At 32.8% G+C, this 69,268-nt stretch overlaps 10 protein-coding genes across 11 annotated transcripts in view; all 10 read left to right on the top strand.

Annotated features, from left to right (window-relative positions):
- The window catches only part of LOC135142598 (fatty acyl-CoA reductase wat-like), an 11,574-nt gene extending 2,382 nt beyond the window's left edge, over positions 1-9,192 (top strand). Inside the window, exons 2-7 of the mRNA XM_064074334.1 lie at positions 7,415-7,537; positions 7,587-7,858; positions 8,071-8,180; positions 8,230-8,665; positions 8,718-8,975; positions 9,031-9,192. Of these exons, the coding sequence (XP_063930404.1) occupies positions 7,415-7,537; positions 7,587-7,858; positions 8,071-8,180; positions 8,230-8,665; positions 8,718-8,975; positions 9,031-9,121 (1,290 nt within the window). The 3' untranslated portion in view covers positions 9,122-9,192. The remainder of the gene's footprint in view (positions 1-7,414; positions 7,538-7,586; positions 7,859-8,070; positions 8,181-8,229; positions 8,666-8,717; positions 8,976-9,030) is intronic.
- Positions 9,193-14,777: 5,585 nt separating this feature from the next.
- On the top strand, positions 14,778-15,942 carry LOC135142664 (protein takeout-like). The gene is made up of 4 exons (XM_064074405.1): positions 14,778-14,884; positions 14,943-15,183; positions 15,235-15,368; positions 15,426-15,942. Exons 1-4 carry the CDS (start codon positions 14,821-14,823, stop codon positions 15,722-15,724), a joined length of 738 nt encoding a protein of 245 aa, XP_063930475.1. The 5' UTR covers positions 14,778-14,820; the 3' UTR covers positions 15,725-15,942.
- A 3,161-nt stretch (positions 15,943-19,103) lies between these two features.
- LOC135142646 (protein takeout-like) lies at positions 19,104-20,101 on the top strand. Its single transcript, XM_064074391.1, has 4 exons — positions 19,104-19,245; positions 19,300-19,540; positions 19,596-19,729; positions 19,783-20,101. The coding sequence occupies exons 1-4, from the start codon at positions 19,182-19,184 to the stop codon at positions 20,079-20,081; spliced, it is 738 nt and encodes a 245-aa protein (XP_063930461.1). The 5' UTR covers positions 19,104-19,181; the 3' UTR covers positions 20,082-20,101.
- A 3,116-nt stretch (positions 20,102-23,217) lies between these two features.
- LOC135142643 (protein takeout-like) lies at positions 23,218-24,310 on the top strand. The gene is made up of 4 exons (XM_064074388.1): positions 23,218-23,386; positions 23,441-23,681; positions 23,733-23,866; positions 23,920-24,310. The coding sequence occupies exons 1-4, from the start codon at positions 23,323-23,325 to the stop codon at positions 24,216-24,218; spliced, it is 738 nt and encodes a 245-aa protein (XP_063930458.1). The 5' UTR covers positions 23,218-23,322; the 3' UTR covers positions 24,219-24,310.
- Positions 24,311-29,052: 4,742 nt separating this feature from the next.
- LOC135142608 (protein takeout-like) lies at positions 29,053-30,140 on the top strand. Its single transcript, XM_064074348.1, has 4 exons — positions 29,053-29,261; positions 29,316-29,556; positions 29,607-29,740; positions 29,794-30,140. The coding sequence occupies exons 1-4, from the start codon at positions 29,198-29,200 to the stop codon at positions 30,090-30,092; spliced, it is 738 nt and encodes a 245-aa protein (XP_063930418.1). The 5' UTR covers positions 29,053-29,197; the 3' UTR covers positions 30,093-30,140.
- Positions 30,141-30,301: 161 nt separating this feature from the next.
- Positions 30,302-32,433, top strand: LOC135142607 (protein takeout-like). 2 transcript variants are annotated; one of them, XM_064074347.1, is made up of 7 exons: positions 30,302-30,412; positions 30,467-30,707; positions 30,761-30,894; positions 30,951-31,567; positions 31,620-31,860; positions 31,918-32,051; positions 32,101-32,433. In XM_064074347.1, exons 4-7 carry the CDS (start codon positions 31,504-31,506, stop codon positions 32,397-32,399), a joined length of 738 nt encoding a protein of 245 aa, XP_063930417.1. In that variant the 5' UTR covers positions 30,302-30,412; positions 30,467-30,707; positions 30,761-30,894; positions 30,951-31,503; the 3' UTR covers positions 32,400-32,433. The 2 variants fall into 2 exon arrangements, with proteins under 2 accessions (XP_063930417.1, XP_063930416.1); XM_064074346.1 differs by lacking the exons at positions 31,620-31,860; positions 31,918-32,051; positions 32,101-32,433 and having other exon boundaries at positions 30,951-31,316.
- A 10,883-nt stretch (positions 32,434-43,316) lies between these two features.
- Positions 43,317-44,332, top strand: LOC135142638 (protein takeout-like). The gene is made up of 4 exons (XM_064074384.1): positions 43,317-43,423; positions 43,477-43,717; positions 43,769-43,902; positions 43,955-44,332. Exons 1-4 carry the CDS (start codon positions 43,360-43,362, stop codon positions 44,251-44,253), a joined length of 738 nt encoding a protein of 245 aa, XP_063930454.1. The 5' UTR covers positions 43,317-43,359; the 3' UTR covers positions 44,254-44,332.
- A 47-nt stretch (positions 44,333-44,379) lies between these two features.
- LOC135142639 (protein takeout-like) lies at positions 44,380-45,678 on the top strand. The gene is made up of 4 exons (XM_064074385.1): positions 44,380-44,825; positions 44,876-45,116; positions 45,172-45,305; positions 45,357-45,678. The coding sequence occupies exons 1-4, from the start codon at positions 44,762-44,764 to the stop codon at positions 45,653-45,655; spliced, it is 738 nt and encodes a 245-aa protein (XP_063930455.1). The 5' UTR covers positions 44,380-44,761; the 3' UTR covers positions 45,656-45,678.
- A 6,012-nt stretch (positions 45,679-51,690) lies between these two features.
- Positions 51,691-61,380, top strand: LOC135142537 (uncharacterized). Its single transcript, XM_064074254.1, has 6 exons — positions 51,691-51,760; positions 51,816-52,056; positions 52,111-52,244; positions 60,759-60,846; positions 60,897-61,030; positions 61,082-61,380. The coding sequence occupies exons 1-6, from the start codon at positions 51,697-51,699 to the stop codon at positions 61,378-61,380; spliced, it is 960 nt and encodes a 319-aa protein (XP_063930324.1). The 5' UTR covers positions 51,691-51,696.
- Positions 61,381-61,920: 540 nt separating this feature from the next.
- LOC135142605 (protein takeout-like) lies at positions 61,921-62,993 on the top strand. Its single transcript, XM_064074344.1, has 4 exons — positions 61,921-62,083; positions 62,138-62,375; positions 62,429-62,562; positions 62,615-62,993. Exons 1-4 carry the CDS (start codon positions 62,020-62,022, stop codon positions 62,911-62,913), a joined length of 735 nt encoding a protein of 244 aa, XP_063930414.1. The 5' UTR covers positions 61,921-62,019; the 3' UTR covers positions 62,914-62,993.
- Positions 62,994-69,268: the final 6,275 nt, after the last annotated feature.

Below are 69,268 nucleotides of genomic sequence, written 5' to 3'. Positions count from 1 at the left end.
ATCACCCACCCACCCCTCTTCCTTTTTGATCATTCTGTGTTATTGATTCTAAGGAACGGAACTTGGATTTTATAAATAACAGAATCTAGGATTACATTTTTTTAAATAAAATTTAATCTTTACTAAATTTAATTTTTTTTTTCAAAAAAATGCTTCAATTTTTATATTTCTTAACATAAATTTTCAAAAAAAATCGTAACACAGATATTGTTGATATCTTATTTGCATTATTTTCAGGACAAATAATAATCAAATCAGAAAATTAACTGGACTAAAGTAAAAAAGATTAAGGTATAATAAATAGTAAAATACATGATGTTTTGTTGGAAACAATTAAGAAATGAATATTAGAAAACTATAATTTTTTATTTTATATAAACACTCTGTATAGAAAAAAATAATTTTGTTGTATGCTATTCAGGGAACCGTACATCTTTAGCTTCTGATTTTTTCTACCTCTAACAATTTTTAGAAAAAAATTCTTGCCAAGTTAAGACTAATTTTGGCAAATGATATACCCTCTAAGAAAATAGAGGGCGGGTGGGCGGGGCTAGTACTTGCTAAGATAAGACTGATTTTGGCAACTAACGTATCTTCCAAAAAGACAGAGGGCGGCTGGGCGGGGCTAGTACTTGCTAAGATAAGAATGATTTTGGCAAATGAGATATCTTCCAAGAAAATAGAGGGCGGGTGGGTGGGGCTAGTACTTGATAAGACAAGAATGATTTTGGCAAATGACATATCTTCCAAGAAAATAAAGGGCGGGTGGGTGGGGCTGGTATTTGCTAAGATAAGAACGATTTTTGCAAATGACATACCTTCCAAGAAAATATAGGGTGGGTGGTCGGGGTTAGTATTTGATAAGATAAGAAAAAAAAGCTCATTGGTTTATTTAATTTACTGTAAAATGGAAATTGAATTTTATTTTGACAAATCGTGGAATCTAAGATTTCATGCTAAGAAAAAAGTGGCCCGCCCACCCACCCACCCCTCTTACTTTTTTATCATTCATTCTTGTTGGTTCTAAGGAACGGCACTAGGATCTTATAAATAACAGAATTTTTACTAAATTTATTTTTTTTTTTCGAAAAAATGCTTCAATTTTTACATTTCTTAATAATATAAATATTCACAAAAAAATCGTAACACAGACATTATTGACATCTTATTTGCATTATTTTCTGGACAAATAATAATCAAATCAGAAATTTAAGTGGACTAAAATAAAAAAAATTAAGGTATAATAATAAAATACAGGATGTTTAAAGGTTTACATTTTTTTAATAAAATTTAATTTTTACTAAATTTAATTTTTTTTTCGACAAAATGTTTCAATTTTTACATTTCTTAACAACATAAATGTTCCCAAAAAAATCGTAACACAGATATTGTTGACATCTGCTTTGCAGTATTTTTTGGATAAATAATAACCAAATCAAAAAATTAAGTGGACGAGAATTAAAAAAAGATTAAAGTATAATAGTAAAATACAGGATGTTTTGTTGGAAACAACTAAGAAATGAATATTAGCAAACTATAATTTTTTATTTTGTATAAACACTCTGTCTATTGCTAAAAAATGAAACAAATGGGACTGACTTGGCAACATAGCATCAGAATTTGAAAAATAAATATAAAATATAAGACAAGTTATTTTTTTTCTACCTATAAAAAATTCGAAAATTAGGTTTTTACATAAAATCGCAACGTTTGAACTGTTCAATAAGTTGGATATACTGTTTTTGAGTTAATCAAAAAAATAAATTCGTTCTTACTTGAATATTTTGGAACACCTCTGTACACAGTTTTAAAACATAAAAGCTCGCTGCTAAAAAACAAGAGGGTTGTACATTTTAAAATTTTATTCTTAAAATTTATATATCAATTCGGTAGTTTGGATAATTATCTAGATCCCAATCAAAAACAGACGATAAACAAACGCAACTACGTTTTCGTTTTTTAAACTAAGAAACACCAAAAAACATGAAGTTAATTAATGAATAAAATGCCGACACTTATTTTCTGAAATTGCTGTCCAATGATTTAGTTAATCGTATCCACGGCAAAAAATTGTTGTTAAAATAATACTAAATTTAACTCCTAATGCCTTTTTAAGCGAAAACTCGTCAACCTTGCTTTTTGTTCATAACGACTATTAAAATATAAAATTGCAGACAAAAACGAAATTAAAAGTAGACAAAATCCTCGCAACGTTATATTTACATATTTTAGAGAGAGATAGAAAGAGAAATACATAATCCTTTAGCGGTATATTAATGATAATAAAGCCAAATACGTGCTAATAAAAATTATCCATTTATAAACAATAAAAAAGTATTCATTAACATACACAACTGACAATGTTTATCTTAATCTTGTGTATGCAAATATACTTAATTTGCCTTAATCAAGCGCACCTTACGTAGAACGTGCCATAAGCAAATACACTCGATTTATAACTGTAAACGTTCTGTGACCCGTTGCAAAGGTAAAAGTTGAACCTGCCAACATCGGTAATCATTACGTTATCATGGCGAGGTCACGCATTTTTGCACGAATCGTACATACAATTATTAAATTCACTTTTGCTTATTGTTATAATTTTTTTTTATTTATTTATTTACATATTTTTTGTTTCTGCGAAATATTATCCAATTCCGAGACGAAAATTATGTATACTTTCTCCGACTACATTAGTGGCTACCGAAGGTCAGTGACTATCTATTAGCAGATATCTCGCTGCTGATTTAACAACAAAGAAAGTACCGATTTCTCATCATTCGAGCGCTTTCCAGAGTGATTTTTCCGTTTTTTGATAACAGTACTCGTTTAACAAGGGGGAACCAGTTACGTTAAAAGTTAGCAATTAATCAATTAAAAATGAGGAACGCGTGGACTAGATAAAACAAGTTCCCAGGCAGCGTTTTTATTTATTTCGTTTGCTTCTTTTAAATTGTTGTAATTATGTTCTTGATTCAGTTTCACTGTCAATGTCGGTGTCCATTTTTTGCTCATGTATGTAAATTTGAAAACAAATTAAACAAATTTGTATGAATGAGGAGTATGAAATGTTCGTTTGTTTATCACCATGAAACCATTTTTGCATAGTTTAATGTGTTGCGATAGCACATTGTGACTCACCTAATACTTACATATTGCCAATAAAATGTGGTTGGCTTTTTAGGAACCTTTTCATATGGCAGGTATGAATTTATGTATAATTACACACTTTGTTGCTGCTTTTTAGTTGTGTCAAATTTAATTTTTTTTGCGTTAGTGATGCTATGAAAAATTTCACTTTTATTCAAATGGTTTAAATGTTAGATAATATCGTTCTGACCTTTCAAAAATCGGCTATAGGCTGTTTACCATTTTTAAACTGTGAAAAAAAATTATCTAGGACAAGGTTGTACAAGAAATCATAAACTCAACCGAAACAAATACACGTGCTCCAGATTTTGCCTTTCAGTAGAGTTATGAGATTTTGACCAGTTTTTCGCAATATGCACTAAATTTTTCCGAAAAAGGTCAGCAGTTTGATTGAAAATTTTTGGCAAAGTTGCCTAAAAATCCACCAAAAATTTTGGAATGGATGTAGATCGACGAGCTGATTCAAAAAACGTAATCTATGGTCCTAAACCAAAATTTTCGATGGACGAGCTAATTGAAAAATAACCTGTTGATGGACCCAGGTAAAAATTTTCAGAATTTGCGGTTTCAAAATCAAATTTTTCAAATAATGTAAAAATAACTAGGTATGATTTCATTTTGAGCACTCTGGAAAAAAGGTTAGGAATTTTCAAATCTATGGTATTGAGAATGACTTCTGCGATTCAAAATCAACAAAAAAATAACTTTGGGAAATTTTCGAAAGTCCAAAAAAATCTGGATATAGATCTCGACGAAATGGTTCGAGAAACATAATCTATTCACAGTCACAGCACCAAAATTTTCGAAATCTTTGGTTTCAAAATAAAATTTTTAGATTTTAAATATCCCAAAAATTACCCGATTTTATTTTGAGTATTCTGAAAGAGTGGTTGGATTTTTCTAATAAATGACTTCTGCAAGTTGAAATCAACAAAAAAATGTTTTCAGGTAGTCTTCGAAACTGTTTGAAAAAAGGTCAAAATTTCATATTGAAAATTTGAGCGTTTGGCAAAGTTGCCTAAAAATCCACGAAAAATTCTGGAATGTAAATCTGGACGAGTTAGTTGAACAAACAACCTGTTGATGGACGCATGTAAAAATTGTCAAAATTTTCGGTTTCAAAATCAAATTTTTCAAATATTCCAAAAATGACATGATTCCATTTTGACTAGTCGGGAAAAGTGGTTGAAATTTTCCTATCTATGGTATCGAGAAAAGTCATTAGGTAATTTTCGAAACTGCTGGAAAAACGGCGAAAAATTCATTAGGGAGAATTATTTTAAAAATAGTGGGATTCAAAATTGATTTTTTAAAATAGTGTCCATAATAATTAGCGTACTTCATTTTGATGATTCTGAAAAGTGGTTGGAATTTTCGAAGGAATGTTGCTGAAAATAACGTCTGAATCTCAAATTCAATAAAAAAATGTATTATGGTGATTCTTGCAACTGGTCGGAAAAAAGTGAAAAATTTCATGACAAGGAATTGTTAAAAATTTTAAATTTTGGCAAAGTTGCCTAAAAATTCACGAAACATTCTGGAAAATCAATCTTGACGAGCTAATTGGATAAATAACCTGATGATGGACTTAGACACAGATTTTCAAAATTAGCGGTTTAAAAATTAATTTAAAAAAAAAACAAATTTTAATTTGACTATTCTGGAAAAACGTTTGAAATTTTCAATTTGAGCTTTGCACAAAACTGCCTAAAAATTCACGAAAAATTCTGGGATATAAATTTCGACGAGCTAATTGGACAAACGGCCTGTGGATGGACCAAGATTTTCAAAATTTTTGGTTTTAAAATCAAATTTTTTAAATACACTAAATTAACGAGATTTCATTTCAAGTAGAAAAGCGGTTGAAATTTTCGGATAAATGTTGCCAAAGATGACTTTTACAAGTCAAAGTCAACAAAAAAAGGTCTTTATGGCATATAAACTTGGATGAGCTAATTGGAAAAACAGCTTGTTGATGGACCTAAACCAAGATTTTCAAAATTTCTGGTTTCAAAATTATTTTTTTTAAATTCGCAAAAATGATGTTATTTTAATGACTCTGGAAAAGTGTTTGCAATTTTCGAATAAGTGTCACCGGAAGTGATTTGTGCAAGGCGAAGTGAACAAAAAGATGTCTTTAAGTAATTCCCGAAACTGCTCGGAAAAAAGTCAAAAATTTCACAAACGAGATTTATGAAAATTTGAGCTTTTGGCAAAGTAGCCTAAAAATCCACGAAAAATCCTGGTATGTAAATTTGGACGACTTAATCTGAAAAACAGCCTGTTGATGGACCCAGCTAAATATTTTCAAAATTTTCGGTTTTAAACTCAAATTTTTAAAATACACCAAAATTAACTAGATTTTTTTTCGAGTATTGTGGAAAAGTGGTTGGAATTTTTGAAGAAATCTTACCGAATATGACTTTTGCAAGTCGAAATTACCAAAAAAGTGTCGTTCGATAATTTTTTTAAACTGTTCGGAAAAAGGTTAAAAATGGCATAATGGAAAATTAATGAAAATGCGAGCTTTTGACAAAGCTGCCTAAAAATCCATGGAAAATTCTGAAATATTAATCTGGACGAGCTAACTGGAAAAACAGCCACTTTTTTAAAAATTTTCGGTTTCAATGTCATTTTTTTTAAATAGCCCAAAAATGGCCATATTTCAGTTTGAGTTCTATGGAAAAGTTGTTGGAATTTTCGAATAAATTAACCGAAAATGACTTCAACAAGTCGAAATCAACAAAGAAGTGGCTCTAGGTAATTTTCGAAACTGCTGGGAAAAAGTTCAATAATTTCATGAACGAGATTTTTTGGAAATTGAAACTTTCGGCAAAGGGGCCTAAAAATCGAAAAATTCCGGCATTTAATCTCCACGAGTTGATTGTTAAAACATCCTGTTGATGGACCCAAACCAAGATTTTCAAAATTTTTGCTGTCAAATTTTTTTTTAATTCCCAAAAAACACATTTTGTTTTGACTATGGAAAAATGTTTGAAATTTTCGAATAAATGTTACCAGAAATGGTGTCTGCAAGTCGAAATCAACAAAAAGATGTGTACGAAATTCTCGGGAAAAAGTCAAAAATTTCATAAACGAGATTAATTGAAAATTTGAGCTTTCGGCTAAGTGCGTGAAGACTTTCAAAATTTTCGGTTTTAAAATCAAATTCGTAAAACACACCAAAAATGACCAGATTTTATTTCGAGGACTGTGGAAAAGTGGTTAGAATTTTTTAAGAAATCTTACCGAATGTGACTTCTGCAAGTCGAAATCACCAAAAAAGTGTCCTTCGATAATTTTTTTTTAAACTGTTCGGAAAAAGATCAAAAATTGCATAAGGGACAATTAATGAAAATTTGAGCTTTTGACAAAGCTGCCTAAAAACCCAGCAAAAATTCTGACATATTACACTAAAAGCCTACGAAAAATCTGGGATATAAATCTGGACGAGATAGTTGGAAAAGTAGCCTGTTGATGGATTTACACCAAGATTTTCAAAATTTTCGGTTTCAAAATAAATTTGTTTAAATATCCCAAAAATGACTATATTTTACTTTGAGTTCTAGGGAAAAGTGGTTCGAATTTTCTATTAGATGTTTGTTAAAATGACTTCTGCAAAGTCAAAATCTACAAAAAATGTATTTAGGAAATTTTCGACTTTGTTCCAAAAGACAAAAAATTTCATATTGATTTTCTAAATTTTTGTCTTAAAAATCATATTTTTAAAATAAACTGGTTAGAATTTTCGAATAAATGACCAAGAAACTGTTCAAGTAATTTTCGAAAGTGCTCCGAGAAATGTGAGAAATTGAGTTTTTGGCAAAGTCGTCCAAACCAAGGTTCGTGAAATTTTCGGATTCAAAATTAAATTTTTAAAACGCCCAAAAATGAATATATTTCATTTTGACGATTCTGGAAAAGTAATCGGAATTTTAGAAGAAATGTTTCCGAAAAGGACTTTTACAATTCGACATCAAGAAAAAAATGTCTTCTACATAAAAAATCTGGAATAGAGATATCGACGAGCTAAAACGAAAACGCAACCAATTGATGGTTCTAAATCAAGATATGCGAAGTTTTAGATTTTCAAAGTATCCCAAAGATGTTTTTCGTTAAAGTTACGTAATTCTAAACCATTTATTCATTTTTGACGACTCCACGTCACGTATTGTTCGATCGTTTACAAAGTCAATATCACTTAATGCTTTATAACGTGACCCCATAACCTGGTAACCAATTTACAACCTATTATCATTTTCAGATCTTCAGCCCTCTAGCCAAACTATTCCCAAAATTCCAACACAAAATCAGCATACTTAAAGGCGACGCGTCTTTGCCAAACCTAGGTTTAACGGACTCCGGTATATCCACCATAACAGAAAATGTGAGTACCTTGATCACGAGGAACCAAAACCTAAACCTACTTATCTCAGGTACACGTGATCTTCCACATAGCGGCCACCGTAAGGTTCGACGAAAAAATAAACGTAGCGACGGCGATTAACGTCCGTGGTACTCGCGATCTTCTCAAGATCGCCAAACAGTGCAAACACTTGGAGTCTTTCGTCCATGTTAGTACCGCCTATGCCAACTGCAACCAATCCGAAATCAAAGAAGTCTTCTACAAATTACCCATCACAGCTGACGAGTTGATCGAGATGGTCGAGACAACGCCGGAGAAGACGTTGATAGAAGAAACCCCGAAGTATGTATTCAGTGTTTATTCAAATAGTTTAGAACAGAAAAAGTAGAATAGAATGGTTTATCAAAGCTAGAACCTTTCTTAATGACACACGTCAGAATTAAAATAAATCAAAATTGTAAATTAACGATTCGTCTAGAACCTGGTATCAACGAATAAATTTGCTTTAATTTTATAACTTAAAGTCTAGATTTTATTCGTCTGCTTTTTTAAAGAATTATCCAAGGTTGGCCCAACACATATACCTTCACCAAAGCTATTGCAGAAGACGTCGTCTCTCACTACGGAAGAGGTCTTCCGGTCTGCATGGTACGACCAGCAATAGGTACTATCAAGCCACAGTTTCAAACCCAGTTTAATTTTCTCCTAATCAGTTATAGCGACATACAAAGAGCCTCTTAGAAGCTGGATTGACAATTTATATGGCGCCACCGGTATAGTAGTAGGCGCCGGTACTGGTCTACTCCGAACAATACACTGCGACCCAAACAAAAGTGCAGAGTTAGTACCCGGAGACTACGTCATTAACAACATGATTGCCGCTTCATACCAAACCGCAGTAGACAAAAACACCAAGGATATTCCCATTTACAACTACGTTTCCAGCCGCGAAAATCGCGAAAACTGGGAATCTTTCATGTTCAAGTGCAAGAAATGGGGGATCGGACTTCCCACCACTCGGTGTGTTTGGTGTTACAGTTTGACTTTAAACAAAAACTACTTTGTGCATTTTCTTTACACCGTATTCTTACACCTACTACCAGCTTTAGTCATGGATTTTGGACTACTGTTATCAAGACAGAAGCCGATGTAAGACACTTCGTCTACTTTTATGTTGTATATATCAAAAAATCGGTTTCAGTATGTTGAAGATCTACAAAAAGATCATCAAATTCGAGTCAGTCATTTCCCACTTCTGTTCAAACGAGTGGAAGTTCTACAACGACAATACGCAAGCGTTGTGGAAGGGTTGCTCAAGTGCCGACCAAAAGATGTTTCCTTTTAGTATTAAGGAGCTCGATTGGAACGAGTACCAGAAGACGCATTGTTTGGGTTTGAGGACGTTTGTGATAAAAGACGACCCTTCGACGATTCCTCAAGCCAAACCAAAGTGGAGACGGTAAGAGGTTGCAGAATTTGGAAAGTTGGTTATTAATTAAATGTGTTGTTTGCAGGTTTTACTTGGCCCATAAGTTGCTCAAAGCTGTGTTCTATTTTGTGATAGTGTATATGTTGTACTCAGTTTTGGGAAGGTTGATTTCTTAGCCACAATGAAGAGGTTGAGGTTGGTTGTGTATTTATTTATAACTGATGATAATAATAGATATTTAAAATATTTTGTGTTTTATTATTGTCCTGGAAAAATTCATCAGAGTTCTAAAGTAGATTTTTCTTGATATGATCTTCAAGTTTTCGGTGTACTTTACTTGAACTTGAAAAGTGTATTTTGGGTTGTCTGCATATCCTACGGCATTTTCTATTGAGCACCATTTAAATTTACCATTTTAGACATGTTTTAAGTTTCTGATTGTCAAAATAAATCTACACATACTAAGAAAAAAAAAAAAAAACAAAATATAGCGCCGCCCACCCTCCCTATGTCAATTCTGATGATTTTTTTTACTCGTCGCGAGCCAGTAGCGAGATTATGTCTAAATCTCTGGGGAAGACACAATATTTTTTAAAATGAGTGATTGTTTAGTGTTTAATTAATCGTTCTTTCTTCGAAGAAAATTGCATTTTTAAACGAAGAGAGAGCATTTTTCGCTCCAACTTTTATATCAGTGCAAAAACCACATTGAGCTCTATGGGGAAGACCCGGTCATTTTTGTTTAAAGTTTATATTTATCACAATATTTGCTTTTTAAAAAAATACTGAATAATGAAAATAAAGTGAAACTAGGCAACCCTATTTACAAAGTTTTCCGTTCTAATAAATGGCTGAGTTTTACACAGTAGGGAGCCTTACCGACCCTTTCCGGTAATCAGTACAGGTCATAAAATAAAACTCATAAATATTCTTAGCTGACCAACATTGTTGAAACTCTTTTACAAGTCGACTTCTTTCATTGCTGACATAATTTGATTTAAAAATACTGTTTGTTTAACTATGAATTAATTCTTTCATTGCGTTTGATACTAACGTCCTAAATTAGCAATTCTAGTGGAACAGTAATCATGCAATAGATTTTTTTTGGCAAAGTACAGTTATTTTTATGTTTTAGCAGCAATGTGTTCTATTTTCTATTAATTTTTACATATTTTTAGTCACAATTTTGGTAATTATTTTTTACTTTTATTTTTAGCAATAGTAAATAGTCCGAACATGAAAAAATAAAAAAAATAAAAATTGGAAAATCTAAAATTTCGAAATCGAGAAATTGACAATCCTATAACAGAAAAATCGAAACATCGAAAAACTGGAAAATCGAAAAATTAAAAAAAAGGAAAATCAGAAATTTAATAAATTCCGAGAATTGAAAAACTGAAATATGCATAGAAGAACTGAAAACTCGAGAAATTAAAAAATCTAGAATTTTAAAAAATGAAAAATTAAAATATCGAAAAGTTGAAAAATTGCGAAATCGTATCATTGAAACATCGGACAACTGAAAAATCGAAAAATAAAATAATGGAGAAATCGAAAATTTGAAGAATGGAAAAAGTGAAAATGTCAAAAATTGAAATATTGAAAAATTGAAACATCAAAAGTTGAAAAATCGAGAAACCGAAAAGCCGAAAAATCTCAATAATGTATTTATAAACCACAGGTTCAGGATTATGCTACTAAAAAATTGATAACGTCATCTCAAAATTTTGCCGAATAAATTCTACTAAAAATGTGCAAAATATGATGAGTTTTTACTTGTAATTTATCATTGCATTCATATTTTTTAAATTTGCTTATATCCCTAGGTAGCTCAAAAAAATTAATGAATGAGTCCATTTATTCTACTGATTAAATCAGGAACGATTCACTCATTTTCCCAGAAATTTTGGTAATACTGTTATTTTTAGTCTAATCCACAATGATTTACGTTTCCTTGCAAAATGTTGATGATTTCATCACAAAATTGTGTACCTAAAGTAAAAATTTAACTCGAAAATGCTGGATATGTCTCATTGTATTTTAGGTGCCAAGGAAATTCTGTCGAAACAACTTTCCACCAATTTTTTTTAAAACATTAAACCCAAAGATTAAGCCCCACCCATACCTGCCCTGGTTTAACATTGAAGTTTTCATCCAGATTTCTTTAGAAAAATTTACTTTTTTAAACGTGTTTGAAGTTTCTAACATTAAAAAAAATCTTCAGAATTGAGATGGGGTGGGTGGGCGGGGTTTATATTTTACCTTTTTTCTTAGTATGTATAATTGTATTTGTAGAAATCCTTCAGCACTGCAGACAAAAGAAAAATAGAAAAATGAAAGGACTAAAACTGCTCGGGTTTGCTTTATTTTCGTAAGAATTATATTGCGTTTAAATTGTCCTACAATTATCATGACACTGGACAAAATAATTCAATACAAGTTGCTCAGTGATTATTAAAAGGGGACATTTTTAAGTACCAAAATTGACGAATTAGGTTATAAAAATCTTAGTTTAGGTTAAAAACCTGGATGAAAAAATATCTCCTCAACGAAAAGGCATACATGAAAAAAATATATATTTAAAAAAAACATTAAACACAACATTATAGAAACAAATATTTGTTGTAACAAACAAAAAAATGATTAAATAAATAAACGATTTATAGTTACGTCCACTAATCTAAGTTATCGCAAAAAATGGTGATCAAATTAAAACAAGTCGCATTTAACAAAAACTAAAACTACTCAGGTATTTAAAATCAATTAAAAAAGCAAACTATATATTTCTCTAAATTTTCGATTGTAAATTTAGACCTTTGATAGCTTAAAACACTTTTAAGTTTTGAAAACGTGCGTTCCATATCACAAGAAGTGATGGGCGCAAAATTAAATATTGAACAATCTACGTGTTCATTTATGCATGTATTGTTGGTAGCATTTCCATTACCGCAAATTACGTTATTTACTGAACATATGTATAAATCGTATCCTGGATTATTTTTTAATAAAGAACATAATTTTTGGAACGCTGTTTCCTCCACCTTTCCTGGTTTGTTTGTTAAAGATGTATACACTTTTTCCACAATTTCCAAACTATGGTTTAAATTTAAACCTATAGTTTCTAATTGTTCTATTGCATCAACAATAATTTTAAAGTGAGTTTTAATCCACAAGAGTTTATTTTTAACGTTTGCTTTATTCAGGAGTTCTTAAGCTTTTTTAATGTTTTGTGCATCTGTGGCTTCAAATGACATTACAACCTAAAAATATTGACTATAAGAATGATAGCAAAAAACCCTTATATATTTACTGACTCGTTTTAAAACATCAAAGTGTTCTGCATAAAACAATGCTGCTTGAATCTAAATGCCCCACCTGGTTAATACAGGTTCAGGTGGCAGAGGTGTATTTGGTAAACTGTTTCTATAAAACTCTACTCTTATTGGTGCTTTTAAAAAGATTTTCTCAACATTGCTAATTATCCCATTGACATCTGAATAATTCAGTCTAATTGTTTCAGACACCAAAGGTAACCCATGTGCCATACATGTTAAGTGTGTTATATTTTCATAAAACACCTTCAAATTAGTACCAGTTTTGATCATGTATGAAGCACCATCTGATACAAACCATTTAACTTTTTTGTGTTCAGTTCCTTTTGGCCACAATAAAGCTACAAATTAGCAATTAAATAAATTATAATAATTTCAATGCTTAAAATAATCAATAGCACACCCAATGATTCGTTCATAAATCTCGAGATTGTGTTGCTATTAGTTTTATCAAGCTGCTTCAAAGCTAGTAGAAATGAACAACCAGCTTCTTCAGAAGATAACTTTCCAATTACTAAATGGGCTATGTATCTTCCTAATCTGTCCGTCGTCACATCGACGCTAATCCATATACCATTATTGCTAATAGAATTTCTAATTTGTTTAATTAGCTGTAAATTATAAAATTTATGTTAAAAAATTAAAAAAAAAAAAAATTCTAGTGCTCACCATATCGTAATCTTTTGGTAAATAATTTTTTCTCAGAGTGCTTTCTGAGGGTAAATGCCTTCCTGTATATTTATGCATAAAATTTTTAAACTCAGGACAACTAACTTTATTCCCTGGAATATTTACTGCGGTAAATGTCCTACATAAATCGGTGCAAAATTCCGTAAAATCTTTGTCGGAATGAATATTTAATAAAGTCTGTTTACTGGATTTATTCTCGTTCTTTTTATGTGCATCGCCACTGCAGTGTTGTTCAAAGTGTGATTTTTTTTCGCACTTAAACTAGGAAACAAAAATGTGAATATAATTCAAGCTTCAGTATTTTAAATGTTTACTTACAACTTTTCCACACACTTTGCAAATAACTCATTGTCTTTGGTTGAAGAAGCAAATTGAAAATTAGTGTCCAAATTATTCCCTAACCATAACTTGATTTTATCTTTCATGGATGATTGTACCTTAGGCATTTTGAGGATTCTTTACTGTATGCACAAAAATCAAAAACGGCCCCAGGACACTCACTAACACGCAAAGACACTCAGTATCACTAACAATAGACTTCTTTAAATAAAATGCTTTTTCAGAGATGCACCTCCTTCCGGCTATAATCTAACTGAAATGCAGGCCAGCGTTGTCAGCTGGCGATACCAACCCGTACCATTAAACTCAAACGCGTTGTTTACAACCCATTTTTAAACAATTTGCCAGCCAAAGCAATGAATTCATGGAAAATCTCTGTTGTATATAGACGTATATTAAGTTAGTGTGATATTCTGGTATATTAAAATCCCCAGTAATTAAAATATATTGATCATGTAAATGTATTAGATCACTTAATAAATTGAACAATAATGAGAATTCTTCAATGGCTATGTTAGGTTGAGCATATATTACAAAAATAGAGAAGGAAGAACCGTCATAGACACATTTAGCACCAATAATGTGAACCGAGTCTGTTAAAACCGTGGGAAGATAAGTCTATTTGAGTAATCGAAAAATGTTGTGCCTCTAGTAAGATGTAGTTTGTGAAATCTCCTGTCAGATCTAAGAATATTGAAATTCAAAGGGCAGAACTCAGAATTGCTAACCAAGTCATTAAGCCACGTTTCCGAAAAATTACACGATAGTAAATAATGATCGAGATCATTTAATTTTGATTTAATAGGTGAAAGAATTTAAATGAGATTCATGAGTCAGAAGACTTTAGGATCACAAACAAAGTTAGTTGCTATGTTGAGATACCAAAAGGTCATTTTTAAGTTTCTTAATAGCTAGGATAGGAGCATGGCACTTATTATGATCCCAGATAGTATGATAAACCTTAATATCCTCAAATTTATCGGTGGATTTTTTATACTGTTTTGGATCATCAATTTCTGAACAATGGGGACTTGCTCTTACAGACTTTAGAGGAATGATTAAACGTATTACAATTAATACAACGTGAAACATCTAGTCTGCAGTATATCGAACAACTACCAAGCCCGATTAAGCAGTGATAATTTTTCTGAAAACAAAAGACATATAATAACACATTCAAAAGTTTTTTACAACACGAATTAACCAAAAGCCCTTTAGAAAAATAAAAGTTTTTCTTTACTTACACCATCTTATTATTCAGTACTGCAGACAAAAAACATAGAAAAATGAGTAAGCTAAATTGCTCAGGTTCAATTATTCACTAGACAAAATGAAAATAAAAAGAAATATTTCTAAAACGCAAATGAGGTTTTTTTTTGTACCTAGACCTATTACAATGCTGAACTATTAATATACTTACCTAAATAAAAATAACTGGTTTATCAGTTCATTTCAATCTTGTGAAGTTTATATATAAGTATCGCAAATAAAACTTTTCAGTCAAAATCACAAAAATGAAGTACTTCCAAACGATACTTTGCGCCTCTTTCATTATTAACAGCGTTGGGGCCAACCTACGTAAGTCCATTTTCATCAACATAGGTACACATTACTGTAACGATTTTGAAAATTCTAGCTTCTGGTTTTAAAAAATGTAACGTAAAGCAAATCTTCTCCCACTTGTGTCTACGGCAAGCTATTGAAAGTGCAATAAAGCAAATGGATCGTCCTATAAAGAGCTTGGGTTTAGTGAGCCTAGAACCTTTGGTAATACCATCTCTGATTATAGATGCTGGTTCTCAAGTTGTGCACACTCAGCAAATTTACAAAAATATGAAACTGTCGGGTTTCAATGAAACATCTTGTTCCAAAGCTGAGTGAGTTCTTACATTTTTAAAAACACATTCATTACCATCGAATTTTTGTAGATTTAATTATACCACGAAAACGTTAAATCTGGAGTGCGTCGTGCCACGTTTCCTCATGCAATTTAATTATGAAGTAAATGGGAAATATTTGATGATATCTGTTTACGGAAAAGGAACAGGCTGGTTGGTTTTTCGTAAGATTGACACATTTATTAATTACTTACTTATTAATTTAAAATTTGTAATTCTAGTGGATAATCACCTTGAGCTTACCTTTCAGTTTGGAGAATACGAAAAGAAGGGTAAAACATACTTTAATATACTCCATCAACATCTGAATATGCGACCCAAAGATATTGATTTTCGTTTGGAAAATTTGTTCGATGGTGATGAAGAATCGAGTGATCGTGTTCAGAAAATAGCAAAAGAAAATATCTTCGACATGTATAATGATGTTAAAGGTGGTTACGAAGAAGCCTTTGGAAAAGTATTTGCTTACATTTTTGAGCAGATTTTGGAGAAAGTGCCTGTTTATGATATTTTTGGTTAAATGATTTTTGTTGTTTGTAATGACGTTGATTTTATGTACATTTTATACCCTACGGAAAATTAAAATCATAATTTAACTTCAGTTCTATGAGCGATCTCGTTTAAAGATATGAAAGCCGTCTAATGAGATTCAGTTCCAAATACAGAGAATGAGCTTTTTGAAGCTTTCGTTGTACTTTAAGACCAGTGTTGGGGACAGATACTTTTAAAAGTATCTAGATACAGATTGTTTTCGATTTTTTCAAAATGTATCTAGATACAGATACAAGAAAACAGATATTTTTTGAAGCTTTGGCGAATAAAATAACTGAAAACATGTTTATGTATTTTTTTATGTATTGTTTAATGATTTTTTTTAATTAACATTTGGAAAGTATTGTCACCTAAATTATCTCTTTTTGGTGTCAGAATTTGGCTTCCGCTACTAAACACCCGTACCACAGGTGCAGAAGAAGGGATTGTGGTATTAAATTTAAAAAATAAACATTTTACTGTAGCATAGTTATTCAAGACTGAAAAATCTTTTCTTTTTTCCTGCAAATAGGCCATCGCTTCGCTGTTTGAAGCGTCGCAAATTGTACAATATTTATTACGCACGCTTAAAAAGATTTTTTTTTTGTTTTTATTCCCATACTACAGTGTTCAAATTGTGTTTGAATCTAATAATTATCTCCAGCATTAAATTTAATATTTCAAAAGAATACGGGAAATGATTATTCTGTGCTGAAGGTCTGTTGTCGGCAACCTGTCATAAATTATTATTCTTCAATATCTGCTTACGATGTTTTTATGACCATGTCCAGTAATCGTCTATCCCGGTGCGGCAGGTATATACATTTTAGAAAGAATTGCTTGTTCCGTTTAAGGCAAAATAAGTACAATTTCTTAGGGCCGGTTTATCAATGCGCAGTTAAGTTAAAGTAACTGGCAGTTAAAGCTTGTCTGTGAGTTAACCTGTTTATCATTACCCGCTAGCTCAAAACTGGTGGTCAAAGTGCCCGATAAATTAACTGACAGTTCAAACTGTCAGTTAAAGCGTTATCCACAGTTAATGGCAACATAACCTAACAAATCCAAATAAATCTGTTATGAATTTAACAATATTTTGATGAGGACTTATGTTGTGCAACAAATTGACAGAGAAAAGATGAGAAAAACACTTATTATTAGCTGATTATTTTCCAGGTCTAATGTAGGTACCAAAAATTAAAAACCTATCTAATAATACCGCGAGATCGAAAAAGAAATTAATCGAAGTAGGCCATGCACGACAAGCCGTTTGTCGTCATCACGGTGGTAGGGTAATTTAATTTTTTTTATTAAATGTCAAATTGACAGTTTAAAATTAGCATTATGACGCCTACTTTTAAAACACATAAGAATGAATTAAAATCACCGTTTTCCAATTTTGTCTAAAATTTATCCCATTTCTGAAGATTCTAATAACAAAAAAGCTTTAATTTCGTTTGATAACAGTGCAAATTACTTTTGTCAACGTGACGATTAATAAAAAAATATTTTAAACTAAGACAAACGCCTTTTCGTGCATGGCCAACTTTGACTAATTTCTTTTTCGATCTCTCTGTATTTATTTATAGGTGTACCTACTTGTTTCATTTTTAATTTCCAATACTTTTTTTCTAATGCTGAATTTTGCTTTTTCATGATTCATCACGTGAAATGCGATATACAATCGTTGAATACCGAATGCGGATCGAATCTGATGGAATTTTCAAGGTCGGGGTAGTTTTAAACTGACCAATCACAATTCATTTCCAGTGGGGTGAGCGTTACCAACTTAAAGGAGTAACAGCTAAACTTCGAGCTCCGAAACTGGAAGAAACATCGTGCATTGATAAACACTTTACCTCCGTTAACTGCTAGTTACCCTTATCTGACAGTTACTTAACAGACACTTTTAACTGAGCATTGATAAACCGGCCCTTAGAAAGGTATTTAAATCCCTTATAGGGTCAAAGGCTGCCTGGCAGGCCGGAATCACCAGAGTGCAACTTTAAATTTTCAGATTTTTGTTGAAACTCATTTTATTTTAATCTCGTTTCACGATTTCTGAGAATATATCACGATAAATTATTCTACCGAGGGTTGTAAAAATATTAATTTTATTGCCCAAAATTTACACTTAAACATAATCGGCACATTCTAGAGCAAAACGGACCTGCCAAGCCCGCCTCGCGTTAAGTCCAACAATGAAAAAGTGAAGAAATGACACATGTGGCAACAGGAAATGATGCTACATTTGTCTGAAAAATAAAGGTATAAAACAGTAACAAATATGCGATTTATGCGAGAGAAATGTATGTATTGAACATTCGATTAGTCGATTACAGAACTAATTTGTGCTAATTGAAAAAATTAATCATTATGTAACACGCAACTACTGTTTTCTAAAAATAGTAACATACCTTAAACAAATATTTTTACTATTAAAATTACTCTTATTTAATAACATAAATACAACCAGCGGGCCTACCGGACCCGGGTTGCTCAGGTACACAGATAAAATGCATTGCCCCGACAAGGGTAAAACCCAGTGAATAATGAATAATTGTGGTTTATGGTTTTTAAAATACCATCGTACCATGGCTTAGATTTATTACCCCTCAGGATTATATTTAAAGGTCTATAAGTACTGAAGGCTACAATGTGGGAAAATATGAAAATTTCCGTGACAGAACACTATTAGTCGACCTCTTACCTCTATTTTTGTTTATGTGACCAAAATCATCAACATGAAGTATCAAAAATTACTACTAGTATAACTCAACTAATAACTACTGAAAAAAAGTGAAATAAAAAATGTATCTGTATCTGCGCCATTAATTTTGTATCTAGATACAGATATTTTGTGCTTAAATTCGATTTTATCTAGATACAGATACTAGATACCCAAAAATGTATCTAGATACTTTATTTAGATACAAGTATCTAGAAACTGCCCAACACCACTGGTGAATACTAAAATGAAGATTAAGTGAGCTTCCGAACGATTTAGAACTTTTTCATGCTAGCAAGTATAACAAATTCCTTTGAAATTTTTTCGTGTAACGTATTTTTTATTAGTCAAAAATTTTTGAAACTCAAATATGTAACAAGTTCACGACAATTTTTATCACTGTTACCGGTCTCAGTTATTGAAAATTGTTACATATTTGTATAAGAATCCTTCAGTACTGCAGACATAAAACAAGAAAGAAAAGAAATGAATAAATTAATTTGCTCCGATTTAATTATCTTCTAACAAAATGAAAACAAAGTGAATATATTTCTAAAACGCAATAAATTCTCTTACATAAAGGTAAACAACAATATAGGAAGTGATATAACTATGCTGAGTTCTTAATATAGATAAAAATAACTGGTTTATCAATCCATTTTGATTTCGTGAAGTGTATATATTACATCGCAAATAAAATTCTTCAGTCAAAGCCACCAAAATGAAGTATTTACTAACAATACTCTTCGCCTCTTTCATAACTATCAGCTTTGGTGCCAAACTACGTAAGTCCATTGATATCACCATACACACTATTCTAACGATTCTCAAAATTCTAGCCGCTGGTTTTAAAAAATGTAACTTCAAGCAACTCTCTTCTCATACGTGTCTACCGCAAGCTATTGAAAGTGCAATAAAGCAGATGGATCGTCCTATAAAAAAATTGGGCTTAGTGGGCCTAGAACCTTTGGTGATACCATCCCTGATTGTAGATGCTGGTTCTCAGATTGTGCATACTCAGCAAATTTACAAAAATATGAAACTGTCGGGTTTCAATGAAACAACTTGTTCCAAAGCTGAGTAAGTTCTTACATTCTTAAAAACATATCCATTACCATATACGTAATTTTTACAGATTTAATTATACCACGAAAACGTTAAATCTGGAGTGCGTCGTGCCACGTTTTCTAATGGAATTTCTTTATGAAATAAATGGGAAATTTTTGATGATATCTGTTTACGGAAAAGGAACGGGATGGACGGTTTTTTGTAAGATTGCCACATTTATTAATTGATTATTAATTTAAAACATGTAATTCTAGTTGATAATCACCTTGAGCTTTCCTTTCAATTTGGAGAATACGAAAAGAAGGGTAAAACATACTTTAACATCCTCCATCAACATCTGAACATGCGACCCAAAGATATTGATTTTCGTTTGGAAAATTTGTTTGATGGTGATGAGGAAATGAGTGATCGTGTTCAGAAAATAGCAAAAGAAAATATTCTCGACGTGTATGACGATGTTAAAAGTGGTTACGAAGAAGCATTTGGAAAAGTATTTGCTTACATTTTTGAAGAGATTTTGGAAAAAGTGCCTATTGATGATATTTTTGATTGAATAATTTTTATTATTTGTAATGATGTTAATTTTATGGACACTTGACACCTTGAGGAAAATTAAAATCATAATGTGGCTTCAGTTTTATGAACAGTAGCATCATCCTGTTGAAAGTTACCGTAAACTAACTCAATAAATTAAAGCAATTATTTGAAATTCGAACTAATAAAAATAAATTTGACAAATTCAAAAATATAGCAATTATAAAAATTTGGAAAAGTACCACATCTTTTTTAGCACACTTTGCATATGCAGAAAAAAACATGTAAATATTATCCATTCACGACTTTAATATAGTAAAGTAGGCTTTGATATTTTTTTTTAAGTTGGATAAACTGATTTGATGATTTAGTTTTTTGTCTGTCAGTAGTCTGATTGACATTTGCTTTGAGCTGGATTGCCAATTTTCTACTTCATTTATTAGATCAGAATTATTAGACGGAATTTTTTAATCAAGCAAATAAATGTTTTAATTTTATCAGCATAAATAATTTGTCATTGTGACAGATTCACAGATCATTGCGACATTATTTAAAAAGAAAATACCTAAAATAGTTTTACTGCAACAAAAAATTGCAATAAAAAGAAGTTTTTTGCAGTTTCGAAAAGACAGGTCTGATCTTTCTTTCGAAGAAGTAACTATGAGAGTCTCGAACATATTTTCTGTAATGTAAAAGTAGGCTGTAAAATATTTTTTAATTTTTTTTCTCATAGGTGGGAACATCAACTGGCGAAAATTTTATCAACAGGGGGCCAAAATCTGGCAAGCGAAAACCAACGGATTTATTTACAAATTATATGTTTCGGAAAGACCTGCAACGACAAATTTGGCAACTTAATGAAAAAAACGAATATTTCACTGTAGATACTTTTTTGGCATATTCTAGGGAACAGTTGGAATTTAAAGGGGGGCGAACCACATTATACAAAATTCTTAAGTCAATGGGTTATAAACACAGGGAAGTAAAAGGTAGCAAAATTCAATGTGAACAAAAACATGTCGTTGCAGCCAAAATTACTTTTTGAGAACATATTTACAGTTTCTAAATTTTTATGAAAATTTGACTTTCGTGTATTTAGATGAAACATGGGTCTATCAAAATGGTTCGTCCATCCGTCGCTGGGTCCAAGATACTGATCTAAAAAGCAATCCCACCAAAATTAAAAGTGAAGGATCAAGGTTTACTATTCTCCACGCGGCTTGTTCAACGGGGTTCTTGGATGGTTGTAACAATTTTTTAAATTCAAAAAATAACGATAGAGACTATCATAAAACGATGAACGGGACAATTTTTCAAAACTGGGTGGTTAATCAGCTCATTCCTGCTTTGGCAAAGTTGAACCAAAAATGTGTGGTTGTTTTAGACAATGCAGCGTATCATTCGGTTGAGTTGAAAAAACCACCCACTTTTTCTAGAAAAAATGTGAAATGCAGGAATGGCTCTTTAAACATAATGTTAAATTTTTCGAAGAAACACTTGTTGGATTTAATCAAACCCTTCAGAAACAATAGAAAAAAAAAGATATTTGGTAGACGAGACATTAAGAGAAAGTGGCCATGAAGTTCTTAGATTACCTCCGTACCATTGTCAATATAATCCAATCGAAATGGCTTGGGGATTTTGTAAGAACTATTACAACAAGCATATAAATTCTCTACCTTCTTTAAAAAATAGGGTGGAGAATTTATGGCTTGAGGCGCTTTCTAAATGTACTTGAAGCTTGTGGCAAAATTTTTGTAAACATTGTGAAAAACTTATTTTGGCAGATTGGGAAAAAAATATGGGACATCTTTCGGATGAATCTATACCTCCTTTCATTATTTCGCTAGGTGAATCTGATTCAGAATCTGTATTTGAAAATGGCGGTGATGATACAGATTTTCATAGCGAAATAATGGAAATGGAGTGAATTATAGCTTGTCGGGGGGGGTGATATTTTTACGCATCTTTCGTTCTAAATTTACCAAGGTAGTATGTGAAAAACTACCTGACGTACAACAAAATAAGTATAATTTTAGTTAGATCATCCACGTTGTTACTTTGCACCAAATTTTAAGCATTTTCATTTTTATTTGTAACTCTTCATGGACCTGGAGAAGGCGTATAGTAACGTTCTTATTAATAAGCGTTTGGAAGTACTTAGTAAAAGCAAATAAGGAGCACTTACGTAAGCATTAGTGATAGCTGTATAGATAAATTATTCAATTTAAGGCCGGAAAAATATTTCAGAAGAGCTAAACCCATCAAAGGACTAGGGCAAGGTTGTTGTCTTTTACAAACCCTTTTAGTAATATTAGAAAAATGAAAAAAGAAGTTGGAAGATATGGAAATAGGCTGTTCACAAAGGTCGAAATTTCCATTTCTAAGAAGAGTGGGCGAGCAGAACGAACTGATGATTGAGAATTAAAGATGAGATGCTAAATGTGACATGCGACAATAGTCGTATGTCGAACCCCCATTCATATAAAAACAATGTTTAAATAAAATTTTAGTGTTTGTTCCTTACATATGAAATAGACACTTACAAAAAGCCGAATAACTGTTTTAAATAGCGTAAAGTTTTATGCTTTCTAAGAAATAGATACCGTTAACTTGGTCATTGCTACTGAAAACTAAAAGTATCGGCAACAATGTTTATATTTCTGGCATATTTTTTAACCTTTAATTTAATAAAACATAACCTAACGAAAAAAGTTCAGGGAATTTTTATTCTTCTCCATCGAATACCAACAAATTCACTAGATTTTCATGCCCAACCCTACTATATAAAGATCGTGAACGGATAATAGCATGTCTGTTTTTTCAGGATTCCAAAACCACTGTCATCGTTATTATTTGTTGATAATTATTGCTTCAAAAATCAAGAAATATCTTGTTTGATCGTTCTTCCTATATATCTGTGTAAGAGTCCTTCAATATTGCAGACAGAAAATAAAAAAAGAAAAGAAATGAATCAATTAAATCGGTCCCGTTTAATTATCTCTTAATAAAATTAAAACAAAGTGAATATATTTCTAAAACACAAATAAATTTTTTTTGTTCTTAGATCTGAAGTCGAACAGGGTTCAGATCTAACCAAAATTCTCTTACATAAAGGTAAACAACAATATAAGTGATATAACTATGCTAAGTTATTAATACAAATAAAAATAGTGTGTAACTGGTTTATTAATCCATTTTGATCTCCTGAAGTGTATATATTACATCGCCAATAAATTTCTTCAGTCCAAGCCACCAAAATGAAATACATACTAACGATACTCTCCGCCTCTTTCATAACTGTCAGCTTTAGTGCCAAATTACGTAAGTCCATTGCTATCACCATACACATTATTCTAACGATTCTCAAAATTCTAGCTCCTGGTTTTAAAAAATGCAACTTAAAGCAAATCTCCTCCCAGATGTGTCTGCCGCAAGCTATTGAAAGTGCAATAAAGCAAATGGATCGTCCCATAAAAAAACTGGGCATAGTGAATCTAGAACCGTTGGAAATACCATTCCTGATTGTAGACGCCGGTTCTCAGTTTATACACACTCAGCAAGCTTTTAAAAATATGAAACTGTCGGGTTTTAACGAAACCTCTTGTACCAAAGCTGAGTGAGTACTTAGGTTCTGAAAACCACACCCATTACGATATAATTTTTGTAGATTTAATTATAACACGAAAACATTAAATTTGGAGTGCGTCGTGCCACGTTTTCGCCTGGAATTTAATTATGTAGTAGATGGGAAATTTCTGATGATGTCTGTTTACGGAAACGGAACGGGATGGGCGGTTTTTCGTAAGACTGACACATTTATTAATTGCTTATTAATTTAAAATTTGTAATTCTAGTCGATAATCAGTTTGAACTAAATTTCCAGTTTGGAGAATACGAAAAACAGGGTAAAAAATATTTTAATATCGTCCATCAACAACTGCAAATGCGACCCAAAGATATTGCTTTTCAATTGGACAATTTGTTTGATGGTGATGAAGAAATGAGTAATCGTGTTCAAAATGCAGCCAGAGAAAATGCCCTAGAAGTATTTGACGATGTTAAACCCGGTTATGAACAAGCTTTTGGAAAGGTATTTGCTTATGTTTTTGGAGAGATTTTGGAGAAAGTGCCGATTTATGATATCTTCAGCTAAATGATTTTTGTTATTTGTAATGTCATTAATTTTATGTAGTTTTTATACCATGTTGAAAATTATAATAATAAAGAAGTAGTTAACAGAATAAAGTATATTGTTACTTAAAGTATTTTTCTCATACTGCTGTTGGCTATTACTGGTTGCCTAAAAATTTGAGATTTGAATAAATTTGAAAACAGAGCAAAACGCTCATCTGTCTATATTTCACACTAGCTGACCCCGTGAACTTCGTTTCACCAACTATTTAACTTTGAATCTACACAACCGAATGCTTCGAAATCTTGCAGATGTTTTAAACATATGATAAGCATAATCAATTTTGATTCAAAATATATTTACTTATCCTCTCCAAAAAATTGATAACGTCAGCCCAAAATTTTGCCAAGTGAATCCCATCTAAAATGTCCAAAATAGGATGATACTATACTTGTGATTTATCATTACATTCATATTTTTTAGTTTTGCTTATAGGGGATGTCTCAAAAAAATTAATCACTGAGTCAATTTAGCTTTTATGGTAGCTTTTTAATCAAATTATATCTGTTTATCAAGCCCAAAAACTTGATGACGTGATCTCAAAATTTTGCCGAATAAATCCTATCTAAAATGTGCAAAATATCACCAGTATATATTCGTAATTTCACATTGCATTCATATTTTTAGATTTGCTTTTACAGTGACTCAAAAAATGTATGGATCAGTCAATTTATTTTATTGAATAACTCAAGAGTTGCAGGAATGAATACTTTGAGATCTTGCAGACTTTTTAAAGTTATTGTAAGCATGGTAAATTGTTAAGAATATTTATTTATTCCCCCCAAAAATTGGTGGAACGGCTCACTCGATTTTCGCAGATAATTTTGGGAATACAATACAGTTATTTTTAGTATTACACTGCACCAATCCAAGGTGGCATACGTGTTGATCGTTAATGTTGATTAGGTCATCACAAAATTGTGTGAAGCAAAGACTCAACTCGAAAATGCTGAATATGTTTCATTATACTTTTGGTGCGAAGGAAGTTCTGTCGAAACAACGTTCGATCAATTTTTTGACAATGGTTGATATAAATAAAACTCAGTAGATGCTCATACTCGAAATATGAAGTATCTACTCGAATATCAAATCAAAATATTTCTAGTTTTTCTAGATGATGCTAATTAATATTTCAGTAGGTAACAGTTGATGTTCAAGTAGCATTTCCATACAACAAAAAAGGAAAACAGTGACAGTGTTCAACCATCAAGGCAAAAATCGAGTCACCAAAATATAAGTTAGTATGGGGTAGACACCTTGAAATGGGAATCTCTAGCCAGTGTTAGAAAAAACACACTGCACAATTTATGCAAAAATAAAAGTTAATTATCTGAAAAGTTTTCGATATTCCCGCTCCTAATGTGTTTTTCAAACTGAATGCACCTTTTGACGACATTCCACCTTCATGAAAGTCGCCATGTTTAGTCAAAGTTCACTCTTACAACGATCCTACTCGTTTTCTAAGCTGCTTTACAGACAGCCCAGTCATTACTCATTAGCCACGCCGATGCTCATTTTTAGATTAAGTGCTCACAAAACGCGTAGATGTTCAATTTGGGTCCGGAGAGATAGAATGTTTCCAAGTAGGTACTCAGTACATAGAGTAGATGCTCAGGTATATACGAGTAATAATTAGAGATCGGATTTATAAGCACAAAAAATTAAGAATAAGCACTTAAATAAGCACAATATTTTCATTAAAAAAGTTTTATTTTAAGCAAAAAAGCATTAAAAACATAATCATATTACAAATCAAAGAACACTTCTTAGGACTTTGGATAAAATATTATTACAATAATCCTAGACTTTATATTTTACACACGTATTTCAGTTTTCTTTAAAACAATTTATGATTGTAATATGTTCCAAGTTGTCCACTGTAAAATTTTTTCGCCGATCATTTAAAATGTGTTTAAAATTGGAGAATGTGCGTTCAACATCCACACTCGTTGTTGGCGCAAATTTGACTTTTGCAACTAATGTTGAATCTAACTCCAAATTTTCCACCTTCTGGCCTTGTAAAACACGAGCAACGTCGGAAAGAACACCGAAACCTGCATTTTAATTTAACACTTCGTCAAGTTTTTGAGATACTCTAGTACCAATATCACCCCTTACTGCGTTTGCTTGTTGTTTAAATTCTTTCACTAAGTTTATGGCATCTACCAACAACATGTTGGGTTTTTCTAACTTTTCTATTACCTCACATACGAATTGATAATTGCTTCTTAGAAAAGCTAGATCTTGTCGCAAATCTTTGTTTTCCAAAATATTTATGCAATCTTTAATCGATTGAGAAGAATCTTCGCTAAACTCGGTAACTACCTCCTCAAATTCTTTGATATATTTGTCATAATAAATGTGGCCTGTAACCATGTTCCCCACTTCGTTAGAATCGGCTCTGGGGGCAATGGTATGTTTGGAAATTTTTCCTTAAAAGGTTGCACTCTTAGTGGGGCTTTAACAAAAATCTTTTTACCATTTGCCACTAATTTATTAACAGTAGGAAACTGCAAACGTATTCCTTCAGCCACTCTGTTTAAACCGTGGGCAATGCAAGTATAGTGAATTAAATTAAGGTACAATCTTTTTAGATTATTCCCTGCTTTCAACATATAACGAGCTGCATCCGAGATCATCAATAAAATTTTATTCGCCGGTACGGCATTTGGCAAAAATAGTGACGTAAGACTGTCATTTACAAATCTGGTAATCGTATTGCCATTTGTTTTATCTAACATTTTCAAACTTACTACATACCCTCGACTAGGGAAACATTCATTTAAGATTCCAACAATTAAACTTGCCACGTATCTTCCACAACTATCGGTTGTTTCATCGACAGCGAACCATAAATAATTATCTCCAATGCGATGTTTAATTTCGTTGTAAACTTGCTGAAACACTGGGCCTACATAATTTTTTCGGAGAGTACTTTCAACCGGAATATGTCGATTGCAGTGTTTTTCAAGGAATTCTTGAAGAGGGCCTTTCTCCAATTTTTTTAAAGGTATATTGGACTGGATCATCATTTTACATAAATCGAAATTAAACTGAAACTGCTCATCTTTTGTGGAAGTAGATGCAACAGATTCATGTATGGTCTGCTGTTTAATTTTAGAAACTTCAAACATTTTCTTCCTTTCTACATGAAGAGTCGTTCTGACATGTTGCGTCACGTTATATTTTTTATCACTTTGAATCTAAAACAACGTACATATACAGGATTAACAAAGGAAAATAGACAAAAAAAAATTAGTGGGCTTACGGTTTTCACACAAGCTCTGCAGAATATTTTGTTGTTTTCTAATTTTAATTCTGGAAAATCCCTTATCCACTCATTCTTTTAAAATATTAGTAATATTAGTAATATTACCAAAAAGAACTCAACATGTTACAAGGGAGAACCACGTATAACACTGTACTACGACAAATGCGATAGACTGATGGTTGTGAAATAAACGGTTCATTTAGTTAAAAGTTTCCATTAGAAAAATTTTAAGGTAGGTAGTTGGGTACAATAATCCTTTTTTCTAGAAAATCTTCAACGGTCTTGCCGCAAAATGCCGAAAACGAACATCTGGTGAAAAGCTTTAATTCATTATCAACGGAAGTAAGGATTTAAAGTCATAAAATCTATGGAGTATTTTTCCAATCCTATAATAAAATTTTATTACCCAAACGACCGGAACCTATTCACTTCAATGGTCAAGTCCAGGTAAAGTGCATACGATACGATACGGCTAACTAACAAGTATTTGTCATCCCGACAAGGCCGGCATTTGAACAAAATATGCATTAAAACTCATATTCGTCGAAAAAAGCATTAAATAAGCATATAAGTTTTAATATGCATAAAATTAAAAAAAAGACAAATAAGCATAAAAAATGTGTCAAATGACTCCAAATTGTATCATAGTTACAGATATAAAAAAGTTTTGAAGTGCTTACATTTTTCACAAAAAGCATTAAATCTAGAAATCCGCTCTCTATAGATCAGTATCGTGCACCCAGCGACGAATGAACGAACCATTTTGATAGATCCATGTTTCATCCAAATACACGAAAGCCAAATTTTCACAAGAATTTAGAAACTGTAAATATGTTCTCAAAAAAATAATTTTGGCTGCAACGACATGTTTTCGTTCACATAGAATGTTGCGACCATTTAGTTCCCTGTGTTTATAACCCATTGACTTAAGAATTTTGTATAATATGGTTCGCCCCCATTTAAATTCCAACTGTTCCCTAGAATATGCCAAAAGAGTATCTACAGTGAAATATTCGTTTTTTTTTCATTAAGTTGCCAAATTTGTCGTTGCAGGTCTTTCCGAAACGTCTAATTTGTAAACAAATCCGTTGGTTTTCGCTTGCCAGATAGTGATGTTTTTAAATTTTGGTCCCCTGTTGACAAAATTTTCGCCACAGTTGATGTTCGCACCTATGAGAAAAAAAATTAAAAAATATTTTACAGCGTATTTTTACATTATAGAAAATATGTTCGAGACCCTCATAATTACTTCTTCGGGACTGTCTGCTTACATTTTACATAAAAAGCATTAAACTTAGAAATCCGCTCTCTAGCTGATTTAATTATTCTTGGGAGAAAATTTTCCTTAACAACTTTACAAATGCTTTAATTGATCCTGCAGACATAAAAAAAGAAAATAAAAGAAATTAATATGCTAAATTGCTTCGGTTTAATTATTTTATTAACAAAATGAACACAAAACAAACATCTCTAAAACGCAAATAAGTCTTTTTATTCCTAGACCTAAAGTTGAACAGGACCCAGATTTAATCAAAAACCCCTTACGTAATAAAGGTAAACAACAACATAAGTGACATTACTATCATAAATAAAAATAACTGGTTTATCAATCCATTTTAATCTAGTGTATATATATAGCTAATAGAATTTTTCCGTCAAAGCGACAAAAATGAAGTACGTACAAACAATACTTTGTGCCTCTTTCATAACTATCAGCTTTGGTGCCAAATTGCGTAAGTCCATTTTTATCACCATACACATTATTCTAACACTTCTCAAAATTATAGCTTCTGGTTTTAAAAAATGTAACTTAAAGCAAATCTCTTCTAACATGTGTTTACCGCAAGCTATTGAAGGTGCAATAAAGCAGATTGATCGTCCTATAAAAAAATTGGGTTTAGTGAGCCTAGAACCTTTGGTAATACCATCCATGATTATAAATGCTGGTTCTCAAGTTATGCATGGTCAGCAAATTTTTAAAAACCTAAAACTGTCAGGTTTTAATGAAACTACTTGTGTCAAAGCCGAGTGAGTACTTATATTTAAAAAGCACACTGATTACCATACAATTTTTATAGATTCAATTATAAAACGAAATCGTTAAACCTAGAGTGCGTCGTGCCACGTTTTCGCATGGAATTTAATTATGAACTACATGGGAAAATTTTGAGGATGTCGGTTTACGGAAACGGAACGGGATGGACGGTTTTCGGTAAAACTGACACATTTATTACTTGCTTATTAATCTAAAATATGTAATTCTAGTCGATAATCACGTCGAGCTTAATTTCCAGTTTGGAGAATACGAAAAGCAGGGTAAAAATTATTTTAATATCGTCCATCAACAACTGAAGATGCGATTCAAAGGGATTGATTTTCGATTGGATAATTTGTTTGAAGGTGATGAAGAAATGAGCGATCGTCTTCAGAATGCAGTCAGAGAAAATGTCGTAGATTATTTTGACGACGTTAAACCGGGTTATGAAGAAGCCTTTGGGAAGGTATTTGCTCATATTTTTGAACAGATTTTGGAGAAAGTGCCTGTTTACGATATTTTTGGTTAAATTTATATAATGGGTAAAAATAAAATAAAAATGTAACGTTAAGAGTAACCCTCATTTCGTTCTCTAATTTGAAGCTAAATCAAGCCAAATCCTCTTACGTAAAGGTAAACAACTAACCAGATAGACGCGACAATTTCCAAAATAATTTAATCACTATAAATAAAATAACCGGTTTATAAATGCAATAATCCTATGACTGGTATATAAGTATAATGCAATTAAAATGTTTCAAACATTCTTCAAACCGCAGAAAATGAACTACTTAGTAAAAATAATAATCTGGGCCACTTTGGTAGCTACCGCTTTTGGGGCCAAATTACGTAAGTTTTTTATTATCTGCACTAATACTATTTTGAGGATTTTTAAAATTTCAGCTCCTGGTTTTAAAAAATGTAACTTAAAGCAAATCTCCTCCCAGGATTGTTTACCGAAAGCCATCGAAAGTGCAATAAAGCAGATGAACCGTCCCATAAAAAAATTGGGCGTACTAGGTCTACAACCTTTGGTAATACCATCACTGATCATAGATGCCGGCTCTCAGTTCTTAGTTGCTCAACAAATTTATAAGGATATGAAACTGTCGGGTTTTAACGAAACGTCTTGTTCGAAAGCTGAGTGAGTGATTAAATTTTCGACAGTCGCAATTAACAACGTATAATTTTTGACAGGTTTGATTATAAAAACAAAACCTTAAATCTGGAGTGCGTTGTGCCGAATTTCCGAATGGACTTCCATTATGAGATTCATGGGAAAGTAATGATGGTGACTATTTACGGAAATGGGACAGGATGGCTTCTTTTCCGTAAGTTAGATCACAATTTTAATTCATTATTATTTATTTTTTGAAAACAATTTAAGACAATAATGAGCTTGGACTTAGTTTTAAATTTGGAGAATACGAAAAGAAGGGTAACACATATTTCAATATTCTGTCCCAACAACTCAGGATGCAGCCCACGGATATTGACTTTGATCTTCAAAATTTGTTTGACGGTGATGAGGAATCGACTCTTCGTATGAAAAAGATATTAAAAGAAAACGCGTTGGATATTTACAATGAAGTTAGGGCTGGTTATGAAGAAGCTTATGGAAAAGTGTTTGCTTATGTTTTTGAAAAAATTTTGGAAAAAGTGCCTGTGCCTGAAATATTTGGTTAAAAGAACGGTTAATTGTTATTTTAAATATTCGGCTGTCTACGAAAACAAAAATAAACAATGAAAATTTGTTGCTAGTTTTTTCTATTAAAATCATCTTAGATAAAGGTAAACAACTCACATAATGATAATACTATTCAGAATAATTACTATAAATAAACATAACTTGTTAACCGATCCATTTTTATATTGTCAGGTGTACCTATATAAATATATGGCAAATAAAATTTTTCTAACCATTCCTCAAACAGAAGAAAATGAAGCTGTTACTAGCAACACTTTGGACTTGTTTTGTAGTTACCAGCTTCGGGGCCAAATTACGTAAGCCTGTTGTTACACTATCCACACTATTCTGACAGTTTCAAAATTCTAGCTTCTGGTTTCAAAAAATGTAACCTAAAGCAAATATCCTCGGACATGTGTCTGCCAAAAGCCATCGAAAGTGCAATAAAGGAGATGGATCATCCTATAAAAAAATTAGGTTTAGTAAGCCTAGAATCCTTGGTCATTCCGTCCCTGATTATAGATTCCGGTTCTCAGTATGTGGCTACTAAACAAATTTTCAAAAATTTGAAACTGTCAGGTTTTAATGAAACTTCCTGTTCCAAAGCTGGGTGAGTTGTGGCAGTTTTTGTTAATCACAGTTAGGTATATATTGTTTTTTGTAACAGGTTTAATTATACAGAAAACACCTTAAACCTAGAGTGCGTCGTGCCAAATTTTCGACTGGACTTCAATTATGAACTGCATGGCCAAATTATGATGTTGTCTGTTTATGGAAACGGAACTGGATGGAGTATTTTCCGTAAGTTTGATATATTTCTCGACTCATAAATACTTGTAAATGCTTCTAGGCGATAATCAACTTGGGCTTACTTTTAAACTTGGAGAATATGAAAAGAACGGTCAAAAATATTTTAACATTCTTTCCCAGCAACTTGATATGCAACCCAGGGATTTAGATTTTGATCTTCAAAATTTGTTTGATGGCGATGAAGAAGCGGCTGATCGGGTGAAGAAGATATTTAAGCAAAATGCGTTGGATATTTATCATGATGTTAAGAGTGGTTATGAAGAAGCTTTTGGAAAAGTGTTTGCTTATTTGTTTGAAAAGATCTTAGAAAAAGTGCCTGTGTCTAATATCTTCGGTTAAAAATCAGTGTTCATTAGTTGTAATGATATAAAATGTTGCCTAAAAGAATGTTGTTTTCTTACAACCAGAACTTACGTCATTTTTTTATACATTGCTTTCTTTCCTTATTTTCACTTTTATCTTTGGATCTTCTTTTTCCGTCATCTTCAGTATATATTGAGTGCGAGTTTATGTCTTTCAGTTTTTCGATGGTGTGAATGGGAGTTTTAAAATTAGTGTTTTTTAGATGACCGAACAAGAAGTAATCCAGAGGGGTTACATCTGGTGAACTTGGGGGGTACTGAATGTGTCAATTTAACGTCCACAGCCTCCACTGGTCTAAATGATTAATAAATGCACTGTATTATTAATGCAAAGTAGAAAAACTCAATTTTATTAAAAAACGACCAGCTGCAATGTAGACGTGTTACTTCCGAAACAGGGCAATGATGTGGGGACCATTTTGCCACAGATCAGTGGGAAATTTTGGGCGTGAAACTGTAAATTCATGCGGTCCCATCTACACAGTTTCTATAAATGATTATAGGGTCGAAGTAGGTCATGAATACGTGTCACCTCTCAGTTGGTAAATGTTGAAAATGTTCACCATTTTGTTCAAGGTACGTGTTCACTCTCTTTTTAATTTGAAAAATGTTCTGTCTGCTGAGGAAATTTTGGTAAAGTTGTTTGCAGATTCTGCTCAAGTCGTCTCAAATCATCAACAACTTCCTCAGACACTGAAGGTCTTCCACGAGATTTCCTTTTGTTGACACTCCCAATTCAAACAAATCTGTTGCGATATTTCTTGAATGATAAAATCACGGTATTTGATCAGATATTCTTGCTTACAAGCGGTTACAGAATACACTAACTCTTCGTTTACGAAGTTCCATTGCGACAACAAGACATAACAATGAAAGTTTCTTGTTCAACAGAATAAACCGCTAAAGATTCATAGCAGAAAGTTAAAAGATCAAATAAAGAAACAGCAGAAACTGATGGTCTAGTGAGACCCACACAATGCGTAATTTGGCCGAGAATGTAAGAAACCGAACTAAGAAAGAAAGAGAACTAAATAACCATTCAATTTCATTTGTCTACCAAAATGCCATATTTCTATTCGACATGTAGAGACCAAACAATTATTTCTCGCCTCCAAATTTCCCATATCAGATGCATACATGATTTTTTCTTTGAACGTAGGAAACCACTCATTTGTGCCTGCTGCATCACTCATCTTTATGCAAATCACCGTCAAACTCATCACCTTCCAGCGAATGTTCCCAGTCCAGTGCCACAACCACAGACGGCTAAAGCTACGTCCAACCCACGGCGTACTTCTCTATCTCCAAACTATAGGTATAGTGAACCAAGACCTATAAGGTTATATGGCCATCATAAAAGTAGTTGACCGCAAATAAATACCCCCTTTGTGTGGTTCGCACTAAGCTTACCGGTTGGCAATAAATCATCTTCTAAACATTTCTTGCTCATATTTAACAGGGCCGGCTTTCAAAGCGAGTGGTTATTTCGGAACCCTCAGCGGCTGCAGGTAGTAAAGAAATAGTGGAGTGGTGGATTTTCATATTTAGTGAAGGCCGCCCCTGAACGAAACACAAGAGCCGGTCGAGCTGCAGTGGACACGTTATTTACGACCCTAAAACCTTTTCTATTGTAAACAACTTAACTTCGACACAATGGGATGATTTTATGATGGCCATATAACCTTATAACTCTTGGTTCACTATATGTGTATTAGTGTTTTTTTTTTAAATTTCATCAAGTTGCCATTGAGTTTTCTTTTTTTTTTTAAGGCTTGTATGTGCTGAAATTCAAATTTATGATCGTCTAATCTAACCTCACATTTTCCAAAATTTTTTATTGACTCCATTTTCCCAACACTGTTATTTTTAGAATTACACTGCACTATTCAAAGTTGATATATGTGTCCTTGCAAAAAATGTTGATAACGTCATCACAAAATTGTGTAAAGAACAAATACAACTCGAAAATGCTGGATTTGCTTCATTGTACTTCAGGAGCGAGGGAAGTTCTGTCAAAACAACTTTCGACCAATTTTTAAGAAATGCAAAATCTTGCCGTGGCACCAAAGGTTTTTTTTTATATGAAACCTTCTCTGAGTCCCAACTGTCTTTTTAAAATTGTAAAACCTTATCGGGGGCGCTAAACGTCATTTTTTTAATGTGAAACTGTCTCGGGAGTTCCAACTGCCTTTTTAAAAATGTAAAACCTTCTCCGGGTCACCAAAGGTCTTTTTTTTTTAATGTGAAACCTTCTCGGGGGTCCCAATTATCTTCTTTAAAAATGTGAAACCTTCACCAATTGTCTTTTTTTTAATGTAAAACCTTCTCGGGGGCCCCAAATGTATTTTCCAAGAATGTGAAACCTTCTCGGGGATTCCAACTGTATTTTTTTTTAATGTAAAACCTTCTCGGGTGCCCCAAATTTATTTTCTGAAAATATGAAACCTCGGGGGTCCCATTCGTTTTTTTTTAAACCTAAAACCTTCTCGGGGGCGCCAAATGTCATTTTTTTAATGTGAAACTGTCTCGGGGGTTCCAACTGCCTTTTTAAAAATGTAAAACCTTCTCCGGGGCACCAAAGGTCTTTTTTTTAATGTGAAACTTTCTCAAGGGATCCAATAGTTTTTTCTAATAATGTGAAACCTTCTCGGGTGCGCCAAATATCTTTTTTTAAAAATGTGAAATATTCTCAGGGGTCCCAACTGACACTTTTTTTAAATTTGAAAACTTCTGGGGGTCCCAAACGTCTTTTTTAAGAATGTGAAACCTTCTTGGAGATCCCAACTGTCTTTTTTAAAATTGTAAAACTTTCTCGGGGGCGCTGAATGCCATATTTTTAATGTGAAACTGTCTCGAGAGTTCCAACTGCCTTTTTAATAATAATAATAATAATAATAATAATAATTTATTACAGCCCAACGAGCAAGCTCATATAGGGCAAAATAGTACATAATAACATTTGAATAATTTCACAATACACAAAAAAAAAAACATACAAGTTATTAGTAAGTAGACGTTCATGCTAATTGTGGTGTATAATTGTAACATAGATTTTTACACGTACAACAAAAAAAACGAAAGTTTTCAACAAATACGTCCAAGTGCGCAGCATTAACGTTATATAACCTAGTCATATTTAGTATAGGGGAATGCAAGTGTTGATTGGTACGTGATACCTGATTAGAAAATACAACTGGTTGACGATTATTAAGTCTAGGTACACAAAAGTTAATCTGAGAAAGAAGGTTACTGTCCTGAATAATGCCATGTAATAATTTATATAAAAAGGTTAAAGAGAAGTACTTCCGTCGATCTACAAGGGGTATTAAATCGAATTCAGCTAGCAGTAGTTTCTGTGGGTAATTACGGACTGGATATATCCCATGTTTCCTAAAGTATACGTACTTACAAAATCTTCTTTGGATATTTTCTAATGCGGAAATATGTATATTATAATATGGATCCCATACTAACGTACAGTACTCCAAAATAGAGCGAACATAAGCGAAGTACAATAAAAACATGCAATCCGTATTTTTGAAATCTTTTGTAGTGCGTATGACAAAACCTAACATCTTCAGAGCTTTACAGTTAATATTATTAATGTGAGGTACGAACGACAGTCTAGAGTCCATAATGATACCTAAATCTCTAAATTCAGTACATCTCTTAATCTCTACTCCTCCAATATTATAATTATATTCTATAACATTAGTTTTCCTGTTATATGACACAATACAGCACTTGTTAATATTTATGTCTAACTTGTGTATTTGACACCAACGAATTATTGCATCAAGAACTTTCTGCAACTTTTCACAATCCTGGAGATTATCAATTATTTTTGCTAATTTAATGTCATCTGCATACAAAAAAATACGACAATCAAAGTTTAGACATTTTACCACATCATTAATATAAATAATGAATAATAAAGGTCCTAAATTGGATCCTTGACAAACACCAGAATGGCATTCATACACTGGTGACCTATAACCTGAATATTCAACATATTGCTTTTGGCCACTTAATATCGATTTAAAAAGATTAACTAAACTATCGCATAATCCGAAATTATGTAACTTTTTCAATAGAATTGGGTGGTTTACAACATCAAAAGCTTTGGATAGGTCCATGTATACTGTATCTACCTGTTGTGTGCAGTTTAAAGAATCTGAGACAAATTGTGTAAAATTGCATAAATTCGTACATGTTGATTTACCTCGTACAAAACCGTGTTGGTGATCGGTTAACTGCTGTAATATATGGCTATAAACGTTATCAAACAATATGATTTGAAATAACTTTGCAAAGTTTGGAATAATTGCAACAGGTCTGTAGTTTGTTATCTCAAATTTAGAGCCGGATTTGAAGATAGGACATACCCTTGCAATCTTCCAACTTTCTGGGAAGACCTCCGTTTTTAAAATTAAGTTATAAAGATGTTGGAGGGGCGTGATAAGACAAGATATACAATCACGAATAAAAAAAGCCGGAATAGAATCAGCACCCATTGTAAAATTTGCTTTGATTTTCCGTACACATTTAGAAATATCCTTTTCATTTATAACAAAATTGTGTAAAACAGGTACATTTAAATTATTATCACAGATGTTATCACAGTCACATTTCGTATCACATTTCTTATTATCACACTGATTTGAACTTACAGATGAGTTACTATTATATTGTTTAAACACGCTGCTGAATAAAATGGCGAAGTTATTGACAATGTCCTGAGGATTGGCAAGTTTTTTCTCACCATGCGACATGACTCCGGGAATTCTTGACGATTTGTTTTTCTCATTTACAAAAGACCATAGCTGAGAGGGATCGTTTCTAATTTTCTCTTCCGCAGAATTTAAAAAATTCTGGTATTCTTCCCTTGCTGCACTTCTTATTCTTTGATTTAATTGCCGCGCCCGTTCTTTGTGTGACAAAACCTTGTATTTTTTATACATTTTCCAATGATACTTCCTTTGTATTATTGCTCTAACAATGTCGGTATTAAACCATACAGGATAGACGTTTTTTTGTTTGTTTATTCGTTGAGGAACGTATATAGAAAACAATTTAGTAATAACATTAGTTAGATATTCGCAACCCTTATTTATATCTTCAATTAATAACATTTCATTCCAATTTACTTTTGATATAGCTTCATATAATCCTTTGAAATCAGCTTTTCTAAAATTAAATGACTTCTTATCTGTTTGTGCCGGTTCAAATTTGGTTTCATTTATGACGTTGATAAAAAATTTCATTAATAATGAAGGATGGTGACTGTCCTCTTTTACCAGAGGTTCTATATTGTGCTCGATGGAAGAGCTTATAGCGTCCGATGTTACAATTGCATCCAGTATACGGCCATTAGCATTTAGAACGCGATTATGTTGTATTAAGTTGTTAAAAGTTAAAAATGAAACAAACGCATTATACAAATTTGTGGGATTGCGATTATCATATAAGCATGCGTACAGTTCTGGTATGTTAAAATCACCGGCGATGATACAATAATTTGACAAGTCGCAACAGTTTTCAAGATGATCCAGGAGAGCTCCATAGTCTTCAATGGGGGTCGACGGAGGAATGTACAAATTGATTATCAGTACGGGGACATTTTTGATATGCATTTTGACTATTAGTAAATCGACTTGTTCCAATGGTGAGTTCGTGGATATGACTTCGGCTGAATACGTGTGAAAAATGGCTGTTAGTACACCTCGACCCCTTCTTGCATTAGAGGATCTGAAAACATGGTAGTTGTTGCACATTATTTCACTTGACTTTATCGAATCCGTTAGCCATGTTTCCGTTAACATAATAACGTCAAAATTTACAGTTGCAGAATTAATGTAGAAAATATTTAGTTTTGAATTTAAACCTCGAACATTTTGATACACAGCTCTTATTTCAAATTTGCTATTACTTATTCGTTGAGCTGAATCTAGTTTTTTACAATTTTTGGCATTCCATTCGTATACTTTAACTTGATATCATTTTCACCTCCATCCTTTCTTCGTTTAAATTCAGATCTCACCGTATAAGCTAAGTTTCTTTGACGAACAGTAAGGTCTCTATTCACGTATATATTATTCTTGGTTCGATAATTTCTCAGTACATTTGAAACATCTTCCAAGGAATTTAATGTAATCAAAAGAGGTCTAATTTTATTGTCAACTCTTTTTCCTAAACGCATACTCTTAACAATTAACGTTACATTTACCACATCTTTTCCAATAATATCAATGAATTTTTTACTATCCTCATTCCTGTTATCAATCTCATTCGCATTTGCGGATTCTGGTAAATTATATATTATCACATTGTTGGCACGTCTTTGTCGGTCATATATTTCTGATATCACATCTTCTTGATTTAGTTGATTATTAAGTTCATTGGTACCCACAGGCGTTTCTTTGCCCTCGATGTTTTTACCTTTTTTCAACTCAATAATCTCTTTCTTTAATTGAACTACCTCAGTTTTTAACTCGGCGTATGATTGTAATTGTTTCTGCAGTTGATGAATTGTGACTTGAAAATCATTAATTTTCTGGACAATATTGCAGTTATTGCAAAAATAACGCAATCTACGGCGTCCTGATTTTAAACATTCAGCCTCCGCTCGAGAAATATCTGCACAGTTTGTGTGATATACTTGACCACAAATATCGCAAGTTACACCTCCGCCATCATTACACAAGATATCGCACTTGGCACATGGAACAGACATAATTAACTAAAAAAAATGATCACCACTATTAGTAACAATTTAGAGCTCTTAGCTGAAGCGTGCGTCTATAGTGGACGACACCTTCACTCGCATATTAAAAGTGTAAAACCTTCTCCGGGTCACCAAAGGTCTTTTTTTTAATGTGAAACCTTCTCGGGGGTCCCAATTATCTTCTTTAAAAATGTGAAACCTTCACAAAACGTCTTTTTTTTATGTAAAACCTTCTCGAGATCCCCAAATATATTTTCTAAGAATGTGAAACCTTCTCGGGGTTTCCAACTGTGTTTTTTTTTTATGTGAAACCTTCTCGGGGGCCCCAAATGTATTTTCTGAGAATTTGAAACCTCGGGGGTCCCATTCGTTTTTTTTTAAAACCCAAAACCTTCTCGGGGGCGCCAAATATCATTTTTTTAATGTGAAACCGTCTCGGGGGTTCCAACTGCCTTTTTAAAAATGTAAAACCTTCTTTGGGGCACCAAAGGTCTTTTTTTTAATGTGAAACCTTCTCAGGGGTCCCAATTATCTTCTTTAAAAATGTGAAACCTTCGTCAAATATCTTCTTTTTTATGTAAAACTTTCTCGGGGGCCCCAAATATATTTTCTAAAATTGTGAAACCTTCTTGGGGGTTCGAACTGTATTTTTTTTTTAATGAAAAACCTCGGGGGCGTCAAAAGTCTTTTTTTTTAATGTGAAACCTTCTCGGGGGTCTCAGATGATGTTTTTAATGTAAAATCTTCTCGGAGGGGGGGCAAAGCCCTCTTTTTTTAATGTGAAACTTTTTCGGGGGTCCCAAACGATTTGTTAAAAATTTAAAACCTCTCTGGGGCCCCAAATGTATTTTCTAAGAATGCGAAACCTCGGGGCTCCCATTTGTCTTTTTTAAAAACGTAAAAACTTCTCGGGGGCGGCAAATATAATTTTTTAAGGATATGAAACCTTCTCAGTAGTTCCAACTGACTCTTTTTTAGAATTTGAAACATTCTGGGGGTCCCAAACGTTTTTTTTTAAGAATGTGAAACCTTCCCGGTGATCCCAACTGTCTTTTCTAACATTCTAAAACCTTCTGGGGGGCGCCAAATGTATTTTTTTTATGTGAAAACATCTCGAGGGATCCAACTGCCTTTTTAAAAATGTAAAACCTTCTCGGGGACGCCAAATGTCTTTTTTTTATGTGAAACCTTCTCGGGGGCCCCAAATATATTTTCTAAAAATGTGAAACATTCTCGGGGGTTTTAAGTGTACTTTCTTTTAATGTAAAACCTCGGGGGCGCCAAAATTCGTTTTTTTAATGTGAAACCTACGTTCTCGGGGGTCCCAAATGCCTTTTTTAAAAATATAAAACCTTTTCGGGGGCCCCAAAAGTTTTTTTTTATGTAAAACCTTCTCGGGGGTTCTAAATGTTTTTTTAAGAATTTGAAACTTTCTCGGGGGCCCCAAATGTGACACCTCGGGGGTTCCAGTTGTCTTTTTTAAAAACGTAAAACCTTCTTGGGGGCGCCAAATGTCTTTTTTAACAATGTAAAATCTTCCTAAGGTAACCTACTGACTTTTTTTTAGAATTTGAAATCTTCTGGGTGTCCCAAATGTCCTTTTTAAGAATGTGAAACCTTCTCAGAGATCCCAACTGTCTTTTTTTAAATTGTGAAACCTTCTCGGGGGCACCAAAGGTCTTTTTTTAATGTGAAACCTTCTCGGGGATCCCAGTTATCTTCTTTAAAAATGTGAAACCTTCTATGAGGCGCCAAATGTATTTTTTTTAATGCGAAACCTTCTCGGGGTCCCAAATGTTTTTTTTTATGTAAAACGTTCTCGGGTGCCCCAAATATATTTTCTAAGAATGTGAAACCTTCTCGGGGGTTCCAACTGTAATTTTTTTTAAATGTAAAACCTCGGGGGCGCCAAAAATCTTTTTTTTTATGTGAAACTTTCTCGGGTGTCCCAAATGTCTTTTTTTTAATGTAAAACCTTACCGGGGGAGGGAAGGTCTTTTTTTTTAATGCGAAACTCTCACGGAGGTCCCAAATTATTTGTTAAAAATTTAAAACCTTTCTGGGGCCCCAAATGTATTTTCTAAGAATGTGAAACCTTGGGGGTCCCATTTGTCTTTTTTAAAAACGTAAAACCTCCTCTGGGGCGCCAAATATCGTTTTGTAAGAATATGAAACCTTCTCACTGGTTCCAACTGACCCTTTTTTAGAACCTGAATCCTTCTGGGGGTCCTAAATGTCTTTTTAAAGAATGTGAAACCTTGTTGGAGATCCCAACTGTCTTTTCTAAAATTCTAAAACCTTCTTGGGGGCGCCAAATGTATTTTTTTTTAATGTGAAACCGTCTCGAGGGTTCCAACTGCCTTTTTAAAAATTTAAAACCTTCTCGGGGGTACCAAAGGTCTTTTTTTTAACGTGATACCTTCGCGGGGGTCCCAATTATCTTTTTTTTTTAAATGTGAAACCCTCTCGGGGGCCTCAAATGTCTCTTTTTTTAAATGTGAAACATTCTAGGGGGCGCCAAATGTCTTTTTTTTATGCAATACCTTCTTGGGGTCCCAAATATTTTTTTTTAATATAAAAACTTCTCGGGGGCTCCAAATATATTTTCTTAGAATGTGAAACCTTCTCGAGAGTTCCAACTGTATTTTTTTTAAATGTAAAACCTCGGGGGCGTCAAAAGTCTTTATTTTTATTGTGACACCTTCTCGGGGGTCCCAAATGTCTTTTTTTAAAATATAAAACCTTCTCGGGGGGAGGAAGCAAATGTCTTTTTTTAATGTGAAACTCTCTCGGGGGTCCCAAATGATTTGTTAAAAATTTTAAACCTCTCTGGGGCCCCAAATGTATTTTCTAAAAATGTGAAATCTCATTGGTCCCATTTGTCTTTTTTAAAAACATAAAACCTTCTCGGGGGCGCCAAATATCATTTTTTAAAAATATGAAACCTTCTCAGGGATTCCATCTGACTCTTTTTTAGAATTTGAAATCTACTGGGGGTTCCAAATGTCTTTTTTAAGAATGTGAAACCTCCTCGGAGATCCCAACTGTCCTTTTTAAAATTTTAAGACCTTATGGGGGTGCCAAATGTTTTTTTTCATGTGAAACCGTCTCGAGGGTTCCAACTGCCTTTTTAAGAATGTAAAAACCTTATCGGGGGTCCCAAATGTCTTTTTAAAAATATAGAACCTTCTCGGGGACGCCAAAAGTCTTTTTTTTAATGTGAAGCCTTCTCGGAGGTCCTAAGTGTTTTTTTTCTTTTTAAGAATTTGAAACCTTCTCGGGGGTCCCAGTTGTCTTTTTTAAAAACGTAAAACTTTCTCGGGGGGCGCCAAATGTCTTTTTTTAAGAATGTGAAACCTTCTTAGGGGTCCCTACTGACTTTTTTTTAGAATTTAAAACCTTCAGGGGGTCCCAAGTGTCCTTTTTAAGAATGTGAAATCTTCTCAGGGAAGGTGAAACCTCGGAGGCCCCAAGTGTCTTTTTTTAAGAGTGTTAAATCTTCTCAGGTTACCAACTGCTTTTTTTTTTAAGAAGGTAAAACCTTCTTTTTTTTCTACTACACTGTGACTAGTACCTTCTATATTGTTTTTACTCCATAGTGGTTATCACGAAAAAGTAAAATTTCGAAAATTCAAATTTTATAATTTTTCAGAGAAGCAGTAGTGCAGAAGCGAGGGAAGTTCTGTCGAAATAACTTTCGACTAATTTTTTAAATTCGGGAAACAGAAAACACGTAAAAGTAAACTGTTCAACGGGACAAGAACGGAAAATCGGATAAAGCGTATTAACGTAAACAACTGCTTGTCAAAAATATCAAACCACTGTCAAATGTCAACTATGGAATTAATCATAGACATGCGTTTTTCGCGACGATTACTTCTACCAAAATATCAAAGTTAACTTGATGATTTTTTTAAATGAACCGCACTAATGCTCTTAGCATCTGATGTACTTATTTCTATAAAAATAAAAAAGTTTTCATAAATTTCTAAAACACCAGTAAGTTGTTTTATTCTAAGACCTAAAGCGGAGTAGACAAAAATGCAATCAAAACCATGTTACGTAAAGGTAAACAACTAAATGTAACTGATAATACTATTCAGAATAATTATCATAAACATAAAAATAACTTGTTTCTCGGTGCATTTTGATCTTGTGAAGAGTATAAATAACGCAGACAAGATTTTTCAAACCATTCTTCAAAGATAAGAAAATGAATCACCTACTAACCATACTTTGTGCCTGTTTGATAGCTACCACCTTTGGGGCCAAATTACGTAAGTTTTTTTACGATCAACAACACAACTCTGACAAAATTTTAAAATTATAGCTTCTGGTTTTAAAAAATGTAATGTAAAGCAAATCTCTTCACATATGTGTTTGCCGAAAGCTATCGAAAGTGCAATAAGGCAGATGGATCATCCTGTAAAAAAACTGGGCTTATTGAGCCTAGAACCCTTGGTAATCCCATCCATGATTATAGAAGCAGGTTCTCAATTCGTGGCTACCAAACAAATTTTTAAAAATCTGAAACTGTCGAGTTTTAATGAAACGTTTTGTCCCAAAGCCGAGTGAGTAGTTCCAGTTTTGGTAATCGCAGTTATTAACATATATCTTGACAGGTTTAACTATGACGAAAAAATATTAAATCTGGAGTGCGTCGTGCCAAATTTCCGAATGGATTTCAATTATGAGCTACGTGGGCAAATCATGATGGTATCTGTTTTTGGAAACGGGACGGGATGGATTATTTTCCGTAAGTTGGATATTTTTCTTATTTAAAGCGGTTTAACTTTGAGTAAATCTAGGCGACAATCAACTTGGACTTACTTTTGAACTTGGGGAATATGAAAAGAACGGTAAAGCATATTTTAATATTCTTTCTCAAGAACTTAAAATGCAACCCAGGGATATTGATTTTGAGCTTCAAAATATGTTTGATGGTGATGAGGAATCGGCTCGGCGTATGCGAAAGATAATGAAAGAAAATGTCCTGGAATTATATACTGATGTTAAAGATGGTTATGAGGAAGCTTTCGGAAAAGTATTTGCTTACATATTTGAAAAGATTTTGGAAAAGGTACCTGTTTTTGATATCTTCGGCTAAAGATCGATTACAATTACGAAAAGTAACAACTACATTTTTAAATTAGTGGTATAATATAAAATTGAACAATAAAAGTCTGTTTCCAGTTTTTCGTAATCACTTTCATGTTTGTATTTGTATGATAATTAAAAGAATAACGTGATAAGAAAAAAGAAAACAAAAAAAACTTAATGAATACCACAAGGCAGCGAAATAATGAATTGGTAAGTAAACATGACCAGATCCAGAACCGTCCGACATCAAATACCAGATACTAAATAAAAGAGATTGCACATGTTTTTGAAACGTAATTAAGTCTTTTTATTTCCAGAACTGAACCGAATATACACAAATCTAAAAAAATTCTCTTACGTAAAGGTAAACAACTAAACATAAGTAAGTGATAATACTATTCAGAATAATTATTAACTATACATACAAATCACTTGTTTATCGACGCATTTTGATCTTACGAAGTGTATAAATATGGCAAACAAGGTATTTCAAACCATTCTTCAAAGACAAGAAAATGAAGCTCTTACTAACAACACTTTGTGCCTGCTTGCTAGCTGCCAGCTTTGGGAGCAAATTACGTAAGTTTATTATTATGACCAACAATTATTCTGATACATAAAAATTCTAGCTTCGACTTTTAAAAAATGCAACTTGAAACAAACCTCCTCCCGTCTGTGTTTGCCGACAGCTATCGAAAGTGCAATAAAGCAGATGGATCATCCTATAAAAAACCTGGGTTTAGTGAGGCTAGAGCCTTTACTAATTCCATCTTTGATTATAGACGCCGGTTCTCAATACGTGGGTACCAAACAAATTTTTAAAAACCTGAAACTGTCGGGTTTCAACGAAACTTCTTGCTCCAAAGCCGAGTGAGTGGTTCCACCCTTGATAATTAAACAATCATTAATATATAATTATTGACAGCTTTAATTATAATGAAAAAACATTAAACCTGGACTGCGTCGTGCCAAATTTCCGAATGGACTTCAATTATGAGCTACGTGGGCAAGTTATGACGATGTCTATTTATGGGAACGGGACGGGATGGCTCAATTTCCGTAAGTTGGATATTTTTCGCAACTGTAGCAATTAAGTGGAGATAATTCTAGACGATAATCAGTTTGGACTTACTTTCAAATTTGGAGAATACGAAAAGGACGGTCAAACATATTTTAATATCGTTCACCAGCAGCTTAAGATGCAAGCCAAGGATATCGATTTTGATCTTCAAAACTTGTTTGATGGTGATGAAAAATCGGCAGCTCAAGTCAAAAGGTTAATAAAAGAAAACGTTTTGGAAATATTTGATGACGTCAAACCTGGTTATGAAGAAGCTTTTGGAAAGATATTTGCTTATATTTTTGAGACGATTTTGGAGAAAGTCCCTGTGTTTGATATCTTCGGTTAAAGATCGATTTCGGATTTTATTGTAATAACATAAATGTAATAATAAATTTTTGATTTATATATAAAAATAAAGAATTCACGTCTAAGTTAGTGATAAAATATAAAACTAAACAATAAAAAGCTGTTTTCTGTTTTCCTGAGGCACTTTCCAAATATCAGTCGAAAGCTATTATAAGTTTATGTTGCTGAAAAAAATATTAATTAAGCATGATAAATTTTTAATCAAAGTATATTTACTTATACCTTCCAAAAAATTGATGACGTCAGCTCAAAACTTTAGCTAATAAATTCCATCTAAAATGTACAAAATATGATGAATCTGTACTTGTGATTTACCGTTCCATTCATATTTTTTGGATTTGCATATACAGGGTGACTCAAAAAAAATTGAATGCGTGAATTTATTTTATTGATTTAATCAGGAAGCACATAACCGAATGTTCTGAAATGTTGGAGATGTTTTTAATGTGTCATAGGCTAGTAAATTTTTGATCAAAATGTATTTGCTCATCCCCCTTAAAAAATTGATGACGCCACCCCAAAATTTCGCTGAAAAATTTAATTTAATTATTAATAATTTAAATATTGTCGAGTAAACGAATCATGGAACCCGATAAATGAAAACTGAAGTCGTACGTACCACGTTTTAGGCCTGTTCTGAAAAATACCCATTTTCTTTCGTGTTCACAGCACCAACACAATACATTTTCACTAATATTTATTAATAATAATTTAGAAATCCGAAAAGAGCCCTACTTTTAAGCCAAACCGGAGCTCCAATGTTGCTGCCATCAGACCGAAATCTAAACTGAACACAAGGGGCGGAAAAATGCAACCTTTGAACAGGTAGCTCACGTGACAGTGACGCCATCGTACGTCACGATGAGATTGCAAAATTTATTTTTCATATTTTGGCCGGGAAATCGCACATTTTCGGGGCTAATTGAATAATATTTAAACAAATTGCTTTGTTTTTAGTAACTTTGCGTTTTGAAGAAAACGGTGTTCGATTTAATTATCATATATTAATACTTATCGTATTTAAACATTATAAATAATATTAATTATGTTTGAATATTATTTAATTATATCGTGAAAATGTATAGCTTTGATCGACCAACTTCAATCGTTTCGAAAATTTTCCCAAAATTTAAACTTTGTCGAGTAAACGAATCACGGAACCTGATAAATTAAAACTGAAGTCGTACTTACCCTGTTTTCGGTCCTTTTTGGCAAAATATCATTTTCTTTCGTGTTCACAGCACCAACACAACACATTGTCCGTAATATGTATTAATAATAAATTAGAAATTCGCGAAATCGCTCTATTTTTACGCCGAAACGACGCGACGATCTTGTCGCCATCAAACAGAAATTAAAACTGAACACAAAGGACCGAAAAACGTGACCTTTGGACAGGTAGCTCACGTAACAGTGGCGTCATCATCGCAAGTCACGATAAGATTTCAAAAATTATTTTTCATATTTTGGCCGGGAAATTAGACATTTTCAGGATTAACTTAACAATATTTAAACAAATTGCTTTGTTTTTAATACCATCGTGTTTTTAGTAAAACCGTTTTCGGTTTGTCATATATTAATAGCTACCATATTTGAACATTATAAATAATATTAATTATGTCTAAAGTTTATTTAATTATATCGTGAAAATTTATAGCTTTGACCGATCAACTTCAACCGTTTCGAAATTTTTTCCAAAATTTAAACATTGTCGAGTAAACGAATCATGGAACCCGATAAATTAAAATTGAAGTAGTACTTACCCCGTTTTGGGTACTTTTTGGAAAAATATCCAATTTATTTCGTGTTCACAGCACCAACACAACACATTTTCACTAAAATTTATTAATAATAATTTAGAAATTCGCGGAAAGAGCCCTACTTTTAAGCCAAACCGGAGCTCCAATCTTACTGCCATAAGACCGAAATCTAAACTGAACACAAGGGGCCGAAAAATGCGACCTTTGAACAGCTAGCTCATGTGACAGTGACGCCATCGAACGTCACGATGAGATCGCAAAAATTGTTTTTCATATTTTGGCCGGGATATTGCACATTTTCGGAGTCAATTGAATAATATTTAAACAAATTGCTTTGTTTTTAGTAACTTTGCGTTTTGATCATCATATATTAATACTTATCGTATTTAAACATTATAAATAATGTTAATTATGTTTAAATATTAATTAATTATATCGTGAAAATATATAGCTTTGATAGACCAACTTCAGTCGTTTCGAAAATTTCCCCAAAATTTAAACTTTGTCGAGTAAACGAATCACGGAACCTGATAAATTAAAACTGAAGTCGTACTTACCGTGGTTTCGGTCCTTTTCGGAAAAATATCCATTTTCTTTCGTGTTCACAGCACCAACACAACACATTTTCCTTAATATTTATTAATAATAAATTAGAAATTCGCGAAATTGCTCTACTTTTACGCCAAAAGGACGCGATGATCTTGTCGCCATCAAACAGAAATTAAAACTGAACACAAAGGACCGAAAAACGTGACCTTTTGACAGGTAGCTTACGTGACAGTGACGTCATTGCACGTCACGATGAGATTGCAAAAATTATTTTTCATATTTTGGCCGGGAAATTAGACATTTTCAGGATTAACTTAACAATATTTAAACAAATTGCTTTGTTTTAATACCATCGTGTTTTTAGTAAAACGATTTTCGGTTTGATTATCATATATTAATAGTTACTTATCATATTTGAGCATTATAAATAATTAAAATTATGTCCAAATTTTATTTAGTTATATCCTGAAAATGTATAGCTTTGACTTATCAACTTCAACCGTTTCGAAATTTTTTCCAAAATTTAAACATTGTCGAGTAAACGAATCATGGAACCCGATAAATTAAAATTGAAGTCGTACTTCCTGGTTTTCGGTCCTTTTCGGAAAAATATCCACTTTCGTTCGTGTTTACAGTACTAACACAACACATTTTCACTAATATTTATTAATAATAAATTAGAAATTCGCGAAAAGAAGTCTACATTTAATCCAAAATATTTTGCCTTTTTTTCTTGTTCGTAATATTCTTTTCGCAACAGAAATCTTAAAACGTGTTTAAAACAGGAACTATGGATTTTGTAATTACGCTCCGCCCCTCAGTCTGGCAACGAATGAAAAATTCATCACGAATAAGAACTGAGGTCGGGGTGGGGCTTATCTTTTTTTATTTGGCAAGCAATTCTTGTAGAAAAATATGGATTTTACAATTAAATTCCGCTCCTTTGGCTGTCGACGATTAAGAAAAATCATAGAATGGATTTCAAAATTAGAATTGATAAAGTCGTACAAGGTCCACAGTGAGCTAGCGCGTCTAAACAATCTTTCCATTTTATCAATTCAAAAGAGAGGAAAGTAAATTTTGATAAAGTCATGAATATTTTGCCAAAATAAAGACCTGTAAGCACGTTTAGTATTTGTTGTTTTATTATATGGGGGGAATATCACGAATACAAAATACGCAAAATCATTTTTTTTCAAAGAAGCGGGATTTCTTCATTGGCACTTCAGAGGCCGGGAAAGTCCTCTCGAAATAACTATCGATCAATTTTTTTCTAAATATGCCGCACCTTTTAAGGAATATACATTTTGCGTACAATCCAAGCCTTAAAAATGAAAATTGCTAGTACAAAATTCCATCATAAAATCATGGGAAGGAATAATGGAAACCAGATAAACCATGTACTGATAAATGAAAAGAGACAAAAAGTCAAGTCATTTTGCCAAATAGAGCTGAATCTGGGAAGAATGAGAGAAAACAGAAGAAAAAGATGTGAGCAGCTAGACAGAAAGAAATTCGAATGATGAAGAATATAGTAATATAAGGAGAGCAATAGAAAACATAACAGGGGAAAAGTAGTGAGCAAAGGAGGAAAATAAAAAAAGGTTGAAGATTGCAAAAGATTAGACTACTAGGAAGAATAACACAAAATTAATGAAACACCAGGAGATGAAGTGAATTGACAAAATAATGAAGGGGCCGGAAGAAGATAGTAAGAACAATGTAGAACTATGGAAAAGCAACAAAGAACAAAGACAATGGCAAAAATAGATGAACGGGAATGGGCAAAATACTATAAAAACTTGCTAATTCAAGAAAACGTCATTGCAAATGAGACAAAAAGTGACAAATCTGCTACCTGAGCAAGAAATGGAACAACAATTAATAACTGAAATGAAAACAATGAAGCTACAAGAAAAATTAATTATAACGAAAAAATATTAAACCTAGTATGTGACGGGGTGGATTATTTTCCGTAAGTTGGATGTTCTTCTTATTTAAAGCAATTCCACTTTAATTATAATTAAAGTGGAATTGCTTTATTCATAGGTTGCTAATTCTAAATTCTAAAGAGTTTTATCCCAGCTTTTATCCAAAGATTTAACTATTGATTTAAGACTATAAAATTGTGTATGATACTGGTTTATAATGAGGGGTTCGTGAATTTTTTTACTCATGCTATTATCTCTCACATTATAAACTCGTTTAATAATTAAAAATACCAAATTTTGTGTGATGGATTATTATAATTTATTGTTACGTAAGTCTATTTTTTTATCAAACAAATTAATTTATTTTTATTAAATGGTTGTCTGTACTCTTTTGTAGAAATTGCTCTTTTTTTTAATTGTTTTTGAAAGAAGTATAATTCAGCCGAACCTCCTTCCTCAATGCATCGAGTTACGCCAATGCTAGCCCGACTACAAGTCGCGCAACTTAAGCCGCGCCCCTGTACCCTTTCGTGGTAACATTACTTCTAGTACCAGTTAACGATTAAAATCTTAACTCGATCCAATACTTTGCAAGATAAGACTGATTTTGCCAAATGATATACCCTTTACCCTTCATTTTCTTAGAGAATAGGTCATTTGCCAACATTAGCCTTATCTTAGCAAGCCCTAGCCCCCACCCTCTCATTTCTTAGAAGGTATGTCATTTGCCAAAATCACTTTTATCTAAACAGGTACTAAACCCGCCCACCCGCCCTCTCTTTTCTTGGAGGGTATCTCATCTGCCAAAATCAGTCTTATCTTGGCAACTACTAGAACTAATAATTATTAGTTCTAGGCCATAATGAACTTGGACTTACTTTTAAACTTGAAGAATATGAAAAGAACTGTCAAAAATATTTTAGTATCCTTCATGGAATAATATGATGATATCAAACCTGGTTATGAAGCAGCTTTTCGAAAGATATTTGCTTATATTTTTCAAAAATTTTGGAAAAAGTGCTTGTTTATGATATGTTCAGCTAAAGACCGATGATAGAAAGTAGGTATTTTCCTTTTATTCGTAACAGGATAAAACGACAAAATTGTTTTTGTCTTAAATGTTTAATGATAGAAAAATCAAAATAAAAAGTAAAAATATGATGACAGTATTTTTTCTATTTTGGGTACAATCAATTAAAAACTCTTTAGATAGACAAAATTATCGGTCGTTCTTTGCTAAAAATAGGAAACTTCTATCTTATATTAAAAACATTTTCAATTCGAACAAAAAGTGAATGTGAGCAGTATAAAACAAAATCAAAAGATAATGGTTATTTTAAATTTCTGGGCTGCAGACAGAAAACAAAAAAAGATTCGCATTTAAATTGGCTAGAACAAGATTGCATCACACAAAATATAAACAAATAAAGAAAATCTTTAGTCGGTTCTTTGTCACTGACCTTCAAAATTGCAGCTTAAATTTCCGATTAGATAACAATTTGGGCCACACTACTTGCATATGCAGCAGTGAATTGAAGGTTGCAGCACTAATGCCATCTTCCAATGATTCCAGAGTCTGTAGTCATTCTAAAACGAGAAAATTTGTAACAAAATTTCACCCAAAATTGTCCGAAAACGTTTTTTAGTTTCTTGAACGTATATTAATTTTATGCAGAATAATTACTAATAGTATAAATAACAATAACAGGTTTATCTATGCATTAAGATTAGGTATATCTAGCATTATATAAATGTTTTAAGAATGCTTCGACGACAAGATAATGAAGCACTTACTAACAACACTCTGCTTCTGTTTGGTGCCTACTAGTTTCGGAGCCAAATTACGTAAGTCGCTTATTATTACTCGTACTATTAATATTATTCATCTTGATAATTCTAGCCACTAGTTTTAAAAAATGTAACTTAAAACAAATCTCCTCGCGTTTGTGTTTGCCGAAAGCTATTGAAAGTGCCATAAAACAGATGGATCATCCCATAAAAGAATTGGGCTTAATACGTCTAGAACCTGTGGTGATACCGTCACTGATTATAGACGCCGGCTCTCAGTATGTGACTTCTAAGCAAATTTTCGAAAATCTAAAACTGTCTGGTTTTAATGAAACTTCTTGTTCCAAAGCCGAGTGAGTTTTAGCCGTTTTTGTCAATCACATTATTACTTCAACAGATTTTCACAGATTTAGTTATAAAGAGAAAACTCTAAGCCTGGAGTGCGTGGTGCCAAATTTCCGAATGGATTTCAATTATGAAGTACATGGACAAGTTATGCTGGCGTCTGTTTATGGAAATGGGACGGGATGGATTATTTTCCGTAAGTTTGATATTTTTGATAACTGGGGACGAATTGAAACTAATTATAAGCGATGATCACCTTGGACTTACTTTTAAATTTGGAGAATATAAGAATAAGGGTAAAACATATTTTAATATCGTTTCTCAACAACTTAATATGCAACCCAGGGATATTGATTTTGATTTTCAAAATTTGTTTGATGGTGATGAAGAATTGGCTGACCGTATGAAGACGTTATTGAGAGACAATGTCCTCGAACTATATGATGATCTTAGAACTGGTTATGAAGAAGCGTTTGGAAAAGTATTTGCTTATATTTTTGAAAAGATTTTGGAAAAAGTGCCTGTTTTTGATATTTTCGGCTAAAGATCGATTTCGAATTTACTTGTAATAACTTGTAACTGTGAAAATCATTATGATTTGTCCACAAAACACAAAAATCCACTTTTAAATAAAAATAACCAATGAAAATATTTGTCAATTTTTCTCAATCACTTTCCAAATATCAGTTTAAATTTTTGCTAAACTCTCTAACAGTTCCCATTTCAAAGTCCAAAATTGACAGATTACAATCAAAACATCAGCAAATATCAAGCTATTTCGGTTCAATCTATACCTGGAAAAGCCAGTATTTAAGACATCCTAATCCAACCGGCATTCGACTTAAAATTATTTTAATTCTCTCTTGTTTAACTCCTCCGGTGGCATCCTTCTAGCAATTATTCATTTTGTCATTTACTCCTTTCATTTTCAATTTCGTCAGTCCTTATTTTGGTACTGACAAATGAACTTCGAATCCAAAATGCCAAAATGTTAGATGTTTTTGCAAAAATTTGAGCTCTTTGGACTCGGTTAGTCGTGGGGAGTCAGTCCATCATTTCCTCTTCTGAATTTACAATTGCCTGCACGTTTTCGCTTGCTCTACTATTTCTTTCCATTGTGTCCGGTCCTGGATTTTCTTCGACCAGTCTTGAATATCTAGCTTTGACAAATCCTTTCTTACTTGATCCTCCCTTCTGATTTTTGGTCTTCCTCTTGATCTGTTATTGTCAGGTTTCCATTCGGTAATTTTCCTCTCGTGTTTCTTTTTCTCCATTCTTTTTAGATGACCATACCAGCGTATTCTACGTGCCTTTATCGCTCTTACTATGTCTTCTCCTTTGATGATATCTTCTATTTCGTGGTTCATTAATGTTCTGTATTCTTGGTCTTCTATTTCTTCATCCCCATTATTCTTCTAACTATTGTTCTTTCAAATCTTCTCATTTTTTCTTCTGCTTCGCTAGTTAGACTCATTGTTTCTGCTGCGTATGTCACTACAGATCTTATTGCTGTCTTGTATACTCGCAACTTTGTATCTTTGGATATTCTGCTACTCTTCATGATGTTGCTATATTTGAAATACGCTTTGTGACCAGTTTGTATTATTTGCGTTATTTCCACTTGCCGTTTGCCCTTATTATCAATAATGCTTCCCAGGTACCTAAAGTTTTCAACAATTTCAAACTATAAATTTCCTATTTCAATTTCTTTTTTGTCTCTTCGTCCTTGTCTCTTACTTGCTGATAGATATTTTGTCTTCTCCACGTTAATGTCCAATCCTCTTTTGCTTGCTTCATTCGTAATTACTGTTAGTAATTTACTAAGACTTTCCTTGTCTCTCGCAATTAAAGCTAAGTCATCAGCATATGCTATGATTTGCACTGACTTATTTATAATTGTTTTTTCCGCATGACTGTGCTTAACTATTCTGTCCATCACAATATTAAATAAAGTAGCTGACATACCATCACCTTGCCTAATCCCGGAGTTGAATGCAAATTCTTTAGAATTTCCATTCTTTGCTGCTACTACTGCTTTTGAGTTCTTTATGCACATTCTGACTAATAAGTTTATTAGTTTTCTAGGTATCTCCATCTTTTCCATATCTTGGACCATCGCGTCTCGGTTTATACTATCAAACGCTTGTCTAAAGTCGACGAAGAGTATATGTATGTCGATATTGTGCTCACAGCATTTTTCAATTATTTGGTTCATACTATGGATTGCATCGATTGTTGATCTTCCACTTCTGAAACCATATTGATATTCCCCTACTTCTGTTTCTGTAATTTCTTGTAGCCTCTTATTTATTAAACTGGTTAATAGTTTATATGCAGCATTAAACAGACTAATTCCTCTGTAATTTGTGCATAAATGTGGGTTTCCTTTTTTCAAAATTGGAATTATTATTCCTGTGTCCCATTTCATTGGCATCTTTTCCGTAATCCACATGCTCGTAATTAACTCGTACATCTTCTTTTCTAGTATTTGACCTCCATATTTAAACATCTCATTCACTATCCCATCTATCCCTATTCTTTGTTCATCTTTAAGCTTTTCAATACATTGAAGTATTCTTCTTTTGTTGGTAGGTATTGCTCATCACTGGTGTCTCCGTATTCTATCCGATTTTGGTCCATTATATCTGCATCGTAATCTCTTCTCAGTAGCTTCTGAAAATCTTTTTCTCAATCTTTACTAACAATGTTCACGATTGTTTGTTTCCTATTCTGTTTTCTGATGTACTGATATAGCTTCACGTTGTTCTTATTGTCTTTTTCTAATTCATCCATTGTTTATTCAATCCATTTCGTTCCTTTGCTTAATAGTAGTTTTGTGCATTCTTTTCTTATCGTCTTGTAATTCTGGTATTCACTTTGTTTACCTGATTTTAGCCATCTTATTCTTGCATTCCTTTTTTTGTTTACAATCCACTCGCAGTCGTCATCAAACCATTTCTTAAACGTCCTCTTTTGTTTTCTGACTGCTACTGTTTCTGCCGCTTTTATCATACAATTTTTTAAATGGCCCCAAGTATTGTCAATAACAGTTTCTTCTACTTCCATCTTTTCTTATTTTCTGTTTTTATTTTCTTATTGACTATCGTTCTCATCTTCATTTTCACTATTACCAGATGATGATCTACATTTGCTCCTCTGTAAGATCTTACATCTTGGACCATCTTTTCCCTCTTTTATGATATCAAAGCATGGTCGATCTGGTTACCTGTAGTCGAGGGGTAAACCGCAGAGGAAATCAAAGGAAATCACAGGAAATCAAAAAGGGAATCAGAGGAAATCAAAGGAAATCACACGAAATCACAGGAAATCAAAGAAAATCAAAGGAAATCAACAAGAAAACAAAGGAAATCCAAAATCATCATAGCAAATCCAGTTAAACTAGATATTTTCTAGAACTAATAAACGTAACATGTACGACATAAGTCATAGCATTCATCATAAGAAAGAAAATATCAATTTAATCTTAAAAGTATAGATTAAATAACCTTTTAAGGGCATAATGATAGAAAATTCCAGTATAATATCATTAACTGACAGCATGATATTTCAGCTTGACAAATATTAAAGTTGTAGTTAATGAAGTGCAGTTCCGATGAGAAATGATACATTATATTGCTTTATACCTACAATCCAAATTTATAATTTCACCCCAAATTAGTTTTTAAAAATTGAGTTTGTGATGTGAGGTACCAAATTCATTAAGTTCAGGTCGTGCAAAAATCTTACTGATGATATGTTCTTGCCTTGGAAGTTTAGCTCTCAAACTTGTGAGAGTATGTTTAGAAGCCTTTGATCAATGACCTCAACTTTTAGCACAATTGTTAATTTTAGTATAAGAGATATATGTTGCATCGAAGTGACAGACTGCAAACTATAAACAACATTAAAAACGATTTGGATAAAAAATCCGTTTTTCCTAGAGAAATCAGGAAAAAAAAATTCAATCATGAAGAGAGATTTTGTGAAAAATGATGACTTAGGAAACATTTCAGATAAAGATATACAAAGCACCGTAGAATCAGCTTTACGGGATTATCTGCGTGACACTGAAGATTTAGGAATGAAAGTGATAGATTTCAACTATGTATTTTTGCCTCCGTGTAAAGACAATGAATGCAATGACGAAGTTGAAGATGAAATGTTTAGTGAAGAACAGTGCGATCACATTGAAAATTACAACAATTCTCAAATAGCCATGAAACGTAACTGTTTTCAAAGTTTGGAAAACGATCCAGTTGACCAAGATGAAGATTTACTGAATGATCTTTGCACAATTTCGTACGAATCTAAGAAATTTGACAGAGACATACACCTTAGAAGTTTTGATAGTGACGATATTTTTGTTGAGAAAGGTGATCTAGTCGGAATACGCTTAGATAATAGAACAAAAGTTATAAAAAAGTCTTCACTTTGCTGGCTGTTAGACAATGAAAAGGATCGCGTCAGTGTGGATGGTCTCAAAAGATTTATTCAAAATAAGAAATGTAATAGTAGTAGAGTTAACTCAGATACAGATACCTGCCTTCAACATAAAGATGCATCTCAAATTCAAAAACCAGTCCAAATTGGAAAACAAAAAATACACCATAATATATCAAGTGACTCATCTGATGTAGACAACCCAAGTAGTATCGAATATGATGATAGCACGGACACCGAAAGTTTGAATTCTTCCAATTATTCTGATGATTTGAATCCTCGTTTGAATCTCAAGGCTGAAAATAGTAAGACTGATCGTTCTAAACCAGACTTAAATATAGACGATTATATTATAGAACAATTAACAACTCAAAAACAAAACAAAAAATGTTACATTGGTAAAGTGTTATCACTTAACCCTATATTTTGTGATTTTTTTGAAAAGGAATCCAAAAATTCCGGATGCTCTTATGTTTCCAGACATTAAAGATCACGGGGAGATCCAACAAAATGAATATACAATGAAACTACCTTCACCTCAGGTACTCAGAAGAGGCTGTTTAGTTTTTGAAAAAATATTTGATTTAATCCTAGTTTTTTTTAAGTGATGTGATTAAAATTTGTGATAATGTAACCGCAACCTGGGTCGAGATTTGTACAAGTATATGTCGTAGAGAATACTAAAGTAAGAAACTGTGCAAAATTCTAGGTGCGCATGAACACTTTTAAAGGGGAAAACTACCTCTGAAAATTTATCAAGTGGGGTTATCCACTCCTTTATTGTGCAAAAAAAAATTCTTACGTGTTAAATTTTGCATTTCAAAAGTTTTTTTCTAATATGCTTCATTTGAAAGTTGTGAAGAAAAAATTAAAAATGTTATCATCTCTATTTATGGGTAGCTAGAATTTAGCACAGTTTTTTACTTCAACATCGTCTACAATATATACACAAATCTCGACCCAGGTTATGGGGTAAGTATTTTTTAAAAAGTTGTTTTATTTTGTGATATTTTGTTAGGATCCAACAGAAATGCTTTACTTTTATGTTTAGAGTTACCGTTTTTTTTAACACTTAATAAAATAAATGAAACTACTTGTTTTTTCTGTTTATGCTACCATAATAAATGAATAAACCCTATTTTTAAAAAGTAACGATTTAAGTTATTATTATAAGTTTGATTTAGTAGGTCAAACTTTAACATGATCTTGTATGCACAACACAGAGATAAACCTAATAGAATGATTTTCGACTATTTGATATTCATTAATTACCCCTGTGAACGTATGAGCCAGTCGTTGTTGGCTTATGAGTCACTGATAAGTAAAAACTGCTGACGTAACTAAAAATATCCTTGGCTTTATTATGTATTTTTAATTTCGTAAAGTCAAAAGCAAAATTTTATAATATAATTTATTAAAAAATTAATAATAATATATAATATACTTTATTAAATCTTTGAGTGATTTAAACGAACTAATTTGTACACACCAGACATTTTTAATTTCAAAATTAAAATAGACCATAAGGTTTTCTGACTGAATGTGCAAAAAATCTAGAATATTGCATATGTCCACTTTCAGAACAAACATTTGACCCAAGAAAGTGTAAAACTCGAACGTATACTTACTCTAGTGATTTAGACATCTAAAACCTCGATTTCAGAGTAGCGTTCTTTTTGTAAGTAAAATCAGATTGTTTTTCTTAAATATTTCAGTTTGTTGCTTAGCAGCACAATACATTTTATTTATTTATTTTTTTCGTCTAAAGGGGAAGCACTTCAGCTTACCTAGTCACCGTACGTTAGTAAACAATTGGTAAAAAAAGGTTTAAATTCAACATCATTATCGGCAAAACAAAAAAGTCAAATTAAAAAAAAGTTGACAATCGCCCTGTAGTACATTATGTAAACAAATTTTGAGGAAATCAAAAGGAAATCATAGGAAATTAAGAGGAAATCACAGTAAATCATAGGAAATCAAGAGGAAATCACAGGAAATCAAAGAAAATCACAGGAAATCAAAGGAAATCACAGGAAATCAAAAGAAATCACAGGAAATCAAAGGAAATCAGAGGAAATCAAAAGAAATCCGAGGAAATCAACAGGAAATCATTGTCAAAAGGAAATCAATTGTACACTTGATGGTCGGCGGTTTACCCCTCGCCTGTAGTTTTGCCTGGTCGCATCCATGTCACTTTGTGTTCTGGTTTGTGCATAAACTTTGTGCTAACAATAAACATATCTATCGCTGTGGCCAGGTTGCACAACCTCTTCCCATTTTCATTCGAGATATTGTGCAGTGATTGTTTCCCTGCTACTCATTCCAGGTATTTCTCTTTTCCTATTTTGGCGTTGGTGTCCCCAATAATAATCATTGTGTCATGTTTTGGTATTGATTCACATGCTCTCTCTAAGTGGTCATAGAAATCGTCTTTATCGTTCTCGCTTGCATCTTCCATAGGAGCATATACATTTACTAGTGTAATGTTAGCAATCTTATTTTTGATTCTTATCATAGATATTCTACCATTAACCCTTTTAAAGTCTATTGTCATATCTCTATATTCTTTGCTTATCATAAATCCTATTCCATTTCTTCCCTGCTTATCTTCTCCGGCATACAATAGTGTAAAGTCCTCTTTGTCGACTTTCCCTTCGCCGCTCCATCTTATTTCTTGTAAAGCTAATATTCCAATATTAAAATTTTTCATTTCCCTTGCTATTTCTTCCATTTTTCCTACTCCTAGCATTGTTTGTATGTTCCAAGTGCCAATTTTCGTCGAAGCTGTTTTCTTGTTCCGCTTTTTTCGATTCATTTGCCAGTTCATATCTCTATTCTTAGCCTTGTCGTCCTTAATTGAATTCAGTCCTACCTCAATTATTAGTTTTTTGCGATCTTGCTTTGCTGTGTCACCTCCTCACTTAACGGTGACCTTTCACTGGATGTTCGCTTATCTTTGCTCTTAACTGTAATTTCAAAGTGATCTTTACCATACACCTTTCCGTCTATGATCATTTAGTTGTACCTGAGATATGCTGTACTTCCTTGCTGTCTAACTTGCTGTAAATAAGGTATTAGGCATTTTCTTTCTGCTTGTACCTTTTTTGAGAAATTATCATTAATCCATATGTCCGGACCTTCCAGATTTTTTGTTAATTTGTAAATTTCCGTCTTCGTTTTCCATTTTTGTAGCTTCACAAGTATTGGTCTACTTCCATTCGACTTATATGTACCTATTTTTCTTATCTCAGATGCATCCATCTCTACATCAACCTTAACTCCCATTTTCGTCAGTATATTCTGATTTTTTTCTGTTACTTTTTCCTCTTTTTCGTCGTTTTCATCAGCTACTCCCTGAATAATAATGTTGTTTTTTCGGGTTTCTTTTTCTAATAACTCGAGTCTACTATCCTGCTCTTTAATTGACTCCTTTAACAGCAGATTTTTTTTCTTTAGTGTAATCATAGCCTCGTAAGTTAACACTTACTCTACAATAAATAAAATGAATGCTTACTGTACAACGGAAAGGGGAGACAAGTTTTTTCGTACTGTAGGGGCCATGAAACGTCGAGAGAACATAAAAGTGGTTATTCGTCCGATGGACTCGATTAGTATACTTCCTTAGCTTACGCTCGGGAAGTAAAACAAAAAAAAAACTTGTACAAATGCCATAAGCAAAGAAACAGTAGAACAGAAAGTAAATATGACAGTACCTTACAAGAACTTCCTAAAAGACACCAAATTCCAAATACCAAATGAAAGAGATTGCACAGACGTAAATAAGTGTTTTTATTTCTACCGTTTATTAACGTCAACATTAGACAAAAATCTAACCAAAACCTTCTTACTAAAGGTAAACAGCTAAACATAAGTAAGTGATAATATTATTCAAAATAATTATTATACACAAAAAATAACTCGTTTATTAATGAATTTTGATCGTGAAGTGTATAAATGTCGGGGACCAGGTTTTTCAAACCATTCTTCAAAATCAAGAAAATGAACCACTTACTAATAACACTTTGTGCCTGTTTGGTAGCTGCCACCTTTGGGACCAAATTACGTAAGTTTTTTGTCACCAGTTGTATGATTCCAAAAAATAATTTAAAAATTCTAGCTCCTGGTTTTAAGAAATGTAATGTAAAACAAATCTCCTCGCATATGTGTTTACCGAAAGCTATCGAAAGCGCAATAAAGGAAATGAATCGTCCCATAAAAAACCTGGGTTTAGTGAATCTTGAACCTTTGATAATTCCATCTCTGATTATAGACGCCGGTTCTCAATACGTGCACACTAAACAGATTTTTAAAAATCTGAAACTATCTGGTTTTAACGAAACTTCCTGTTCCAAAGCCGAGTGAGTGGTTCCACCTTTGACAATCAGAGTTATGAACATATTTTTAACAGGTTTAATTATAACGAAAAAATATTAGACCTAGAGTGCGTCGTGCCAAATTTCCGAATGGACTTCAACTATGACATACATGGGGAAGTTTTGAAGGTACCTGTTTATGGAAACGGGACGGGATGGATTATTTTCCGTAAGTCGGATATTTCTCGTGACTAAAGCATTTAACCGAAAATAATTCTAGGCGATAATCAATTTCGACTTACTTTTGAACTTGGAGAATATGAAAAGAACGGTGAAAAATATTTTAATATAGTTCACCAGCAACTTAAGATGCAAGCCAAGGATATTGATTTTGACGTTCAAAACTTGTTTGATGGTGATGAAGAATCAGCAAGTCGTGTCAAAAAGTTAATAAAAGACAATATCTTAGAGTTATTTGATGATATCAAACCTGGTTATGAGGAAGCTTTTGGAAAGATATTTGCCTATATTTTTGAACAGATTTTGGAGAAGGTGCCTATTTATGATATTTTCAGCTAAAGGCCGATGATAAAATTGCTTTTGTCTTAAATGTTTAATGATGGAAAAATCAAAATAAAAGGTAAAAATGTGATGACAGTGTTTTTGTCAATTTAATTTGTTGCGAAGTTATCTAAGAATTATAATAGTTAGTAGTATAACAGTCAATTAAAAACTTGGAGACAGAAAACAAAAAAAAGTCGCATTTAAATTGGCTAGAACAAGACTACTTACATCACACAAAATATAAACAAATAAAGAAAATCTTTCGTCGGTTTTTTGTCACTGACCTTCAAAAGTGCAGTTTAAATTCCTGATTAGATAACAATCTGGGCTACACTACTTGCATATGCAGTAGTGCATTGAAGGTTGCTGCACTAATGCTATCTTCCAATGATTCCTAATTCTAAAACGAGAAAAATAATACCGAAATTCCACCCACAATTTTCCAAAAAAGTCCTTCTGTTTACTGAGTCTTTTTGTTCTCAGAAATAAAATCAAATGGGAGAGGGAACTAACAAAACCATCTTGCTCAAAGGTAAACAACTCAACTATTCTGAATAATTATTATTAATAAAAGCAACTTCTTAGTAGACGCATTTCAATATTTTGAAATCTATATAAAATAAGTTTTTTAAACCATTCTTCCAACAGACGAAAATGAACCAGTTGATAGCAACACTCTGCGCTTGTTTTATAGCCACAACCTTCGGGGCCAAATTACGTAAGTTTGTTGTTATCACGATCACCACCACTCTGACAAATTCCAAAATTCCAGCTTCTGGTTTCAAAAAGTGTAGCGTAAACTTATCCTCAGATAAGTGTTTGCCGAAAGCCATCGAAAATGCAATAAGGCAGATGGATCGTCCCATAAAAAAATTGGGCTTAGTGACCCTAGAACCCTTGGTCATTCCGTCCCTGATTATAGATTCCGGTTCTCAGTATGTGGCTACTAAGCAAATTTTTAAAAACATGAAACTATCGGGTTTTAATGAAACTTCTTGTTCCAAAGCTGAGTGAGTGGATACCTTTTTGTTAATCACAGTTATTATATTATATTTCTTGACAGGTTTAAGTATAACGAAAAAACGCTAAATCTGGAGTGCGTCGTGCCAAATTTCCGAGCGGACTACAATTATGAGATACATGGACAAATCATGCTGGTGTCTGTTTATGGAAACGGGACAGGATGGTCCATTTTGCGTGAGTTTGATATTTATTTTAACTAATGCGTAAGTGACAATAATAATTCTAGGCGAAAATCAAGTTAGACTAACTTTTAAATTTGGAGAATATGAAAAAAACGGTAAAAAGTATTTTAATATCCTTCATCAACAACTTCATATGCAACCCAGGGATGTTGATTTTGATCTTCAAAATTTGTTTGATGGTGATGAGGAAGCGGCTCGTCGTTTGAATAAGATAATGAAAGAAAATGTCTTGGAAATATATTACGATATTAAAGATGGTTATGAAGAAGCTTTTGGAAAAATATTTGCTTATATTTTTGAAAAGATTTTGGAAAAAGTGCCTGTTTTTGATATTTTCGGCTAAAGATGGGTTTCGAATTTACTTGTAATGACATAAAATGTGACACAAAAATCCATTTTTAAATAAAAAATAACCAATACAAATTTTTTGTCAATTTTTCTGAATCTCTCCAAATATCAGTTTAAATTTTTGCTAAACTCTGTAACAATTACCATTTCAAAGTCCAACACTGACAGACTACAATCGAAACATCAACAAATACCAAGACATTTCGGCTTTATCTTTACAGTAATTAAGACATCCTAGTCCGAACTGGAGACATTCCGTTTATATTGTATATTGAATAGATCATGTCTTAAAAAGCGTACCATGAAGCCAGTTCCCGATGAGAGTACCTAAAGAAAAAACTAAGTGGACAAAATGTTTCAAAAAATAAAGCAAGCTATTCGTTAAATTGTAGATGATAATCGAATTTATTTTCATGTCTAAGTAACAACCGATTCATGTGGACGTTATGTCACAAACTTGTTGACTAGAACTTTGACCAGTGAAAAATGTGACACTTCATGTTTGATTAGCACAAAAGATTTGGAAAAGACAAGTAATAATACCATTACAAGGTTTATTCATGAAGGTTTAACGAACTTTTTTCTTTCGGAAATAGTTTCACTTGAAATAATCATATCAATACCATCAGGTAACATCAGGAGATATTTTTAGGTCCTAAAATTGACGAATTAGGTTATAAAAATCTTACTTTAGGTTAAAACCTGGAGGAAAAAATATTTGATAAACGAAAAAGCATACATCAAAAAAATATGTATTTAAAAAAAAACATTAAACAAGACATTATAGAAACAAACATTTTGTGTAACAAACAAAAAAATTATTAAATAAATAAACGATCTATAGTTACGTCCACTAATTCTAAGTTATCGCAAAAAAATAGTGATCAAATTAAAGCAAGTCGCATTTAATAAAAAATAAAATATTAATTTAGCTATTTAAAATGAGTTACAAAGGCAAACTATATATATATCGTATTTCCCTAAATTTTCGATTGTAAACTTACTCCTTTGATCGCTTACAACACTTTTATTAAGCGTTTATTTTTACCCTACGGGCTTAAAAGATTCTTCATTTTCAGCACTACAATTCTTTCCTAATAAAGAAAAAACCAAATAAATATATTTTTTAAACCAAATAACTTTTTTTTTCCTTTACCTCATCCCCCTTTGCCCCAACGTTACTCTTGACCTCTCCACTTTTTTCATCCATTCCACCCCTCTTCCGTCTTCATTCAATATCTCGGTGACACTCTCCTCTCTTTCTTTGCTCTCCTCACAGTCATGCAGCATGTGCTCTATCGTCTCTCGGCCTTCTCCACACATCCTACACATTCTCTCACCTTCGCTTACCCAAAACTTCGCAATTATTTTATTTTCTTTCGCGCTTTCTCTGTCTAGGTACTTTGGTATTGTTTCTGTTATTATCTTTCTATAGTCTGCATTGTACCTAGATTTACTTAGACTCGCTCTTCTCTCTTGTTTATCTATGTCTCTGTCACGCATACACAACTCTTCCCTCATACTCACCCCCATTTCTCTCTTTCTCTCTATTTCCATCCATGCGTATCCTAGTCTTTCATAATATCCTTCTCGACCCTTGTGATGTTCTTTCCCCGCTTCCTTTTTTTTTCTTCCGGCATTCATACAATATCCTACATTCCTCTCTTTCTTTCAAACTTTCACCATACTTAACAGCTCTTTTCCCAGTGTATACTCTTAATTTCTCTCGTTTACATTCTTCTCATACTATATAGCCTGGCGTCTCTTTCCGTAGCCCTAACATCCACCTCAAATATTTTTCTTGTACCTACTGCTTCCATCTCTGCATATTCCTTCCATCCTCATATGTCCACTCCATACATTAATACACTCTTAACTAAACTATCAAACATTTTCATCCTTCTTCTTACGTCATGTCCAAATATTCTCTCACTTATACTCCACACCATTACCATTATCTGCATTGGTTTGACCCTTCTTTCTCTTATGTGAGGTTTTACCGTGTTAGTTGTTGTAAACTTAAATCCTAAATATTTAAACTCCTCTACTGTGTCTATGATTCGATCTTCCCAACGCCACACTTTTTCCTCCCTTTTTCTCCCTTTTTTCTAAACACCATCATTTTTGTTTTTTCTACATTTACCTCCAGTTTCTTTCTTTTAAAGTATTTTTGCAGATTTTTTTTCATCTCATTCATTCCACGTTCATCCTTCGCCAATATTACCAAATCATCTGCAAATGTCAAACACCATACCTTTTCTCTCTCCACCACAATTCCTCCCGCTTGTACTCCTCTAAACATTTCCTCGATATCGCTTATGTAAGAAGCAAACAGACTGGGACTTAATGGGCATCCCTGTTTCAATCCTTTCGTCGTCCAAAACAATTCACTTTCTATTCCTCCCACTCTCACACTAGTCACTGTCTCTCTATAAATCTCTCTTGCTGCTACAATTAACTTTTCACTCAGTCCTCTTCTTTCCATGCATTTCCACAAACACTCTCTGTCCACCGTATCAAACGCGGCTTTTAGGTCTACAAACAGTGTATATACCCGACCTCCTTCCTTTAGCAACTCTTTTTCTATTAGATGATGCAGGATATATACATTGTGCATAGCCATTCTATCTCTTCTAAATCCCGCTTGACTTCCGGTAATATACTCTTTTCGTTCATCTCTGTCACCAACCTTTCATTTAACACCATTGCGTACAGTTTATATGCCGTATTTAGGAGAGTTATTCCCCGATAATTCTCTACTTTTTCTTTACTACCCTTTTTATGAATTAGGCATATTTGCCCTACTCTCCATTCCCTGGGAAAACCTTTACCCGTCCACACATCATTCATTAACTCGCTCAATCTTTCAATCATCCCATCCGTCCCAAATATCCACACTTCGTTTACCAACCCATCCCTCCCCGGTGCTTTTCTTCTTTTCAGTTTTCCTACTTGTTTTCCTACTTCTTTTACTCGAATCTCAGCCTCCCTTTCTCTACCACCAATCCCGGTTTTACTATCTTGCAGTACAATTCTCTCTTCCTTTCCATTCAACAGTTCCATAAAATGTTTCTTCCACTGTATTATCGGTATGTCTTCACTAATCGTGCTTTTGTTCTTCTGTTCTTTATTTATATACTCCCATGCCTCTTGCTCAGTTCTTATGGCCTTAATTTTTTCTTCTCCTTCTTGCTGAATCTCTTCTTTCTTTTCTTTGCATCGTTTTCTATAATTATTTTTTGCTTGTCAGTACTCTTCTTTTATACCTTTCCCCTTTTTCCACCTTCGTAAATATTTCCTTGCTTTTGTTTTTAAATCTCTGCATCTGTTATCCCACCATCTGTTTCTCTTTCCTAAATTTATCGTTACAATTTCTTTTCTTATGGCTGCTCTTTTAATTTCTCTTTTTAATACTTCCATTTTCTTTTCAGTTGCTTTTTCTTTAAATTCCACTTCCAAATTTTTTTTTATAATGTTCAATTACTTTTTCATTCCATACCCATATCTTCTTCTCTTTTCCTACTTCATTCCTAAAGCATCCGCTCCCTCTACTTATGCCCCTCACTTTTACTTCCAGTGGCATGTGATCGGAGTCCACTCTTTCTCCTATTTTGAATGTTTCTACCTCTTCTTCTGCTAATCCGTTTACTATTACGTAGTCTATTACCGATTTCCCTCTTTTACCTATCCAGGTAAATTCCCCCTCCTCGTCCCTTTCCTTCACCCCATTCAAGACTTCCCAACCTCTTTCTTCAATTAATTCCCATAGCAATTTTCCGTCTTTGTTTTCTACTTTATCTTTCGATTTTCGTGTTTTTTTCCTGTCTTCTTCCCTGCTTTTGTTCCCCATTCTGGCATTAAAGTCTCCTCCTAACAGTAGAAATTCTTCTTCGGACTCTTCAATTTTTTCTTGTATTTCTTGTTTCGTGTTTCTCATTCCTCTATTATATGTTCTGTAGATTCTCCATCTTGTGCGTTTTTCTTTTTTTGCTCCTTGCAATTTCCACTCAAATTCCTTTGCAACACGTCTTTCAGTTTGTTCCAGTTTCTCTCTAGTATCCATGTTTCTCTTAGTCCCACAAAATCAAAATTTTTCACGTAGTCCCAAAATAAATTATCTTTCTTTTTCAAACCCGCAATATTCCAAAAGAGTAATTTTAAACCACGTTTATCTTCCCCATTCTTCTTTTCCATTCCCCTATTGTGTACAAAATCTACATTCTTAAACCTAAAGTCTTTATTTATCCTATCATTACTACCCCTCCCCTTTGTGTTTCTTTCTTCGTTTAGTGCTGACTTGATTTGAGAAATTTTTCTTCCAATTTTCTTTTATTTTCATTCCATGTATACATTTTGTCCCCTGCTTCCAGCTTCTTATATCCCACCCCTGTTGTGTATCCTTTTTTTCTTTCCTCTTTAGCTACCTCTCTAATTCCTTTTTGAATTGTTTGCACTTGTACTGTCCAATCATTAGCAATATATCTTCTCTTTCCTCTCAGTTTATTTTTATTCTTCATCACCTCTTGTTTTTCCTCCCAAAGCGTCTTAACCAGTATTTTATTGCTTTCCTCTTTCCCTATAATTATTGTTTCCAAAACTTTTACTTCTACCTCAATTTCTTTTTTCAAAAATTCCTCTACTACTTTTGCATCTGTTTTTTCCCTTACTTCCATACCCGTAATTATGAACTTGTTTCTTCTTTCTTGCCTCTCTTTTTTTTCACAACTTTTTCTCTAAATTATTGATTCTTTCTTCGAAGCTTCTCTCCTTTTCTTTCCATTCTTCTCTTTCTCTTTCCAGTATTCCATTTATTGTCTGTAATTCTTTTTTTACCCCTCTATTTTCTTCTCTCAGTTGTTTCATTTCTTGAATTAGTTGCTTCATCATTTCCATCAACGGCTCTTGTCCTTGTTTTATATGTTTCCTTTCTTCCATTTTCAATGTTTTTACTGGCTCTGTGCGCGGCGAATCGTCTTCTATCGTGCGGCGCACGCCTCTACCGTTGCTTCCCTCACTTAAAACACTTTTAAATTTTGAAAATGTGCGTTCCACATCACAAGAAGTGATGGGTGCAAAATTAAATATTGAACAACCTACGTTTTCATTTATGTATGTATTGTTGGTAGCATTTCCATTACCGCAAATTACGTTATTCACTGAACATATAAAATCGTATCCTGGATTCTTTTTTATTAGAGAACATAATTTTTGGAACGCCATTTCCCCACCTTTCCTGTTGTGTTTTTTAAAGATGTATACACGTTTTCCACAATTTCCATACTTTGATTTAATCTTAAACCTATAGTTTCTAATTGTTCTATTGCATCAGCAATAATTTTAAAGTAAGTTTTAATGTACAAGAGTTCATTTTTAACGTTTGCTTTATTCAGGAAACCTTGAGCTTTTTTAATCCTTTGTGCATCTGTGGCTTCAAATGACATTACAACGTAAAAATATTCAATATAAGAATGATAGTAAAAAAACATTGTATATTTACTAACTTGTTTTAAAACATCAAAGTGTTCTGCATTAAACAATGCTGCTTGAATCCAAGTGCCCCACCTGGTTAATACAGGTTCAGGTGAGAGAGGTGTATTTGGTAAACTGTTTTTATAAAACTCTATTCTTATTGGTGCTTTTAAAAAGATTTTCTTAACATTGCTAATTATCCCATTGACATCTGGATAATTCAGTCCAATTGTTTCAGACACTAAATGTAACCCATGTGCCATACATGTTAAGTGTGTTATATTTTCATAGAACACCTTCAAATTAGTACCAGTTTTCATCATGTATGAAGCACGATCTGATACAAACCATTTAACTTTTTTGTGTTCAGTTCTTTTTGGCCACAATGAAGCTATAAATTAACAATTAAATAAATTATAATAATTGCAATGCTTATAATTATCAATAGCACACCCAAGGCTTCGTTTATAAATCTCGAGATTTTGTTACTATTAGTTTTATCAAGCTGCTTCAAAGCTAGTAGAAATGGACGGCCAGCTTCTTCAGAAGATAACTTTCCAATTACTAAATGGGCTATGCATCTTCCTAATCTGTCCGTCGTCTCATCGACGCTAATCCATATATCATTATTGCCAATAGAATTTCTAATTTGTTTAATTACCTGTAAATTATAAAATTTATGTTAAAAACTTTTTAAATAAAAATTCTAGTGCTCACCATATCCCAATTTTTTGGTAAATATTTTTTTCTCAGAGTGCTTTCTGAGGTTAAATGCCTTCCTGTATATTTATGCATACAATTTTTAAACTCAGGACAACTAACTTTATTCCATGGAATATTTGCTGCGGTAAATGCCCTACATAAATCGGTGCAAAATTGCG

Source organism: Zophobas morio, unplaced genomic scaffold (assembly GCF_036711695.1).
Source record: "Zophobas morio isolate AGI-343-1 ecotype UQ-CSIRO unplaced genomic scaffold, CSIRO_AGI_Zmor_V1 ptg000049l, whole genome shotgun sequence".
NCBI classification, from domain to species: Eukaryota; Metazoa; Arthropoda; class Insecta; order Coleoptera; family Tenebrionidae; genus Zophobas; species Zophobas morio.
Note: the sequence above shows the minus strand (reverse complement) of the source record. Positions and strands in the feature narration are given on the sequence as shown.

Excerpts from the sequence above, each read along its gene's own strand:
- LOC135142664 (XM_064074405.1), top strand. The coding sequence starts at position 14,821 with ATGAAGTACTTCCAAACGATACTTTGCGCCTCTTTCATTATTAACAGC. Across the intron at positions 14,885-14,942 it reads CAGCGTTGGGGCCAACCTAC|CTTCTGGTTTTAAAAAATGT; the intron begins GTAAGTCCATTT and ends TGAAAATTCTAG. Across the intron at positions 15,369-15,425 it reads AACAGGCTGGTTGGTTTTTC|TGGATAATCACCTTGAGCTT; the intron begins GTAAGATTGACA and ends TTGTAATTCTAG.
- LOC135142646 (XM_064074391.1), top strand. The coding sequence starts at position 19,182 with ATGAAGTATTTACTAACAATACTCTTCGCCTCTTTCATAACTATCAGC. Across the intron at positions 19,246-19,299 it reads CAGCTTTGGTGCCAAACTAC|CCGCTGGTTTTAAAAAATGT; the intron begins GTAAGTCCATTG and ends TCAAAATTCTAG. Across the intron at positions 19,730-19,782 it reads AACGGGATGGACGGTTTTTT|TTGATAATCACCTTGAGCTT; the intron begins GTAAGATTGCCA and ends ATGTAATTCTAG.
- LOC135142643 (XM_064074388.1), top strand. The coding sequence starts at position 23,323 with ATGAAATACATACTAACGATACTCTCCGCCTCTTTCATAACTGTCAGC. Across the intron at positions 23,387-23,440 it reads CAGCTTTAGTGCCAAATTAC|CTCCTGGTTTTAAAAAATGC; the intron begins GTAAGTCCATTG and ends TCAAAATTCTAG. Across the intron at positions 23,682-23,732 it reads ACCTCTTGTACCAAAGCTGA|ATTTAATTATAACACGAAAA; the intron begins GTGAGTACTTAG and ends TAATTTTTGTAG.
- LOC135142608 (XM_064074348.1), top strand. The coding sequence starts at position 29,198 with ATGAAGTACGTACAAACAATACTTTGTGCCTCTTTCATAACTATCAGC. Across the intron at positions 29,262-29,315 it reads CAGCTTTGGTGCCAAATTGC|CTTCTGGTTTTAAAAAATGT; the intron begins GTAAGTCCATTT and ends TCAAAATTATAG. Across the intron at positions 29,557-29,606 it reads ACTACTTGTGTCAAAGCCGA|ATTCAATTATAAAACGAAAT; the intron begins GTGAGTACTTAT and ends CAATTTTTATAG.
- LOC135142607 (XM_064074346.1), top strand. The coding sequence starts at position 30,316 with ATGTTTCAAACATTCTTCAAACCGCAGAAAATGAACTACTTAGTAAAA. Across the intron at positions 30,413-30,466 it reads CGCTTTTGGGGCCAAATTAC|CTCCTGGTTTTAAAAAATGT; the intron begins GTAAGTTTTTTA and ends TTAAAATTTCAG. Across the intron at positions 30,708-30,760 it reads ACGTCTTGTTCGAAAGCTGA|GTTTGATTATAAAAACAAAA; the intron begins GTGAGTGATTAA and ends AATTTTTGACAG.
- LOC135142638 (XM_064074384.1), top strand. The coding sequence starts at position 43,360 with ATGAATCACCTACTAACCATACTTTGTGCCTGTTTGATAGCTACCACC. Across the intron at positions 43,424-43,476 it reads CACCTTTGGGGCCAAATTAC|CTTCTGGTTTTAAAAAATGT; the intron begins GTAAGTTTTTTT and ends TTAAAATTATAG. Across the intron at positions 43,718-43,768 it reads ACGTTTTGTCCCAAAGCCGA|GTTTAACTATGACGAAAAAA; the intron begins GTGAGTAGTTCC and ends ATATCTTGACAG.
- LOC135142639 (XM_064074385.1), top strand. The coding sequence starts at position 44,762 with ATGAAGCTCTTACTAACAACACTTTGTGCCTGCTTGCTAGCTGCCAGC. Across the intron at positions 44,826-44,875 it reads CAGCTTTGGGAGCAAATTAC|CTTCGACTTTTAAAAAATGC; the intron begins GTAAGTTTATTA and ends TAAAAATTCTAG. Across the intron at positions 45,117-45,171 it reads ACTTCTTGCTCCAAAGCCGA|CTTTAATTATAATGAAAAAA; the intron begins GTGAGTGGTTCC and ends AATTATTGACAG.
- LOC135142537 (XM_064074254.1), top strand. The coding sequence starts at position 51,697 with ATGAAGCACTTACTAACAACACTCTGCTTCTGTTTGGTGCCTACTAGT. Across the intron at positions 52,245-60,758 it reads GACGGGATGGATTATTTTCC|ACGCCGGTTCTCAATACGTG; the intron begins GTAAGTTTGATA and ends CTCTGATTATAG. Across the intron at positions 61,031-61,081 it reads GACGGGATGGATTATTTTCC|GCGATAATCAATTTCGACTT; the intron begins GTAAGTCGGATA and ends AAATAATTCTAG.
- LOC135142605 (XM_064074344.1), top strand. The coding sequence starts at position 62,020 with ATGAACCAGTTGATAGCAACACTCTGCGCTTGTTTTATAGCCACAACC. Across the intron at positions 62,084-62,137 it reads AACCTTCGGGGCCAAATTAC|CTTCTGGTTTCAAAAAGTGT; the intron begins GTAAGTTTGTTG and ends CCAAAATTCCAG. Across the intron at positions 62,563-62,614 it reads GACAGGATGGTCCATTTTGC|GCGAAAATCAAGTTAGACTA; the intron begins GTGAGTTTGATA and ends TAATAATTCTAG.